The 72,089-nt window shown below is 45.9% G+C and overlaps 1 long non-coding RNA gene across 1 annotated transcript; it reads left to right on the forward strand.

Annotated features, from left to right (window-relative positions):
• The first annotated feature begins 6,349 nt into the window (after positions 1 to 6,349).
• Positions 6,350 to 56,479, forward strand: LOC144827172 (uncharacterized). The gene is made up of 3 exons (XR_013610058.1): positions 6,350 to 7,652; positions 55,082 to 55,461; positions 56,082 to 56,479. It is a non-coding gene; the product is annotated as an uncharacterized LOC144827172 (long non-coding RNA).
• The last annotated feature ends 15,610 nt before the right edge of the window (positions 56,480 to 72,089 follow it).

Consider the following 72,089-nt stretch of genomic DNA (forward strand, 5'->3'; position numbering starts at 1 on the left):
TTTCCTTTTCATTGTTTTAACTTTTAATTTGGAGTTATTTGTCTTTTTTGTTGGATTTGTAGGGACATTTGTGTTTTTGAATATTTATGATTAGTTGTCATATGTTGAATGTGAATTTATGTTGGAGGGGGATGTATTGTGATGTCCTTTGTTTGCCAAATGTAAAATGAAATAAAATTAAAAGAACAAATTAAGGGGAGGCTCATGCCCCCTCCCTTTGTAGAGTGGCGTAATAGGGGGTGTACAAACCTCAAGGAATGGACCCATTGGTTCAGACCTGCACCTTTTAACACCCCTAAACCTAGTATTTAGAGGCCACTCTAAACCTTGCCTCCTCAGATTCGAGGAAGAAAGAAGGACCAAAGATGTGTGCTAACTCAGGAAGAAGAGGACACCTACTGCTTTGGCCCTTGCCTGACCTGCTTGTCCCAACTCTGACCTTCCTGTCCCAACTCTGACCTGCCTACAGCAAAGACACCCGTGTGTCCAGTAGCCCCCAGAGCCTGGAGGACCTGCCCTGCACTCACCTTACGAATTCTGTCTCCGATGAGCACCGGATGTGCTCAAACCAAAGACTCCAATACTGGAACCAAGATCCAGGCAGCTCTGCGGTCCTGCACTTCTCTGCACCTGGCCACCACGGACAGAGTCCAAGTGGCCCAACACCATGAGGAGCTCTCGCCATCGAACCTGACCTGAGATCTGGTGACACCCCACCTCCCACAAGTTTCAAGATGGCACCTGCAGTCTGTTTTCATGCATGGAGAATGCGCGGTGACAGGTGACAGTCTCTGATCTTCCTCCGAAAGTCTGTGATGTTATCTTTGCAGCCTGCCAGGAATCCCTCCACCAAATACGCCTGCCATTGGGACAAGTTTGTAGCATGGTGTGCATCCAGGCTCTTTCTGCAGCCTTATCCCAAGTTTTGTTGTTTGTTTTTTCTCTGACAAGCTGGGGTCTGCTCATAGCACTGTTAAAGGTTATCTGTTAGCAATTTCGGCTTTGTTTCGGTTGCATGACCAACCATCTTTATTCAAGTCATCCATTGTGACTTGATTTCTCAAGAAACTACAACATATGTTTCTCGCAGACCATTCATTATCTCCCTCAATCTGGTCTGGACTTTCCTTATTTGCTCACTTTTCGAGCCTCTTTGCCATTGCCCATTCTGTTTATTCTGTTTACTCACCATCAAGATGGCTTTTCTGGTGGCCATAACATGGACCAGGAGGGTCAGCAAACTGCAAGCACCCTCCCTTTATGCAACCTTTTATCTGAACAAACTGATTCTGAGAACCCATGGCTCCTTCCCTCTGAAGGTGGTGACAATCTTCCATGTTGTCTTAAATATCAACTTCCCTACCTTCTTTGCTCCATTATTTCACCTAAAGTAGAGGAGAGACCACTACCTGGACCTAAAAAGAGCCTTTGCGTTCTATCTGGTTCATACAAAAGAGTTTCAGGTGGATGATCAACTTTCTGTAGGGTATATTGGAGCGAAGAAAGGAAAAGCTGTACAGAAACGTACCATCTCACAATGGATAGTGCTCTGCATAAAAATCTGCTACACACTGACCAAGAAGCATCCTCCTGAGGGCTTGTGTGCTCATTCCACCCTTTGTTCCTGGAGTCTTTGTCCTGGACATCTGTCAGGCAGCTATATGGGCATTCTAACAAATGTCCACCAAATGCTACAACCTGGATAATCAGGTTTGTCGTGATGGGCACTAAGCCCATTCGGTCCTGCAGGACTTTCTGGTCTAATGGGGTTGCGGACCCACCTCTGGGGAGATATTGCTTGGGTATCTATTCTAAGATAAGGAATCTGTAGCTAGAAGTCTCTTTCAGGTGAACAAGGTTACCTTCTTTACCGCGTTATCTGGTAGAGAGACTATCTAGCCGTAGATTGCTTACCAACCCTCCCCTCTCTGCAAACCGATTTCTGCATAGGGTCACCCTTCTGCGGGCCTTAGGGCTGCACACCAGTACATCAGCAACCTTCAGGGCTTTGTGCTTCTTGCGTGGAAAAGTTACAAAAAGAAACTGATATCAGTGTGATGGGGTGGCACCTATATAGGCACCGGGCCTGTCATTTCTAGGGCAGCCAACGGGGAGCCAAGCGACACCCCCTACTGGCGCACAGTGGTACTGCTCAATATTTTATGGATCCAGCCCGACATGTGGGAATAGTTTTAAGGTAACAAATCTACAGCTAGATAGTCTGTACCATATAAAGTGTTACCTTGGGTTCAGTGCTTAGTTTGTGTTAAAAAAAAGTGCCTGGGCGCTTGTCAGGAGGCCACTCCAGCTTGCACCACCCATTCCCCCTGCCAGTGCTGCCAATGGCAGTACCAACACAGCTAATAGCCATCACACTTCTGCAAGTGTGACAATTCAGATCATTCCAGGTGCCCAACACTATAAGAATGGCTTGAGGTATTGGTCCTTTTTAACCCCTTCGACGCTCATGACGAGCCCAGCTCGTCATGGAGTTTCCATTGACTTCAATGGAAATTACATTGGAGAATATCAGGTACCACAGCATCCAAGTGGTTAATGTATATTGAATAAGTAAATAACTGATGTGCTCATTTCTAAATTAGACAGTGCCACCATGTAGCGAAATGTCAAATCTGATGCTGACAAATAAGTGCTGGTGAACCGGAAACCACTGACTCAAATTAAGCACTGCTTGGGTTGCCGCAGGAGTACATTGACTTGGTCAGAAACTATAGACCCAGCACATGCACCTGCTACACTGGTAAGTAGAAACGTTTTGTGCATTACTGTAACTTAAGCAGAATTAATCCACTCATCCCTTCAGTGCCGGACATTATTTGGTACCGCCTAAACCTTCAAAGGACACGTTTGGTTTCTACATCAATCAAGCTACATCTATAGATTGCAGAGCAAAGAACACTCTTCTGCCTTCAAAATCCTTATTATCATAGCCTTTATGGAGGTCCTTAAGCAGGTGTTCCCACCAAGGTGTTCCTGCCTAAGTCTGACTCCTTCTCAGAGGCTCCCTTTCATCAGAGCGGTTCTGGACACAGTGCAGTTTTAGGTTTATCCTCTCGAGCAGCAAGTCCAAGATATTCAGACTATGATACCGATGTTTCAGCCTATATCCTGGATTTCAGTGAGATTTACTCTGAGGCTGATGGGGCTCATGACTTCCTGCATCCTATTGGTAAATCATGCCAGGTGGTGTATGCTGTCTCTTCAGTGGGACCTGAAGTTCCAGTGGGAGTTGCATCAGGGAAATCTCTCATTTTGGAAGGAACTGCAAAAGACCTGCAGCGGTGGCTGACGAACCGCAATTAGGTCAGAGGCAGCCAGATCATACCGTAGTGACAGATGCATCACTCCTGGAATGGGGCAGCCATCTCGGGGAGTTGGAGATCAGGGGACACTGGTGTTCAGCGGAGTCAGGGCTCCACATCAACTTGTTGGAGCTTCAGGCAATCCGGCTAGCATTGAAAGTAAAGTAAAGTAAAGTCCACATTTGTAAAGCGCACAATCACCCGTAAGGGTCTCTAGGCGCTGGGGGGCCGTCGGGAAGATTAAGCGAGCTATTGCCCAGAGTCACATGGTGCTGGGCTAACCTGCCGCCGGAGCCGGGGATCAAACCGTGGTCCCCAGATTCCAGCGTCAGTCGCCCTGGCCGCGGCGCCACACCTCTTCAAAAAGCATTTCTTCCCTCTGTCAAGAGGGAGTTAGTGCAGGTGTTCAGGGACATTACCACCGCCATATGGTACTGCAACAAGCAGGGCAAAGTGGGGTTGTGGACCCTTCGTCAAGAGACCCTGCATCTCTGGACATGGCTGGAACAACAGGGCATAACCCTGGTGGTTCAACACCTGACAGGTTCTCTGAACGCCAGGGCTGACAAATTCAGCCGTTGATGCCTAGCATGTCATGAATGATGTCTTCAGTTGGAGGTGGCCAAGGTCTCTTTCAGCAGTGGGCAGGGCCTTTGTTAGATCTGGTCGCCTCTGAAGAGGATGTGCAATGTCAGCAGTTTTGCATGCTGGAGTTGCCAAGGCTGCTATTGCTTGGCAATGTTTTTCGTCGTGAGTGGAGTTCAGGCCTCCAGTGTGCCTTTCTGCCCATACCACTTCTACCAAGAATTCTGAAGATCAAGAATGACCGAGAATCTGGTATCCAGAGTTCTTTGAATGAGCATCGATCCTCCGATCAGGCTGCCCCTTTGGGAGGATCTTCTGTCACAGCAGCAGGGGAGGGTCCTCCAACCGAACCTGTCAACTCACCGCCTCCATGCGTGGAGATTCAGTGGTGACAGTTCATAGCTTTCGGCCTTCCTCCCGAAGTTTACAATGTTATTTTGGTGGCCAGGCAGCGCTCCACTAAGACGATAAACAACTGCCATTGGCAAACATTTTACAAATATTGTACAGAAAGGTCTATTGACCATCTTTCTGCTTCTCTAGCTACTATTCTTCCTTTCATTCCTACCCTTGCCCAGCCGGACTCTGCCTTGGGTACTCTCAAGGGTTATCTTTCTGCTCTGTCTGCTTTCTTGCAGCTGCCGGACCAACCCTCATTGTTCAAGTACCCTATTGTAAACAGGTTTTTGAAAGAGCTTATACTTATGTTTACACCTACACCCTTTGTCATGCCACAGTGGGACCTTCATTTAGTTCTTACATTCTTTATGGGTGCTCCTTTTTTTGAGCCTTTACTTAATTGTCTCCGGCTGCTCATCATCAAGACAGCCTTTCTGGTGGCAATAACAAATGCCTGAAGGGTGATTGAGTTACAGGCTTTATCATGCAAGCCTTCCAACTTGATGACCTTTTATGGATAAGGTAGTGTTTCGCACCTGTGCTTCATTCTTACCGAAAGTGGTGACCCCATTCCATCTGGGTCAATCAATCACGCGTCCTACCTTTTTTGCTTCTCTGCATCCCTCTAAGGAAGAGGAGCGTCTCCACCCAAAAAAGAGTTCTGTCGTTCTACCTTGATTGCACTAAAGAGTTCTGGGTGAGCAGCCAGTTCTTTGTGGGTTACATGGGAGCTAAAAAAGGTCGGACAGTGCTGAAACGTACCATTTCTTGCTGTGTCGTTTTCTGCATTAGGATCTGTTATGGCCTGGCTAGGAAGCAGCCCTCAGAGGGCTTACAAGCTCATTCCACCAGGGGGAAGGCTGTGACCACGGCGTTGGCTCAGGGTGTCTTGATCCTGGACATCTGTCAGACAGCAACATGGGTGTCTCTGCACACTTTTGCCAAGCAATACTGCCTGAGCAGTCAGGTCCGCAGGGACAGACATTTCGCCCGTTCAGTTCTGCAGGACTTTTTAGGGTGAAAATTTGTCTGCAGCCCACCGCCAGGATGGTATGCCTTCAGTATCTATTCAAAGGTGAGGAATCTGCAGCTAGAAGTCTCTGTCAGATGAATAAGTTACTTACCCTCTGTAACGCATTATCTGATAGGGAAAACATCTAGCTACAGATTCTTTACATACCCACCGATGCCCTCCGCTCTGCGGACTCTTTTAACAGGGCTAGGGTTACTCCCTTTCATGGTCCTAGTGATGACACATGTCAGTTCACTTCATGGCTCTGCACTACTGGCGTGTAAAAGTGAAAATTAACTGACGTCTGCGCTCCTGGGTGGTGTTTATATAGGTGACTACGATGTCATAACCGACACTGATGACATTAGGCTGAGTCACCTGACGGCGCACAGGGGTATTGCTCATGCAGAAGTTTCCGGATTCAGCCTGATGCCTGAGAACTTCAAAGGTAAGGAAATTGCAGCTATGTATTATCTCTACCAGATAATGTGTTACTGAAGGTAAGTAACTTGTTTAATACATTGAGAGAACCAAACTCTTTCATAAGAAACAACAGTTGTTTGTAGCTTTCTCCCAGCCTCATAAATGGCACGCCATTTGAAAGGCCAAGGTAGCCAGGTGGATTATTAAATGCATCCAAATCAGCTATACTAAAGCTAAAACAACCCTACCTTCCTGCCCCAGGCCAACTTCCGCCCTCAAGCAGGGAGCTACTATAGCTTTCCTGGGGAACATACCTATAGGAAGACTTTTCTGAAAAGCTGGCACATGGTCAACTTAAAACACATTTTAATGAAACATTATTGTGTGGATGTCCCGTCAAGATAGCAGGCCAGAGTTGGTCAATCTGTTTAAAAGATTTTGTTTCAAACCTCTGTGTTGGACCTGGGGTAACCAGTCCACATAGGGTAGCCTGGCACAGAGTGAAGACGCCTATTCCAAAGGCAATTGTGCTATGCTTGCATCACACTTGTGACAGTAACCCAGCGCCCCTCGACTAAAAGAAGAAACCACACCTTGTTAGAAAAAATAGAAATGCTTTATAGGAATCTTTTTGATCAGTTTACTCCTTCAGTAGTATAGAACTTTTACACGTTCAGCATTTCCACATTTAATCACTTGTATGCATAGAGCTCCACAGGGCATTGCTTTGGAGGATATACTTATTCTCAAAATCACCAAGGGCCCCTTCAAAGCCCTGGTACTCCAATTTTCCTAACAGTTATTCCACAGTTTCTATACAGAACACAGCTAGATTATTGCCCCTTTAAGGTGTAGCAAAACTGTACATTACCCTTAAAGGCTCATTTGTCATTTCAATCATGAAGTTCACGGTTCAGCATACAGTTCTGCAGTTTGTACTCTTGAAAATATCTATAACTGAGCAGCTGAATCTATAAATGGGAACAGGCAGATTATTTACTTATTTCAGGTAACGTTCTAGTTTCTGCTGCGATCACTTTGGCCTGTCAGGTTATCGCAATGAATCTTTCAAACCCGGAATTATCTGCATGCAACAACAACACATCTCCGTACCCAATCGGCACTTGTTCCGGAACCCGCCGTGTTATTCTGGCTTTCCTCCACTGAGAGCTCCTTCAAGCTATAGGCACAACATTTCCTCCTAGGCCCTCTAAATGAGGACTCCTCCCAGGCGGGTAAATTGCCTCAACAAGTAGGTACAGCAGACGGGGACATGAATCTGTGGTACGGTTCAAATCACCCCAAGTCTGCATCACCTTTCCTCAGTCTGGGCCAAGATTTCAGTCAGAAATTACTTCCCCCTGATGGCCCTTCCTCCCTACCAGTCTATGCTCCCAGCTTACTTTATCGGCAGTTCTGTCGGGCCCTCCGGACCAAAGTTAGGTTCCTTTTCAACTGGCCCCACTCTCTAGCTGATGTCGATTTCAGGGTGATAATGCCCACCACCTCAGCGCTGGTTTCCGACTGTTCGCCTGACAGGGATTGATGCGTTGGTCACCCGGCACTTCTACAATTCTTTCCTTGCCGGCTTCAGTAGTCGCTCCCGGGCTCCTCTAGGATCCTCCCCCTGACTGGTTTCACCCGGGAAGGATCCCGCCTGAGTCCGGCCTCCTCTCACTTCTCCCCTCCTCTTCCGACGCCGCAGTTCTCAGAAGGGGCGAACCTTTACTCCCTCTTCTCCGCCCGGTAGTTCCCTTCAGCAGCTTCCGCTTCACCCCTTGCTGGCTCCGCGCCGTGGGCACAGACAGCTCCGCTAACCCCGCGTGGCGCACCTCACCTCGTAAGCCTGTCGCATGGGAGCTCACACCACTGGGGAGATCTCAGGATTCGCTGTCAACCCCACTACTCCGGTAGGTTCCTGGTCAAGAAGGGCAACCTCAGACAGGTCACGGAACCGCTGGCACAACGGATCTTGCCACTATGTTGAACATCAGCTAAGTTCTACTCCGGAGGAGGGAAGAGAGATGGGGGGGAAATGTCCAGTTCCCCAGAGAGGAAGGCAGGTACAGCTGCCCTCACCTGTCCTTCTTCTTTGGACAATGTCACGGTCTATTCCTAAGGGCAGACACTCCCTTTTTCAATATCAGGGGTAAGAGGTGCTGTTTCTCCTGATGGGTCAGGTCAGTGAGGGAGGGACAGTGTCAGGAAATAGAAAGAGCAGCCCCAAAAGACAGTCAAGCTCTCCACTCTGCGCCAACCTCCTCTTCTCACAGCCTGTGCTCCAACTGGCAACTCCTCAGATCTCTACCCAAAATGGCCGCACAACATTCCACTATTTATAGCCTAGAACCAGGCGGTCTAGAGTGGGCCAGAAAGTTCTGGAACCCCTCATCTTACCCAATGGCCCCAAGCCCTGAGGTAGAACTTGACAGTTGGCAGGCCACCATTTTGTAGAGGTCCACTTACTCCCACCTCCATTTTGAAGAGCACCTGTGCCTCTTCATTGTATAGAAATAATGAGGCATCCCAAGCCCTAAGGTCAACACCAAAAATATAGTGAACAAAAAGGGGGGTTAGGAGGCAAAAAGGGGGGGGGGAAGTAAAATTAGGAGGGACCACCCAAAGGGCTGACAGGTCTAACACTCTGCCCAATCCATTGGCTAGCCACTGTGCCAAATATGTGTACCTACAGCCACACATGCTACACATGGAAAATGTAATTTACCCTGTAAGCTTCTGTTAATTGCATTTAATGTTGTAGATGCAATTACCCAATCTCCTCCCCCGAAGACAGTGGTTGTTACAGATATCTTTCTCTTTAAGATCATTGTTTCTGCTTGCATGGTCACTACTCTTTTTTGTACACACTGCTCCATATTTACTTTCACTCGTTTGGCAAAAAAACTATCTAACAATGGAGTTGGTGACCTTAGGAGACTGGCTAAGTATATAGGGTCCACCTATGGTGAGGCACTGTGCACGGAGTCCAGACAACCCTAAGTGATAGTGATTAGGTACCTGAAAACCAAAGCTGTCAAGGGGTAGCTGTGGAAAGCAGCTAAGGTTTATCTAGGAGTATGTAAAGCAGCTGCATGTACCAATATAGTCAGCCAGTAAGCTTTTCACACAAGAAAGAACCATACCAGGTGAGTAGAAAAATACTTAGTATCACACACTAGACATTAACTTGGTATATCTCCTACCAGGGGTATCAATTGCACACAAAGAACACCCAGAAAAGAACTATTTAGCATGGAAAAACACATCGGGCCCTACCGGGGGACGGGGGGGGGGAAACCATATACTAAAATAGGGGGGTGCAAGGTGAGTACCAAAACAGCACTAGTAGCAAAGGTTGGAGGATCCCAGCGGGAAGCAAGGAAACCCCCAAAGTGAGTAGCCAGGGACACCAAGGTACCCGGTTGCACAGTGGTTACACCGGGTCAGACGTCCATAGGACAACACTGGGTGAGTCGGGGTTGGAAATTTAGAGCTCTAGGACCTTTCTCAAAGGACAGACAAAACAAACCGTTAGGGATGGGTCCTAGGGAATATTTTAAGACCTAGCATGCACACAGCCCCCAATTCTAACTATACTACATGTGAAATGTCCACGGATCTAGAAACAAGAGACTACCTCAATGAAACTGTAATCATAAAAACCAAAAGAAACATAAATAATCTAAGTATGTGTGAGCAAAAAAGTCTCCTTCAGAGTAAGGATACCCATCAGTCACCACTCAATACCGCCCTAGTCATCATCTGGGCCACCTTTTGGCATTACCATCGTGAAACATAAATGATGAAAAAGAAGGACCTGATGACAATGTCCTACATCAAGTTATAGATCACTGGATAGTTCTCTAGATGTCAGTTGGTAGTGATTTGTGATGGGTGGGAAAATTGCAGTGCATAAGTAAGGTGTTGAAAAAAGTGATTTAAAATTGGGTAAATGAGAGCGACATTATGTTTTATTATTTTCACTCAAATGCCCAAGGTTAAAAACAGCAAAATAAGGCAGTTTTAACAAATACCTGCCAAAGTTATTATTAGGACGACATGTTTCGGCAATACATACAGACACTTCTATCCTTGCCTTCCTCAGGACCTTTAAATATGATCGCTACTGCAATGTCCCACATAAGCACCAAAAGAGTGAAAACATTAAGAAAATAACTGTTTCACCTGGAATCCTTGGTGTCTAGTAACATCCTTCTGCATATGGGCTGATTGGCCACTGAAATAAATACATAGTTGTTATTATTCAGGTTTTGTTGGTTACATATCAAAGATACACATCAGGTGTTTACCTAGGTGGACATCCCGGTGCGGCTTAAATACCATCTATATAGGTGTTTCGTAAATGTTATCATCAAATACATCAAGTATTATTATATTCATTGATGCATTCCTACTCCAGCTTACCTATTTATCAGGAGGATAAGGCCCCACCTCACCTGGTTGAGGCTCAGGGAGAAGAAGCACCGCTCTATAAAAACCAAGATAGCCTACACTTGTAAGAGGGCTCCTACTCCTCTGTGGGAATGTATGTAGACATATTCATCGGTATATAAAGAACATAGCTAAACCACTTCACAGAAATAGTGATCGATACTCTGTTAGATATTTGTGGTGTGAATGTCATTTGCCTTCTGCTAACCTAATCGATGAGATACCCATGTCCGCATTGTTATTTACTACTAGAAGGACCTTATGTTGATGTGTCTGCTTTTACAGACAGAACATCACTCGAATACTACACAGAAAATGTGTTCTGAATGTATGTGTAAATCTTCTGGTTAGATATAGTTTGACACACAATGGTTTCACATGATGACTATTTTATTTTGGCACCGTGACTCTGAGTTAAAAACGATATCAAACGAGCACATTGTGCAATAGGGAACTATATTATCTAGCTTCCTAACATCACTCAAATATCGCGTAGAGAGTGTGTTTTGCACGCCTTTTGCAAATCGGTTGGACAGTTATTGATAGCTAAAGAATGGTTCACAATGATGACAATTTCATGTTGGTATCGTCATTGCCGGCTAGAAATGATATCAAATGAGCACACTAAAACAGGGAACTACATAACCCAGTTCCCGAGTGTACGGGATGACATCACGGGACCAGATCACGTGGTGCGGAACCAAGAAGCCGGAAACGCCTGAGATAAATATGGCTAAGCAATGCCGCCGGTTACCTCCCTGACATGGCTTGGAAGCCTGTAAGGAGTACCGATGGACAGGTGAGGGGGAAGGAACAGCGGGGTACCCTGAATACACCGTTGTACTGATTTGGAAGAATTTGTTTAAGAGAAACAGTAGATGGGGATAATTGTGGCCGCAATCCTCTCTTGTATTCGGAATATAGGTCAACGGCATGAATGGCGCAGTAAATCCGTGCTAGATCACACGACTGCCCCATATTGAGCTGCATTTTACAACATCGCAGGGGCGGTATCAGTCAGCGCTATGAAGGGTCATATACGATAGATATATTACTCCATAGAACTAGGTGGGAATGCTCACCACACATTCTGGGTGAACGGTAGTTGCTACATACTACTGGATTAGTGGATACACTCATGATAGGCTCAGTACCCTGTCATGGAGTCTTCCGACTGATACACAACCAGTTGGTTTGGCCGTTTTATCGTGGTCCTATAGAGCTATAGACTAAGAGCGCGTAGCTGTTTACATTAAAGTGGCACAATAACACAGTGGCGCTTAAAGTAGGCAGTTTTGATGCACGGTCCTAGTGTACAATTGAATAGGGAAACATGGCACAACAGTACTGAAGATGGTCTAGTTTGTATATTTTGACCACTAGAGAACAACTTTAAAAGCAATAAAGATGACATGACAAGGAATGTATATTTGGACATGCACAGGCATATCAGAGGGAACAGGGCATTCAACTTTGTTCTATGTTTGTTTTCTCTGGTTTTTATAGAGCGGTGCTTCTTCTCCCTGAGCCGCAGCCAGGTGAGGTGAGGCCTTATCCTCCTGCTAAATAGGTAAGCTGGAGTAGGAATGAATCAATGAATATAATATTACTTGATGTATTTGATGATAACATTTACGAAACACGTATATAGATGGTATTTAAGCCACACCGGGATGTCGACCTAGGTAGACACCTGATGTTTTGTTTCTACCTCTTTGATATGTAACCAACAAAACCTGAATGATAACAACTATGTATTTATTTCAGTGGCCAATCAGCCCATATGCAGAAGGATATTACTAGACACCTAGGATTCCAGGTGAAACAGTTATTTTCTTCATTTTTTCACTCTTTTGGTGTTTATGTTGCACGTTGCAGTAGCGATCATATTTAAAGGTCCTGAGGAAGGCAAGGATAGAAGTGACCGTATGTATTGCCGAAACATGTTGACCTAATAATAACTTTGGCAGGTATTTGTTAAAATTGCCTTATTTTGCTCTGTTTTTAACCTTGGGCATTTGAGTGAAAATAATAAAACAATGTCTCTCTCATTTACCCAATTTTAAGTCACTTTTTTCTACACATTACTTATGCACTGCAATTTTCCCACCCATCACATATAACTACCAGCTGACATCTAGAGGACTATCCAGTAATCCATAACTTGATGTAGGACATTGTCATCAGGTCCTTCTTTTTCATCAATTATGTTTCACGATGGTAATGCCAAAAGGAGGCCCAGATGATCACTAGGGCGGTATGGAGTGGTGACTGATGGGTATCCTTACTCTGAAGGAGACTTTTTTGCTCACACATACTTAGATTCTTTAAGTTTCTTTTGTTTTTTAGGATTACAGTTTCGTTGAGTTAGTCTCTTGTTTCTAGACCCGTGACCTTTCCCAAAGGAGCCACTTGGATCAAGGAAGGTTGAAGACTCGCCCCACTCAAGGATTCCTTGAAGATATGCACCAAGGAGCCTGGGTACATACAGGTGAAGTGGTGTCGGAAACCTCAGTAGACACCAATGGAGGGTCGTGGAAGTACAGGAACTACAGCATCTCGTAGACCAGACCGGTGGAATCAGGACAAAGAATACAGATAAGAAGAAGCAGAGGGGCAGATTCCAAACCACCTGGAGTTGACCAGGGGGGCGCAGGAGCACAATATCAGCCCTGGTTGAAGATTCTTGGTGTAGCACATAGTAGAAAAAACAGCGGCTGTGGAGACCAGACAATGTTGTAGGCACCCAGGAGCCTTTCACAAGCTGTCCCTCACCTGTTGACAAGTGCAGGGGGGGGTCAGTGACCGGCCACCAACAAGCCTTGGCAAAAGTAAACATAGGTTTGTGGAAGAAGATACTTGGTTGCCGACCAGCAAGGTCTGAGGGACTGACTGAGCAAAGGTAAGTCAGGACCGGCCCTCAGCACAATGGAGAGCTAGTAGGAATCAGTGGAGCCCCCTCGAGGAACCTCTGGCAGCAGGCACAGGAGGTCGCAAGGAATCCCCAGCAGCGCACAGGAGATGAAGAGCCATGGTGCAGAGGATGCAGGCGGACGAGGTGCTTGGAACTATGCAGTGCTGGAGGCAGGGGCTACTTGGAGCTTGAAGAACTTAAGTGAAGAGAGCCAATAAGTCTTGGTAACGACAGACATACATGGTACACAGGGAGGCGGTCCACCCTGGCAGGAGAGGGATTACAGCCTCCCCACTTGCAGGGAATACTGGTCAGTCCTCTAGAGAACCTACAAACCACCCCCTGTGTTGCAGAGCTGGGCGATGTCCGTGGAACAACAGGATTAACAAACCGGTCGTTGGCGTTGAGGTGCCTGCAGATGCAGGGAAGTGACTCTTCAAGGGAGATTCCTTCAGGCTGTGTCTTTGGGGACTCTGAGGATGCACAGCCATGGAGTTGCGGATCTTTGGAGAAGCACAGGGATCAAGCTAAAAAAGGATTCTTCCTACTGGGATCAATCTTGTCATGGGTCCTGGCTTGAAGAACAGCAGAGTTTCAGTGGCTACCAGCAGAAGAGTCTTTGAACAGTCTTAAGCAACAGGCAGTCATTTCTAGAAACGGTTGTCAAGACAAACCTAAGGACCCACCCTCAGGGGAGCCCTCAAGTAACCCTTAAAAGGGGGTCAGGGACACTACTCAGCTGTCCTACCAGTCAAATGCTCCAACGGGCCAAGATTCAACATGGCAGAGTCAAGTGGCCACCTGGAGGAGCTTTGGGCACCTCCCTAGGGAGGAGCTGTACAGGGGGGTGGTCACTATCCTGTCTTTTGTGTGGTTTTGCGCCAAAGTGGGAGCCAATGGCTCCTGAACTGAGCAAAACTGGCTTATGGATGGAGGGCACCAAACGTGTCCTTTAATGCAGTCTGGTGGCGCTCTGAAGCGCCCCCACCGTACCTAATTCTAAAGGAGAGGATGTCACATCTCTCCTTTGCAGAAAATCCTTTGTTCAGCTTCCCCAGCCCAAGTTAAGCTCCTCCGCAGGGGGAAGACCACTGTCTAGGGTCAGCAGCAACACAGGCTGGCAATTAGACCCTGTAAGGCTATACAGATAGGAATGGGGGGTCCTCTAAGGAGCCCCCAGTAGATGGTATCATGCAACTAACACTGGAATCGGCGTAGTTGCATGATTCCAACATGTTTGATACCAAACATGGCCAGGTTCGAGGCAGCCATTATGTAGTTAGACATCTTGACTTGCCAGTGTCCACTACATACCTTATAATGGCTGTGCTGCACTTACAAAGCCCAGAGAATCGAGTCCGGGATTTGTAAGAGAACCCCTATTCTTGCCGGGGTACCCACATGCTTAGAACCATGCACCCTCCCCTTGTACTGAAGGGCTTACCTTAGGGGTGACATAGGTTAGAAGTGCATTGACCGTGATAGCACCATTTCACCCAGACTGCAATGGCAGCTCTGCAGTCACAGTTCGCATGGGCTCCTGTTTGTGGTGTAATACATGCTGCAGCCCATAGGAGACCCCTGATGTGCCAATGCCCTGGGTACCTCCATACCATATACTAGGGACTTATAATGGTACCCCTGTATGGGGTGTACAAACTACTTACCATAGAGTTTAGAGGAGAGGAGAGTACTGCCACTGGAGTCCTGATTAGCAGGATCCCAGTGAAACTACAGTCAAAACACACTGACACCAGGCAAAAAGTAGGTGTATCAATGCCTGAAAGTTCCTACAGTGACCCTGTGCATCTACATCCAGGGGAAGAGTCACTGAGACCTCCTAACTCAAAAGACGTCTTCAAAGAAAAACAGCTTTCAAGGTCCTAGTCCAACATTAGATGGCAGGAGTATGCAGAGCATGTTAATCTGCAGTACTATGTGCAACAAACAAATGCATATAGGGTGAGAAACATATTGCTTTTAGCTGTTTTCGCATATCTCCTACCTGGGCCAGTTCAGTATCATTCTGAAAGGAAGCATGCTGCCAATATATATTATTTTTTATGAAGGTGGGAGTGTCATAAAGATCCACTAATACACTTTGTTATATTTGGGTGAAGACATAGATATACATTTGCCTACATTTTTCAGGAAAGAGTCCCGTAGGAATCAATGGCAATTACCGAATCGGTAAATACCGATTCGGTAAAATTACCGAATAGTCAAGGGTGGCAGGGTGTCACTTTGACACCCTGTTACACCCCTGATTCAGGCTTGCGTGCCATGTGACACACATACATGCCCTTAGTGCCATGTGTGTCACATGACACAGGTGTACATGCACAGATTTGCATGTACACAGGTATTCGTTATTTACCACCAACCCACCAACTAATAGTTGGTGGTAAATAACGAATCCTTAAGGCCCTGTGGCACCGAATCGGTAAATTTACTGAATCGGTAATTTACAGAATCGGTAAATTTACCGATTCGCTAAATTTACCGAATCTGTAATTTTTAAGTCCCCTACATCTAAAACTCCAAATACCAGTCGGTAACGGCCAAAATCGGCCGTTACCGACCGGTATTTGGCCACCTACATCTGGCCCTAGATATGGTGAGTACTTCTAATGGCTACACCTTCCCACAGATTCCTTTTCTTGTGAATGTTCCTTTCAGGCTTCTGACTGTCATGAACCCTTTTCCTTAAGCAATGATTCTCCAGTGCTGCGGAGGGGGGCACCTATGATGTGATATTACCAGCACTGCCTGTTTTTCTGTGCCTCATCGAAGTGGTCTGGAGTACACTCTTGGTGTCCCATTGGCAGATTCTTTGGCTCCTCGACAGGGACTAGTACAAATGTCACCTGAAAGACCACATTCTTGTAGACTACAGAAAGTTTTCTAGCCTAGACACACATAGCAATTGTATGTGGTGTCTGGGGCCATGATGTGAAATCGTGACCTGTGACTCTTGTGTTTACAGGCATTCAATGGCCATTCGAGTGGGAGGTGAAGTATTTTTTTTCTAAAGCCCGCGGTGAGACTTAAGCTTAACTTCTGTCGTGTAGTTCCTACCAATCCGTAGGACCTGTGCAATTGCTTGGTTTCACGACTGATTCCAGACACCCCCAAAGGATATGTTGGCCTATACACCCGCTAGCTCACAGTGCCACCGTAAGCCCCCCTAACCTACCAGGGAGTGAATAGTTTCTGGCAACCACTGAACATGACAACCCTGTTTCCTCAGGAATCATGGAAACAGTACAGTACCTTTCACTCAGTCACTTGTGCTCTCTTCTTCTCAAAGAAATATACAGAGAATACACAGTATACAAGACTAAAATAAAATGTATCTATGCTGAAGGCTGTACTAAATTCGTTTAGTGGTTTGAGTCAAAAGGCACTACTACTATTAAATCACACCTATGCATTGTCATTGGCAATCTGCAATGCCATTTGCTTATAGGGTTTGGTGGTAACTCTAATAAAGGGCTTTGCAACTACCCATCTGCCTTATCAATGTTATCTATTCAGATCACCACTAGTGGAGTTTTCTGCCGCATGGTTTGCTTTACATTTTCTTTCCAGTTCAGCTTATTATTCCTTGGGTTGGATTTTAACCTTATTTTGACTTTCGTGATGGCATCTCCATTTTAGCCAATGCATAGTTGCCCGTTTGACTTCTTCATCTATAAACAGTTCTGTTGGTGACCAGTACTTCGTCTTGCAGGGTCCAAGAACATCTTGCTCTCTTAAGTTGGTCATCGTTCAGTTTTCTAACTGGATAAGTGGATTCTCCGCACCACTCCATCCTGCTTAACCAAGGTGGTTTCTGCATTACATATGGCCCAGACTATTACTCTTCCTCCTCTCTTGTAACACATTCAAGGAGAACAGCTACGTAGCTGGATTCCATGCATGCAGTGTCAACCATACATGTCAGGGTTGAGTTGATGGTAAGATTTTTGAGGACTTTGCTGGAGCTAAAAAGGGAAAGGCGGTGTCTAAATGTACTATTGCAAATTCAGTCATCATGTGTAACAAGATCTGCTATGCCTTGGCCAATAAGGACCCTCATGAGGGAATTCGTGCTGACTTTATCACAGCTATGACTGCTTAGACAGCTCTTTCCAGAGGCATACTTGTTGTAGACAATAGCTTGGCAACTACTTGGTCCTCCTATCATCCTTTTGCAAAGCACTACCTTGCATCTTGTGCACCAAGGGACAGGAATTTTGCCCTGGGTATGTTGCATGATTTCCTTGGTTTGCAGTACTACTCAGTGTAGGAAGCTGGCTCTTTGTATAGTGGACCACAAGAGGTACACTGTACAAATGCTCTCTTCTGTGATAGTGTGGGTAAACAGTTAGGCATATCAGAGGGTAGTGCTAAGCATTTATTGCACACACAAAAGCAGTAAGTGAGACACACACTCAATAACCAAATTAGACATAATTGTATAAAATTGACACTTACTTTTATATGAATTTAGATACAAAGATCATCGAAATCCGGTCTGTTCAGAAAGAGGCTTCAAGCTGGGACTGGGGGGCCAGTCTGGGGGAACCCACAGAGGGGCTCAACCCTTGAGGTGCTCGGGCACAGGGGGATACCCTTGGTCCACTTCTCCTCGGGCTGGAGGTTTCGGTGCAGTGGTGACTTTTAATGTCTGATTTTGTGCTGGAGACACTCGTGTTTGCAGGGGGCGTGCAGAAAGAGGTTGCAGGCGGCAACTGGAAGTCCAGTCTGGCCAAACCCAGGGATGGGCTCTGCTCTTGTGGGTCTGGGGACCACGTTGGCACAGTCGCCTCCTTTGGACTCGGGCTCTGGAGCCTAGGTGCAGAGGTACTTTGAGGTGCCAGGTGGTGGTGACGTTTTTGCAGAAAAGGGACAAGCAGGGCAGCTGGGCCATGCTTGATGTGGGTCTCACTGTCCCTTGAGTCCATCGTTGTGCAGCTCGGTCTTCCTTGGCGTTGTTGTCCAGACTGGACACATCAAGCCTTGGCTGGTGCAAGGGGTCCAGTACCCCAGGTGTTGGTGTTGTGCCGCTACGGTCGGACCTGGCGTCTGAACACTTGGAGGGAGGATGGATCTGCCCTGTGCGAGCACAGCTACCTCTTCCTGGGAAGCTGCTGCGTCGGTTGTTTCCGAAGGCGGGAGGTCGGTGTACCAGTTCTTGCTTCTTTGGTGCCTGCGGTTGCAGGGGAGTAGTTTCTCTACTCCAATGGAGTTTCTTTGGCAATTGGTGAAGCACTGGCCGTCCTCCTGACATCTTGGAGTCAGCACAGCAGCAGGACGACTCGTTGCTCCATGAGGGGCAGGTGCAGCAGGCAGGCTGACAGGGTTGGCGACAAGTCAGTCATTCTCCTCGGTTCTCGGTTCAGCAGTCTTCTTTGTCCACTACTTCTTTAGTGTCCATCGAAGTCTGACATCCTAGTATTAGGTGGGAGTGAGGGGTAATAGCCAATGGGTTACTTACCACCTGGTGTCAATTCACCCCATAAATGCCACTTACTTTGGGGAATGGGCATCACCCTGTCCCAGAATTCCTAATTCCACAACACACAAGATGGTGGGTTTTCTAAATTTGTGTTCACTTCAGGTTTGGTCACCCTAGAGGTGTGTCCAGCCTGGCATTGCAGCATGTCTCCTGCATAGCTAATTATCCCGCCTGTCCTGGTGCCAGATGGCCCAGGGCAGGGGGTGGCAAGTCCCCTGTCAGGGGTAGCCTTGGGTCTCATATCAAAGGCAGCAGAGGCCTTTGAAGCCTTTTGCCTTGGTATGCTGATTTACCAGCCTTCCGGGGGGGTGGAGGGGGAGGGGGAGGTATGGGGTGATAACACCTCTCCTCAGAGCAGGCACTGTTTTTGTCCACTGAGAGCAGAGCTCTCACCTCCGCGGGGGTCAGAAACTCATCTGTTGTGGCAGGCTGGAATGGACCAGTCAGCCAGCATACTAGAAGGCTAGTAGGGTTCAGGGGGTACCTCTAAGGTAGCCTCTGGGTGAACAAATTAATAAATTCATCACTGGAATCCATGTGGGTTTATTAATAGAGGTGCTTGATACCAAACACCATATGTTTCAATGAAGCCATTGTGTAGCTGGGGACCTAGTTTTGACCAGTGCCCAGTGCATACCTTAAGTTGGATTCCCTGTTCACTCGTACTGTCAGTAATGGAACTGGCCAGCACAGGGTCATATCTGCTAATACAGAGATGTCCTCACATATGATATAACGCACCCTGCCTTAGGGCTGTAAGGCCTGTTGTAGGGGTGACTTACAAATATTACCTGCAGTGTTCAGGGGACATGGCACACAATAGTGTCATGTTGTGTTTTCACATTTTAGAGCACCTTGCCACGAAGCTTGCAGGGCAGTCTGCATGAGTTTGATGCTGGGTCCCTTAGAGTAGCAAACATATGCTGCAACTCTTAAGGACCCTCTTTAATACCCATGGCCGAGGTACCAGAGGTACCACTTACTAGGGACTTGCAGAGGTGCTAAAGTCCTGGTCACTTGTGAATCAAGTGACCAGTTGTCTTATTTTGGGGGAAAGAACACAGACTGAAGAACAGTGGGTTCCTACTAACCAGGTCCCCAATGCCAAAGTTGCATAAAATACCAGGCAAAAAGTGGGGGGGATTACTGCAACAAAAATCCTGTTTCCTACACTGAGTTACACTTCCCGGAGTACTGCTGCAGGACTCATGTATACAGTGAGAAATATGCAGGAAGATGTATCACGTAGAAGGAATAGTTCATTACCTTTGAAACTCTTTTTAGTGGTTACATAAACTTCCCTCAGATTCTGCACCATTCTCTGTCATACCTGATGGCCATTAGCTGTGAATAATTAGATCTGAATGTATTCAGACATGTATTTGTTGCTGTTTTGGCTTTTCTGTCCCTTTCTGCACACCTTGAAGGAGTGTGGGGTGAAATAGCAGTAATCGTTGTCAGTGTGCTGGTTAGTGCCTAATATTCTCAGATGATGTTGCGGCAGGAGGTGTGTACACCAGCTGGTGGCATTGGGGAGTAATTGTGGGAAAACATTCTGGACTAGTCTGTATTCATAAGATGAGTTTGCGGGAAGATCCTTCAGAAATATTGTCACTGACAGTAAGTTACTATTTTCTCGTCTAGATAACTCGTCAGGTTCTGGATAGCTGATGGACTCTTCCTTTGGGTGAGGATGACTGAGAATGTGATGACATTGCCACAGCCACCCCCCTCCCAAAAAGTACAAGATCACCAGGCAAGACAGACTTCAGAAGCCTGGGGGTGGAATCTCCATTATCCACAAGAACGTCATAGCTGCACCACCTCCATGGACATGTCATCCTCCAACATGAAAGAACTGACGTTCAAGCTGCACACCACGGCCAACTTCACCCTAAGCAGCACTCTCATGTACAGTCCTCCGTGACTGAGCACCAACACCATCACAGACTTAGTCCACCACTCCTTATCGATGCTAGCAATTACATCCTACTCAAAGATCTAAATTTCCACCTGGACGACCACACCGACCCCAGCTCAAATGCTCTCATCAAAGACCTTCGATGAAATGCCACTGCCAACAAATTAAGTGTGAATGGAGAATGAGCCAGGGCAATGCAGACAGGAGCAAATTAAAATATTCTCTGATACACTGCCACCAAACGTGCCGCTCTGGCGGACTGCATCATTGCCAGCAACGGAAGCAAAGAAAATTTCACCATTGTGAAGGATTTCATCTGGCCAGCAACCTCCTCCAACTCAATCACCCCCTTGCAGGACAAGAAAAAACATACCCTATGCACACACTTGACAGGTACAAAATGGAACAATGTCCAAACGCAAATGTTCAATATAATGCAGAGAAACAACAATAATAAGCAAATTGTTATAAATAAATGAATAGGTGTCAATAAAGAAGTCTTGATCTCTTTTGTCTTGATCTCCTTGTTTTAATCAAACACAGCTTGTGAACAACCAGCCGACACGTGTTTCATCGCATCTGGCGAATCTTCAGGGCTGGAAATAATACAGAAAACAAGGAGCTATACTTGGGGATATGTACATTTGTAAGTTCGACCTTGAATACCACTTCAGGTCAGCAGTTGAGACAAGCATCACATTGGATAATCTCATGCATAGGTCAATGCCCTTGAGATGGTTGTGGGAAAACATCCTTTAGTGTGCTAAGGTGCTCAAACTTAGCTCATGTATACCATGCATTTGAGGTGAGCCGTCGTGCACTTAAGCACCCTAATTGTTGACGTGAATTCGCGTGTATCACTTGTGCTGTTGTTTCAAAGTTGTGCACGGTGAAGTGCTAAACTAAGTTCTATGCCGATGTGAGAGATCATGCGTGCAATAGGTGCTCGGTGACACAGTAGTAGAAAATTCCGACACATACCTCCATTGGTTGTGTATGGACTATGCGGTCTGTCGTGATTAATAGAGATGGGTAGATTTGGAGAAACAAGAGAAGGAATGAAAATGGGAAAGAAGGGTGGAAGAAAGGAAGAAAGGTCGGAAAATTAGATAAATAAAGATGTAAGTAATTATAGATTAATCACGTGACTAGGCACAGACTTAGGGTTTGCTCTAGTAAATCACAGTAAAGATTAAGGTTCTTTTCATCAGTAAATTCAGAATAAGAATTAAATGGCGATATAAAATAAAATAAAACACGGAAAGCTCACCGCTCTTCCGGTGATACTTCCGACCCGGAAGGGCCCAAGACCATCCAATTCTCTATCAAGAAGTAAAGCGCAATGGCTGCAATAAAGTTAAGAAATATATAGTTTTATATAATTTTGGTGTTGGGAAAGTGGATTAGTGGTGGTAATCATAGCTATCATTATAGAAAACGAATTGTAATAGGTGCCTTCCTATGTTTGCGCTCCTCTGGTCTGAGGATTCAAACTGCACCAAGTGATTATATGTTGGACAACATTGCAACAGCTCCTTTGAGCTAGCATAAAGATTTCCCACAACAAGGTGCGTTGGGATTGCTGACAACCGTGAAACATTTTTATTCCTTTTGTTTAGTAAAATGACACCACATTCTATTTGCAACGCTCAAAGTATTTAAAAAGTAAAAATCACTTTTTTAAGTGAAATCCTTTAAAGACAGGAATTGCCGTTCTCATTCGGTGTGTCATATTACCTTGCAAGCGTAATGCGCTTGTTGTGGGTCGCCCGGGGGAAGGTATAGATGTCAGTCACTTTGTATCTGAAATACGATATATGTGGATCATGTTCGGTTGAAATATAAGCATGCTGGCACAAAGCATGTATCTCTACGTTGTACTCGGGACATGAATTCAGGCAGCCTACCTGTAATTCTAATATGCCTCGATCAGTAGGGATTGTTCCATTGCCTCGTCCGGACTTGGTGTCTGTAAGACAAGCAATCCGGGCAGGCGGGTTAAAAACTCCAAACTGTGGATAGTAGGCAACAAATCAGGCCCCCAAGAAAAATTTCGCGGTAGCTTTACCTTATGGACGTCTTGTTTCTTTTCTCTTCTCCCGGGTCTCCGTGTTCGAAGTGCGAACACGTGACCCGGAAGTGCAAGTGCTTAAGTAGCATCCGGCCCCCTGCGTGACGTAAACGTCATTCAGGCTGGACCGATTTAAAGAGATAGAAGCAGTAGAGGGAAACCTGGGCAGGGGTGTGCCTACATCAAAGTTATATGTCAATTAGGTTTTACGGTCATTTCGCCGAGAAAGGACTGGTTGTAAGATTCTTGTGAGGGGCATACCTTTTGTTTATCATTAGGTGAAGTAGTGTAAGCAAAAAGTATAAAGCATTGTAGGTGACGATCCGCAATATGCGGTAGGTGAATATTATCGCAAGCATGGTGCTAATAGATTGCATGCTCAGTGCCCTATTTAATCTGTCAGTGAACAGAGATTAGTAAATAAACTAGGAAGATGTTGCAACAGTCTCGCATATTCTCACAGCGGTTGTGGAAAAACGTGAAACGATCTCTTCCCAACCTCTCTTACAAATCTAAGAATCTCATACGATTAGTCAGACCATCAAAGAAAACATCATTACTGAAGTATAACCAGAATGCAACCCATGGGTTACACTGTGGTTATCTTTGCAATTATCACATTTATATGAAGTAAAATTACATTCGTTGTTAGAAAGGCGAACTCGAAACCTAGTAGATACCTCTATGACAAGCAACGAATTCGGTAGGAGTAAAAAAAAAACGTATAATACATCAAATCGTTACATCATAGTTGTTATGTCAGTACATAGTAATTTGATCTAAACTTTCTTTAATGTTATTCAGGATTTCAGTCGCCTAAGAAAAATTGAAGCTCCGAATCAAAGTTGAGGCCTAAGCCGACTGCGTACATTTTCATGATCCACAAGGCCTCCGTTCGTCTTAATTTCAGTTCTCTATTGCCTCCCCTGTTTCCTGGGTTTACTACATCAATGCCAAAGAAGGAGACAACTTTCTCACTCTCAGAGTTTTGGCAACCTGCCACATGCAGTGCTACAGGGTATTTGGGATCTTGCTTAATGATTGCCCTCATATGTTCCGAAATTCTGTCCTTGAGGGCACGTATGGTGCTCCCAACGTATTGTTTACCGCACTTACATTCTATGATGTAAACTACGTATTTGGTGAGACAGGTAATGTTGGTGTTTATAGAAAAACATTCACCTTTGGGATTCGAAAATTGTTTTGTCTTGTGTTTGGCCCACCTGCACATGGCACAGAATCCACATTTATGAAAACCCTTGCTTTTAGTGGAAAGCCAATCTGTTGCCTGTAGACCATGTGGTACAGTGGGACACAATCTGTTTCTGAGCGTATTGCCTCTCCTGAAGCAGATCTGGGGCCTGTCTGTGATAAATGGAATCAAAGATTTCTCATTCTTTAATATTCCCCAATGTTTATTCATGCTTTTTCTCAAAGTGTGATGAAGAGAGTTAAATTCAGTGATCAATCTAATTGTGTTGTTTGTGGGCAAAGGTTGTTTTCTAGGTTGCAAAATGTCTGTTCTTACAGTTTTGTTGATTCTCCTTTCTGCTTGTTTGATCACGTTATTGGCGTAACCTCTTCTGGAGAACCTGTTTTTCATGTCATGTACGCAGTCTTTGAATTGGGATTCCTCACTACAGAGCCTTCTGGCTCTTAGGAATTCACCATACGGTATAGACTTTATCTGGTGAGGAGGATGGGAGCTATCTGCATGTAATATAGAATTACATGAAGTAGATTTTCTAAAAAGCTTGCTATGTAGAGTGTTATCTGCCACATACAGTTCTATGTCTAGAAATTCAATTTTGGTCTGACTATGCGTCATGGTGAATTTGATTTCCCACGTATTACTGTTCAAGTAGTTGAAGAATTCCATGAGTAGTTTTTCTGAGCCTGACCATAGGAGAATGCAATCATCTATATAGCGTCCCCAGAAGATTATAGAGTCAATGTATTGGGAGCCCTTATCCCCCCAGATAAGATCAGATTCTAAGTTACCCATGAAAAGGTTGGCAAACGATGGGGAAAATTTAGATCCCATCGCCACTCCCTTCTTTTGGCGATACCATTTTTTATCAAAAACAAAAAAGTTGTTATTCAACACCAATTCCATCATTTCTGATAACATTGCCGTATGTTGATACAGTGAGGCTGGTCTGTTACCTAAACATCTATTCATAGCACGCAGTCCCAAATCGATATTGATGCTAGTATATAAGGACACAACGTCCATAGTGACAAGAAATGTATCTGGTTGCCAATGAATATCAGAAAGAATGCTCAGAATGTGTCTGGAGTCTTGAATGTATGAAGGAAGATTGTGTACTAAAGGACCTAGAAAGAGATCAATGTATTCAGCCATCCTTTCGGTAGGACCCCCTATGCCCGAGACTATTGGTCTACCCGGAGGGAAGGGCTGGTTCTTGTGTACTTTAGGGAGTGTGTAAAGCCAAGGATATGTGGGTCGGAAAATTTTGAGATATAAGTATTCTTGGTCATTTAATAGACCTGATTGTTTCCACAGCAATAATTTGTCATTGATTTTAGTTGTCAAAGGACCTATTGGATTGAAGGGTATTGGTTCATAGCAGGTGGCGTCTGCTAGTTGGCTGTGAATTTCTCCTTCGTAGTCAGTTCTGTTCATTACTACTACGTTGCCGCCTTTATCGGCCTCTCTGATAACAATGTCTACATTGCTACTGAGAGAAGTTAAGGCTGCTCGTTCTCCTATTGTCAGGTTGTCCAGATATTTGAAAGATTTTGCTACATTGTTAGTGTTAGTTTTATCAATGTCTTCTAGTACCCTCTTGTAAAATTGATCTATTGTATTACCTCCTGACAGTGTAGGTGTCCATCTAGATTTGCTTTTTAAACCACTAGATACACTGTAGTCTGGGTCTATGTCAAGTTCCATTAAAAGTCTATCCATGTCGTATGGTGAATCTTCCATATCAGTAATTGACAAGAGTAAATGCGTAGCTTGTACATCTTTTATTGACAAAAAATCATCTGTATTAGCAAGCACAGGAATATTCTTACTACCTACATCAGTGCTGGTTTTATCAGAAAAATGTTTTTTCAACTTTAAATTTCCTAATAAACTTAAACAGGTCTATTTTAAGTTTACAAAGATCACCTGTAGCATACGGATTAAAGCTCAGACCTTTGCTCAACAGTGAGATCATATCTGAGGTAAGCTCATGTGAGGAAAGGTTGATTACTTGGACTTCTGTCTGGTTAGTTGGGTTCAGTTCCTGGTCGTGCCTGATCTGAGCTTGCTTCTGTACTCTGTTCTTTGGTCTCCTACCCCTACGGGTTTTGGATCGGGTGGATCTCTCTGGACTGGGAACCTGTTGCCTCTCCTGATTCTCTGAACCTCTTGGGAAAAAGTCGCCACACTGCCAGTGGCTAGGGTTTCTGGTTCTCCACTGCTTAGTCCAGCACTGCTGATGGAGGCATTGCTGGACGAGACTGAACTAGCTCCTGCTATAGATTGATTGCTAGCATTTCTAGTTATATTATTTGGAATAAGTAGATCATATTTACTGGCGTAGGTGAATACCCTGCCTTGTTGGTAGTCATTTTCATCTCGTTTGAACTGTCTTGCTTTTCTATTCTTAATGTCACTTTGTTGCTTGAGAAGGATATCATCTAGGATATCGTAGTTCTTCATTGTCGCTTCAGGGATGTTCAAATGCTTAATTTCCTGTTCGACCACAGCAATATCTGCTTGTAGCTTAGTAACTTTGCGGTCCGAACTTTCAATCAGTATATCTATAAGGGTCATTGAGTTCAATGTGAGTGAATCTTCCCACTTTGACATAAGGTCCGTGTCTAAGTCATCATAGGTGGGAAAGATTTGACCTCTGAGGCCCCTAGGTATTCTTTTTAGTCTTAAGTATTGTTTAAGAGTAGTGCCGTCCCACCACTTCGCATTCTCCTGTTTTTTGAGGCGTTCAAGTTTGATAAACTTGTCTCTAAGGCCTTCCTTTCGTGGAGGATTCGTGCTGGTGGTGGCAGTTATGGTGGACATGCCTTTCGCTAGATTATCAAAGAGTTCCTCTGCTGCTTTACCGCGATCCATACGAGCAAATTCTATTTAAGGTCTAATAGAAGCAAACAATTCGGGTAAGATTGTATGTAGAGTGCTAGGCGGCAGCCCTGAGCTGACTCAATAGATTTGAAGGAAGGATGGTTTTTTAGATGTCAGAGGAAGGGCGCACTGCCAGTATGGAAGCACTGTAGGACCAAGTGGAGTGTGGTGCAACTGGGTGAGTGGATAACCATATAACCACTCAAAGGAGAAGCCAGCAAGCTGGACTAATCCAAAGTAACAAGAAAAAACATACCCTATGCACACACTTGACAGGTACAAAATGGAACAATGTCCAAACGCAAATGTTCAATATAATGCAGAGAAACAACAATAATAAGCAAATTGTTATAAATAAATGAATAGGTGTCAATAAAGAAGTCTTGATCTCTTTTGTCTTGATCTCCTTGTTTTAATCAAACACAGCTTGTGAACAACCAGCCGACACGTGTTTCATCGCATCTGGCGAATCTTCAGGGCTGGAAATAATACAGAAAACAAGGAGCTATACTTGGGGATATGTACATTTGTAAGTTCGACCTTGAATACCACTTCAGGTCAGCAGTTGAGACAAGCATCACATTGGATAATCTCATGCATAGGTCAATGCCCTTGAGATGGTTGTGGGAAAACATCCTTTAGTGTGCTAAGGTGCTCAAACTTAGCTCATGTATACCATGCATTTGAGGTGAGCCGTCGTGCACTTAAGCACCCTAATTGTTGAAGTGAATTTGCGTGTATCACTTGTGCTGTTGTTTCAAAGTTGTGCACGGTGAAGTGCTAAACTAAGTTCTATGCCGATGTGAGAGATCATGCGTGCAATAGGTGCTCGGTGACACAGTAGTAGAAAATTCCGACACATACCTCCATTGGTTGTGTATGGACTATGCGGTCTGTCGTGATTAATAGAGATGGGTAGATTTGGAGAAACAAGAGAAGGAATGAAAATGGGAAAGAAGGGTGGAAGAAAGGAAGAAAGGTCGGAAAATTAGATAAATAAAGATGTAAGTAATTATAGATTAATCACGTGACTAGGCACAGACTTAGGGTTTGCTCTAGTAAATCACAGTAAAGATTAAGGTTCTTTTCATCAGTAAATTCAGAATAAGAATTAAATGGCGATATAAAATAAAATAAAACACGGAAAGCTCACCGCTCTTCCGGTGATACTTCCGACCCGGAAGGGCCCAAGACCATCCAATTCTCTATCAAGAAGTAAAGCGCAATGGCTGCAATAAAGTTAAGAAATATATAGTTTAATATAATTTTGGTGTTGGGAAAGTGGATTAGTGGTGGTAATCATAGCTATCATTATAGAAAACGAATTGTAATAGGTGCCTTCCTATGTTTGCGCTCCTCTGGTCTGAGGATTCAAACTGCACCAAGTGATTATATGTTGGACAACATTACAACAGCTCCTTTGAGCTAGCATAAAGATTTCCCACAACAAGGTGCGTTGGGATTGCTGACAACCGTGAAACATTTTTATTCCTTTTGTTTAGTAAAATGACACCACATTCTATTTGCAACGCTCAAAGTATTTAAAAAGTAAAAATCACTTTTTTAAGTGAAATCCTTTAAAGACAGGAATTGCCGTTCTCATTCAGTGTGTCATATTACCTTGCAAGCGTAATGCGCTTGTTGTGGGTCGCCCGGGGGAAGGTATAGATGTCAGTCACTTTGTATCTGAAATACGATATATGTGGATCATGTTCGGTTGAAATATAAGCATGCTGGCACAAAGCATGTATCTCTACGTTGTACTCGGGACATGAATTCAGGCAGCCTACCTGTAATTCTAATATGCCTCGATCAGTAGGGATTGTTCCATTGCCTCGTCCGGACTTGGTGTCTGTAAGACAAGCAATCCGGGCAGGCGGGTTAAAAACTCCAAACTGTGGATAGTAGGCAACAAATCAGGCCCCCAAGAAAAATTTCGCGGTAGCTTTACCTTATGGACGTCTTGTTTCTTTTCTCTTCTCCCGGGTCTCCGTGTTCGAAGTGCGAACACGTGACCCGGAAGTGCAAGTGCTTAAGTAGCATTCGGCCCCCTGCGTGACGTAAACGTCATTCAGGCTGGACCGATTTAAAGAGATAGAAGCAGTAGAGGGAAACCTGGACAGGGGTGTGCCTACATCAAAGTTATATGTCAATTAGGTTTTACGGTCATTTCGCCGAGAAAGGACTGGTTGTAAGATTCTTGTGAGGGGCATACCTTTTGTTTATCATTAGGTGAAGTAGTGTAAGCAAAAAGTATAAAGCATTGTAGGTGACGATCCGCAATATGCGGTAGGTGAATATTATCGCAAGCATGGTGCTAATAGATTGCATGCTCAGTGCCCTATTTAATCTGTCAGTGAACAGAGATTAGTAAATAAACTAGGAAGATGTTGCAACAGTCTCGCATATTCTCACAGCGGTTGTGGAAAAACGTGAAACGATCTCTTCCCAACCTCTCTTACAAATCTAAGAATCTCATACGATTAGTCAGACCATCAAAGAAAACATCATTACTGAAGTATAACCAGAATGCAACCCATGGGTTACACTGTGGTTATCTTTGCAATTATCACATTTATATGAAGTAAAATTACATTCGTTGTTAGAAAGGCGAACTCGAAACCTAGTAGATACCTCTATGACAAGCAACGAATTTGGTAGGAGTAAAAAAAAACCGTATAATACATCAAATCGTTACATCATAGTTGTTATGTCAGTACATAGTAATTTGATCTAAACTTTCTTTAATGTTATTCAGGATTTCAGTCGCCTAAGAAAAATTGAAGCTCCGAATCAAAGTTGAGGCCTAAGCCGACTGCGTACATTTTCATGATCCACAAGGCCTCCGTTCGTCTTAATTTCAGTTCTCTATTGCCTCCCCTGTTTCCTGGGTTTACTACATCAATGCCAAAGAAGGAGACAACTTTCTCACTCTCAGAGTTTTGGCAACCTGCCACATGCAGTGCTACAGGGTATTTGGGATCTTGCTTAATGATTGCCCTCATATGTTCCGAAATTCTGTCCTTGAGGGCACGTATGGTGCTCCCAACGTATTGTTTACCGCACTTACATTCTATGATGTAAACTACGTATTTGGTGAGACAGGTAATGTTGGTGTTTATAGAAAAACATTCACCTTTGGGATTCGAAAATTGTTTTGTCTTGTGTTTGGCCCACCTGCACATGGCACAGAATCCACATTTATAAAAACCCTTGCTTTTAGTGGAAAGCCAATCTGTTGCCTGTAGACCATGTGGTACAGTGGGACTCAATCTGTTTCTGAGCGTATTGCCTCTCCTGAAGCAGATCTGGGGCCTGTCTGTGATAAATGGAATCAAAGATTTCTCATTCTTTAATATTCCCCAATGTTTATTCATGCTTTTTCTCAAAGTGTGATGAAGAGAGTTAAATTCAGTGATCAATCTAATTGTGTTGTTTGTGGGCAAAGGTTGTTTTCTAGGTTGCAAAATGTCTGTTCTTACAGTTTTGTTGATTCTCCTTTCTGCTTGTTTGATCACGTTATTGGCGTAACCTCTTCTGGAGAACCTGTTTTTCATGTCATGTACGCAGTCTTTGAATTGGGATTCCTCACTACAGAGCCTTCTGGCTCTTAGGAATTCACCATACGGTATAGACTTTATCTGGTGAGGAGGATGGGAGCTATCTGCATGTAATATAGAATTACATGAAGTAGATTTTCTAAAAAGCTTGCTATGTAGAGTGTTATCTGCCACATACAGTTCTATGTCTAGAAATTCAATTTTGGTCTGACTATGCGTCATGGTGAATTTGATTTCCCACGTATTACTGTTCAAGTAGTTGAAGAATTCCATGAGTAGTTTTTCTGAGCCTGACCATAGGAGAATGCAATCATCTATATAGCGTCCCCAGAAGATTATAGAGTCAATGTATTGGGAGCCCTTATCCCCCCAGATAAGATCAGATTCTAAGTTACCCATGAAAAGGTTGGCAAACGATGAGGAAAATTTAGATCCCATCGCCACTCCCTTCTTTTGGCGATACCATTTTTTATCAAAAACAAAAAAGTTGTTATTCAACACCAATTCCATCATTTCTGATAACATTGCCGTATGTTGATACAGTGAGGCTGGTCTGTTACCTAAACATCTATTCATAGCACGCAGTCCCAAATCGATATTGATGCTAGTATATAAGGACACAACGTCCATAGTGACAAGAAATGTATCTGGTTGCCAATGAATATCAGAAAGAATGCTCAGAATGTGTCTGGAGTCTTGAATGTATGAAGGAAGATTGTGTACTAAAGGACCTAGAAAGAGATCAATGTATTCAGCCATCCTTTTCGGTAGGACCCCCTATGCCCGAGACTATTGGTCTACCCGGAGGGAAGGGCTGGTTCTTGTGTACTTTAGGGAGTGTGTAAAGCCAAGGATATGTGGGTCGGAAAATTTTGAGATATAAGTATTCTTGGTCATTTAATAGACCTGATTGTTTCCACAGCAATAATTTGTCATTGATTTTAGTTGTCAAAGGACCTATTGGATTGAAGGGTATTGGTTCATAGCAGGTGGCGTCTGCTAGTTGGCTGTGAATTTCTCCTTCGTAGTCAGTTCTGTTCATTACTACTACGTTGCCGCCTTTATCGGCCTCTCTGATAACAATGTCTACATTGCTACTGAGAGAAGTTAAGGCTGCTCGTTCTCCTATTGTCAGGTTGTCCAGATATTTGAAAGATTTTGCTACATTGTTAGTGTTAGTTTTATCAATGTCTTCTAGTACCCTCTTGTAAAATTGATCTATTGTATTACCTCCTGACAGTGTAGGTGTCCATCTAGATTTGCTTTTTAAACCACTAGATACACTGTAGTCTGGGTCTATGTCAAGTTCCATTAAAAGTCTATCCATGTCGTATGGTGAATCTTCCATATCAGTAATTGACAAGAGTAAATGCGTAGCTTGTACATCTTTTATTGACAAAAAATCATCTGTATTAGCAAGCACAGGAATATTCTTACTACCTACATCAGTGCTGGTTTTATCAGAAAAATGTTTTTTCAACTTTAAATTTCTAATAAACTTAAACCGGTCTATTTTAAGTTTACAAAGATCACCTGTAGCATACGGATTAAAGCTCAGACCTTTGCTCAACAGTGAGATCATATCTGAGGTAAGCTCATGTGAGGAAAGGTTGATTACTTGGACTTCTGTCTGGTTAGTTGGGTTCAGTTCCTGGTCGTGCCTGATCTGAGCTTGCTTCTGTACTCTGTTCTTTGGTCTCCTACCCCTACGGGTTTTGGATCGGGTGGATCTCTCTGGACTGGGAACCTGTTGCCTCTCCTGATTCTCTGAACCTCTTGGGAAAAAGTCGCCACACTGCCAGTGGCTAGGGTTTCTGGTTCTCCACTGCTTAGTCCAGCACTGCTGATGGAGGCATTGCTGGACGAGACTGAACTAGCTCCTGCTATAGATTGATTGCTAGCATTTCTAGTTATATTATTTGGAATAAGTAGATCATATTTACTGGCGTAGGTGAATACCCTGCCTTGTTGGTAGTCATTTTCATCTCGTTTGAACTGTCTTGCTTTTCTATTCTTAATGTCACTTTGTTGCTTGAGAAGGATATCATCTAGGATATCGTAGTTCTTCATTGTCGCTTCAGGGATGTTCAAATGCTTAATTTCCTGTTCGACCACAGCAATATCTGCTTGTAGCTTAGTAACTTTGCGGTCCGAACTTTCAATCAGTATATCTATAAGGGTCATTGAGTTCAATGTGAGTGAATCTTCCCACTTTGACATAAGGTCCGTGTCTAAGTCATCATAGGTGGGAAAGATTTGACCTCTGAGGCCCCTAGGTATTCTTTTTAGTCTTAAGTATTGTTTAAGAGTAGTGCCGTCCCACCACTTCGCATTCTCCTGTTTTTTGAGGCGTTCAAGTTTGATAAACTTGTCTCTAAGGCCTTCCTTTCGTGGAGGATTCGTGCTGGTGGTGGCAGTTATGGTGGACATGCCTTTCGCTAGATTATCAAAGAGTTCCTCTGCTGCTTTACCGCGATCCATACGAGCAAATTCTATTTAAGGTCTAATAGAAGCAAACAATTCGGGTAAGATTGTATGTAGAGTGCTAGGCGGCAGCCCTGAGCTGACTCAATAGATTTGAAGGAAGGATGGTTTTTTAGATGTCAGAGGAAGGGCGCACTGCCAGTATGGAAGCACTGTAGGACCAAGTGGAGTGTGGTGCAACTGGGTGAGTGGATAACCATATAACCACTCAAAGGAGAAGCCAGCAAGCTGGACTAATCCAAAGTAACAAGAAAAAACATACCCTATGCACACACTTGACAGGTACAAAATGGAACAATGTCCAAACGCAAATGTTCAATATAATGCAGAGAAACAACAATAATAAGCAAATTGTTATAAATAAATGAATAGGTGTCAATAAAGAAGTCTTGATCTCTTTTGTCTTGATCTCCTTGTTTTAATCAAACACAGCTTGTGAACAACCAGCCGACACGTGTTTCATCGCATCTGGCGAATCTTCAGGGCTGGAAATAATACAGAAAACAAGGAGCTATACTTGGGGATATGTACATTTGTAAGTTCGACCTTGAATACCACTTCAGGTCAGCAGTTGAGACAAGCATCACATTAGATAATCTCATGCATAGGTCAATGCCCTTGAGATGGTTGTGGGAAAACATCCTTTAGTGTGCTAAGGTGCTCAAACTTAGCTCATGTATACCATGCATTTGAGGTGAGCCGTCGTGCACTTAAGCACCCTAATTGTTGACGTGAATTCGCGTGTATCACTTGTGCTGTTGTTTCAAAGTTGTGCACGGTGAAGTGCTAAACTAAGTTCTCTGCCGATGTGAGAGATCATGCGTGCAATAGGTGCTCGGTGACACAGTAGTAGAAAATTCCGACACATACCTCCATTGGTTGTGTATGGACTATGCGGTCTGTCGTGATTAATAGAGATGGGTAGATTTGGAGAAACAAGAGAAGGAATGAAAATGGGAAAGAAGGGTGGAAGAAAGGAAGAAAGGTCGGAAAATTAGATAAATAAAGATGTAAGTAATTATAGATTAATCACGTGACTAGGCACAGACTTAGGGTTTGCTCTAGTAAATCACAGTAAAGATTAAGGTTCTTTTCATCAGTAAATTCAGAATAAGAATTAAATGGCGATATAAAATAAAATAAAACACGGAAAGCTCACCGCTCTTCCGGTGATACTTCCGACCCGGAAGGGCCCAAGACCATCCAATTCTCTATCAAGAAGTAAAGCGCAATGGCTGCAATAAAGTTAAGAAATATATAGTTTATATAATTTTGGTGTTGGGAAAGTGGATTAGTGGTGGTAATCATAGCTATCATTATAGAAAACGAATTGTAATAGGTGCCTTCCTATGTTTGCGCTCCTCTGGTCTGAGGATTCAAACTGCACCAAGTGATTATATGTTGGACAACATTGCAACAGCTCCTTTGAGCTAGCATAAAGATTTCCCACAACAAGGTGCGTTGGGATTGCTGACAACCGTGAAACATTTTTATTCCTTTTGTTTAGTAAAATGACACCACATTCTATTTGCAACGCTCAAAGTATTTAAAAAGTAAAAATCACTTTTTTAAGTGAAATCCTTTAAAGACAGGAATTGCCGTTCTCATTCGGTGTGTCATATTACCTTGCAAGCGTAATGCGCTTGTTGTGGGTCGCCCGGGGGAAGGTATAGATGTCAGTCACTTTGTATCTGAAATACGATATATGTGGATCATGTTCGGTTGAAATATAAGCATGCTGGCACAAAGCATGTATCTCTACGTTGTACTCGGGACATGAATTCAGGCAGCCTACCTGTAATTCTAATATGCCTCGATCAGTAGGGATTGTTCCATTGCCTCGTCCGGACTTGGTGTCTGTAAGACAAGCAATCCGGGCAGGCGGGTTAAAAACTCCAAACTGTGGATAGTAGGCAACAAATCAGGCCCCCAAGAAAAATTTCGCGGTAGCTTTACCTTATGGACGTCTTGTTTCTTTTCTCTTCTCCCGGGTCTCCGTGTTCGAAGTGCTGCACTGCATTATATTGAACATTTGCGTTTGGACATTGTTCCATTTTGTACCTGTCAAGTGTGTGCATAGGGTATGTTTTTTCTTGTTACTTTGGATTAGTCCAGCTTGCTGGCTTCTCCTTTGAGTGGTTATATGGTTATCCACTCACCCAGTTGCACCACACTCCACTTGGTCCTACAGTGCTTCCATACTGGCAGTGCGCCCTTCCTCTGACATCTAAAAAACCATCCTTCCTTCAAATCTATTGAGTCAGCTCAGGGCTGCCGCCTAGCACTCTACATACAATCTTACCCGAATTGTTTGCTTCTATTAGACCTTAAATAGAATTTGCTCGTATGGATCGCGGTAAAGCAGCAGAGGAACTCTTTGATAATCTAGCGAAAGGCATGTCCACCATAACTGCCACCACCAGCACGAATCCTCCACGAAAGGAAGGCCTTAGAGACAAGTTTATCAAACTTGAACGCCTCAAAAAACAGGAGAATGCGAAGTGGTGGGACGGCACTACTCTTAAACAATACTTAAGACTAAAAAGAATACCTAGGGGCCTCAGAGGTCAAATCTTTCCCACCTATGATGACTTAGACACGGACCTTATGTCAAAGTGGGAAGATTCACTCACATTGAACTCAATAACCCTTATAGATATACTGATTGAAAGTTCGGACCGCAAAGTTACTAAGCTACAAGCAGATATTGCTGTGGTCGAACGGGAAATTAAGGATTTGAACATCCCTGAAGCGACAATGAAGAACTACGATATCCTAGATGATATCCTTCTCAAGCAACAAAGTGACATTAAGAATAGAAAAGCAAGACAGTTCAAACGAGATGAAAATGACTACCAACAAGGCAGGGTATTCACCTACGCCAGTAAATATGATCTACTTATTCCAAATAATATAACTAGAAATGCTAGCAATCAATCTATAGCAGGAGCTAGTTCAGTCTCGTCCAGCAATGCCTCCATCAGCAGTGCTGGACTAAGCAGTGGAGAACCAGAAACCCTAGCCACTGGCAGTGTGGCGACTTTTTCCCAAGAGGTTCAGAGAATCAGGAGAGGCAACAGGTTCCCAGTCCAGAGAGATCCATCCGATCCAAAACCCGTAGGGGTAGGAGACCAAAGAACAGAGTACAGAAGCAAGCTCAGATCAGGCACGACCAGGAACTGAACCCAACTAACCAGACAGAAGTCCAAGTAATCAACCTTTCCTCACATGAGCTTACCTCAGATATGATCTCACTGTTGAGCAAAGGTCTGAGCTTTAATCCGTATGCTACAGGTGATCTTTGTAAACTTAAAATAGACCTGTTTAAGTTTATTAGAAATTTAAAGTTGAAAAAACATTTTTCTGATAAAACCAGCACTGATGTAGGTAGTAAGAATATTCCTGTGCTTGCTAATACAGATGATTTTTTGTCAATAAAAGATGTACAAGCTACGCATTTACTCTTGTCAATTACTGATATGGAAGATTCACCATACGACATGGATAGACTTTTAATGGAACTTGACATAGACCCAGACTACAGTGTATCTAGTGGTTTAAAAAGCAAATCTAGATGGACACCTACACTGTCAGGAGGTAATACAATAGATCAATTTTACAAGAGGGTACTAGAAGACATTGATCAAACTAACACTAACAATGTAGCAAAATCTTTCAAATATCTGGACAACCTGACAATAGGAGAACGAGCAGCCTTAACTTCTCTCAGTAGCAATGTAGACATTGTTATCAGAGAGGCCGATAAAGGCGGCAACGTAGTAGTAATGAACAGAACTGACTACGAAGGAGAAATTCACAGCCAACTAGCAGACGCCACCTGCTATGAACCAATACCCTTCAATCCAATAGGTCCTTTGACAACTAAAATCAATGACAAATTATTGCTGTGGAAACAATCAGGTCTATTAAATGACCAAGAATACTTATATCTCAAAATTTTCCGACCCACATATCCTTGGCTTTACACACTCCCTAAAGTACACAAGAACCAGCCCTTCCCTCCGGGTAGACCAATAGTCTCGGGCATAGGGGGTCCTACCGAAAGGATGGCTGAATACATTGATCTCTTTCTAGGTCCTTTAGTACACAATCTTCCTTCATACATTCAAGACTCCAGCCATATTCTGAGCATTCTTTCTGATATTCATTGGCAACCAGATACATTTCTTGTCACTATGGACGTTGTGTCCTTATATACTAGCATCAATATCGATTTGGGACTGCGTGCTATGAATAGATGCTTAGGTAACAGACCAGCCTCACTGTATCAACATACGGCAATGTTATCAGAAATGATGGAATTGGTGTTGAATAACAACTTTTTTGTTTTTGATAAAAAATGGTATCGCCAAAAGAAGGGAGTGGCGATGGGATCTAAATTTTCCCCATCGTTTGCCAACCTTTTCATGGGTAACTTAGAATCTGATCTTATCTGGGGGGATAAGGGCTCCCAATACATTGACTCTATAATCTTCTGGGGACGCTATATAGATGATTGCATTCTCCTATGGTCAGGCTCAGAAAAACTACTCATGGAATTCTTCAACTACTTGAACAGTAATACGTGGGAAATCAAATTCACCATGACGCATAGTCAGACCAAAATTGAATTTCTAGACATAGAACTGTATGTGGCAGATAACACTCTACATAGCAAGCTTTTTAGAAAATCTACTTCATGTAATTCTATATTACATGCAGATAGCTCCCATCCTCCTCACCAGATAAAGTCTATACCGTATGGTGAATTCCTAAGAGCCAGAAGGCTCTGTAGTGAGGAATCCCAATTCAAAGACTGCGTACATGACATGAAAAACAGGTTCTCCAGAAGAGGTTACGCCAATAACGTGATCAAACAAGCAGAAAGGAGAATCAACAAAACTGTAAGAACAGACATTTTGCAACCTAGAAAACAACCTTTGCCCACAAACAACACAATTAGATTGATCACTGAATTTAACTCTCTTCATCACACTTTGAGAAAAAGCATGAATAAACATTGGGGAATATTAAAGAATGAGAAATCTTTGATTCCATTTATCACAGACAGGCCCCAGATCTGCTTCAGGAGAGGCAATACGCTCAGAAACAGATTGAGTCCCACTGTACCACATGGTCTACAGGCAACAGATTGGCTTTCCACTAAAAGCAAGGGTTTTTATAAATGTGGATTCTGTGCCATGTGCAGGTGGGCCAAACACAAGACAAAACAATTTTCGAATCCCAAAGGTGAATGTTTTTCTATAAACACCAACATTACCTGTCTCACCAAATACGTAGTTTACATCATAGAATGTAAGTGCGGTAAACAATACGTTGGGAGCACCATACGTGCCCTCAAGGACAGAATTTCGGAACATATGAGGGCAATCATTAAGCAAGATCCCAAATACCCTGTAGCACTGCATGTGGCAGGTTGCCAAAACTCTGAGAGTGAGAAAGTTGTCTCCTTCTTTGGCATTGATGTAGTAAACCCAGGAAACAGGGGAGGCAATAGAGAACTGAAATTAAGACGAACGGAGGCCTTGTGGATCATGAAAATGTACGCAGTCGGCTTAGGCCTCAACTTTGATTCGGAGCTTCAATTTTTCTTAGGCGACTGAAATCCTGAATAACATTAAAGAAAGTTTAGATCAAATTACTATGTACTGACATAACAACTATGATGTAACGATTTGATGTATTATACGTTTTTTTTTTACTCCTACCGAATTCGTTGCTTGTCATAGAGGTATCTACTAGGTTTCGAGTTCGCCTTTCTAACAACGAATGTAATTTTACTTCATATAAATGTGATAATTGCAAAGATAACCACAGTGTAACCCATGGGTTGCATTCTGGTTATACTTCAGTAATGATGTTTTCTTTGATGGTCTGACTAATCGTATGAGATTCTTAGATTTGTAAGAGAGGTTGGGAAGAGATCGTTTCACGTTTTTCCACAACCGCTGTGAGAATATGCGAGACTGTTGCAACATCTTCCTAGTTTATTTACTAATCTCTGTTCACTGACAGATTAAATAGGGCACTGAGCATGCAATCTATTAGCACCATGCTTGCGATAATATTCACCTACCGCATATTGCGGATCGTCACCTACAATGCTTTATACTTTTTGCTTACACTACTTCACCTAATGATAAACAAAAGGTATGCCCCTCACAAGAATCTTACAACCAGTCCTTTCTCGGCGAAATGACCGTAAAACCTAATTGACATATAACTTTGATGTAGGCACACCCCTGTCCAGGTTTCCCTCTACTGCTTCTATCTCTTTAAATCGGTCCAGCCTGAATGACGTTTACGTCACGCAGGGGGCCGGATGCTACTTAAGCACTTGCACTTCCGGGTCACGTGTTCGCACTTCGAACACGGAGACCCGGGAGAAGAGAAAAGAAACAAGACGTCCATAAGGTAAAGCTACCGCGAAATTTTTCTTGGGGGCCTGATTTGTTGCCTACTATCCACAGTTTGGAGTTTTTAACCCGCCTGCCCGGATTGCTTGTCTTACAGACACCAAGTCTGGACGAGGCAATGGAACAATCCCTACTGATCGAGGCATATTAGAATTACAGGTAGGCTGCCTGAATTCATGTCCCGAGTACAACGTAGAGATACATGCTTTGTGCCAGCATGCTTATATTTCAACCGAACATGATCCACATATATCGTATTTCAGATACAAAGTGACTGACATCTATACCTTCCCCCGGGCGACCCACAACAAGCGCATTACGCTTGCAAGGTAATATGACACACCGAATGAGAACGGCAATTCCTGTCTTTAAAGGATTTCACTTAAAAAAGTGATTTTTACTTTTTAAATACTTTGAGCGTTGCAAATAGAATGTGGTGTCATTTTACTAAACAAAAGGAATAAAAATGTTTCACGGTTGTCAGCAATCCCAACGCACCTTGTTGTGGGAAATCTTTATGCTAGCTCAAAGGAGCTGTTGCAATGTTGTCCAACATATAATCACTTGGTGCAGTTTGAATCCTCAGACCAGAGGAGCGCAAACATAGGAAGGCACCTATTACAATTCGTTTTCTATAATGATAGCTATGATTACCACCACTAATCCACTTTCCCAACACCAAAATTATATAAAACTATATATTTCTTAACTTTATTGCAGCCATTGCGCTTTACTTCTTGATAGAGAATTGGATGGTCTTGGGCCCTTCCGGGTCGGAAGTATCACCGGAAGAGCGGTGAGCTTTCCGTGTTTTATTTTATTTTATATCGCCATTTAATTCTTATTCTGAATTTACTGATGAAAAGAACCTTAATCTTTACTGTGATTTACTAGAGCAAACCCTAAGTCTGTGCCTAGTCACGTGATTAATCTATAATTACTTACATCTTTATTTATCTAATTTTCCGACCTTTCTTCCTTTCTTCCACCCTTCTTTCCCATTTTCATTCCTTCTCTTGTTTCTCCAAATCTACCCATCTCTATTAATCACGACAGACCGCATAGTCCATACACAACCAATGGAGGTATGTGTCGGAATTTTCTACTACTGTGTCACCGAGCACCTATTGCACGCATGATCTCTCACATCGGCATAGAACTTAGTTTAGCACTTCACCGTGCACAACTTTGAAACAACAGCACAAGTGATACACGCGAATTCACGTCAACAATTAGGGTGCTTAAGTGCACGACGGCTCACCTCAAATGCATGGTATACATGAGCTAAGTTTGAGCACCTTAGCACACTAAAGGATGTTTTCCCACAACCATCTCAAGGGCATTGACCTATGCATGAGATTATCCAATGTGATGCTTGTCTCAACTGCTGACCTGAAGTGGTATTCAAGGTCGAACTTACAAATGTACATATCCCCAAGTATAGCTCCTTGTTTTCTGTATTATTTCCAGCCCTGAAGATTCGCCAGATGCGATGAAACACGTGTCGGCTGGTTGTTCACAAGCTGTGTTTGATTAAAACAAGGAGATCAAGACAAAAGAGATCAAGACTTCTTTATTGACACCTATTCATTTATTTATAACAATTTGCTTATTATTGTTGTTTCTCTGCATTATATTGAACATTTGCGTTTGGACATTGTTCCATTTTGTACCTGTCAAGTGTGTGCATAGGGTATGTTTTTTCTTGTTACTTTGGATTAGTCCAGCTTGCTGGCTTCTCCTTTGAGTGGTTATATGGTTATCCACTCACCCAGTTGCACCACACTCCACTTGGTCCTACAGTGCTTCCATACTGGCAGTGCGCCCTTCCTCTGACATCTAAAAAACCATCCTTCCTTCAAACCCCCTTGCAGGACATCTGCAACAATCTCTCTCAATTCTTTTGCCATGAAATCACCACCATTTACTGAAAATTCAACCGAACCCAACAGACCTCGCCAAAGGCCTCCTGATCTTATAAAAAGAACGAATGCTAACCACATGGCCCGTCATCTCCCCACAAGAAACCGCCACTGCCATAGAGTTGGTTCATTCAAGGGCCCCATCAGACACCTGTCCCCACCACACCTACTCCAGAGGACTGCAACCAATAAACACCATCGTCGTGTAGTTCCTAGGAACCGCCAGGACCTGCATGTTTTGGATGACCTAAACTGAGGGCTTGGTGTGCAGACAGACTCTGGATATCCCCACAGGATGAGTCAGCAGATAGACCGGCTGGCTCGACGGTGCCGCTACCACCTCCGTGCATTCTACAGCGGTGTGTGTGTTTCTGGCAACCACTGAACATGACAACCCTGATTTCTCAGGTATCGTGGATAACAATACGGTATCTTTCGCTCAGTCACTTGTGCTTACTTTTTTCAGAGTACACATAGAGTGACAATTGGAATGGTTTCAATAATTATTTATTGGTCAAGCGTCAGACTAGTGTGAAACATATTCGCTGTGACAATCAAAAGACAGGAGTGGGGGCGTGGCTTGGCCGGCGATCATGGCGGTAGTCTAGAGCTTGAGCTCCGACCAGCCTATCAATATCCTACCTCTAAATCCTTGCCCTGGGCATCCATAAGGGCTCCCTGCCAGGGGATTATGCTGCTGTTCCAGCGGGCTGTGCTCGGCGACATAACCGGCAGGGTGGCGGCCCTGGTGACGACGTGACGGCCCGGCAACGCGGCAGGTCCCGGAAGATCCGATGAGGCCAAGAAGCCGGGACCTCGATTTTGGCACCGCCCGGACCGGGTGAGTCTGTCGGCGGCGGTAGTGAGCGAGACGCGGTGCCGGAGCACGGCCGGGGGTCTGGGAGAACAGGGCCCCCCCCGTGCCTCACTGCTGCTACACCATCGCCAGCGGAAGTGGCGCCCTGCCAGGAGCTGTGAGGGCAGACATCGGAGAAGACTCCTCGGAGAGGCGGCCGCCATCTTGGGACACTCTCACTATCATGGTGCTGCTCAACCGGTTGACGGCATCGAGCAGCGGACGCGGCGTGAGTCATTGGCCTGCCCTGACCAACAGGAGCCGGGGGACACCAGTTGGGCCCCATATGGTGAAGATCTCCATAGCTGAGCAGACGGACCCAGCTCTGCATGATACCGAGAGAGGAGGGTGGCACTGACCGGTGGTACCATTGCAGCAGTGGTGAGTGGGGATTGCCCGGAGGCAGTGTGTTTCGGGGGCTAGATCGGGCCCCGGTGGGAAGGATAAGCAGCGCTCGGCACCTGTGGGGGGGCCCTTGACGCGGCGTTGTCATTGCCGATTGCTGGCCCCTCGGAGAGAGAGTGCCCCTGCCTGTGGCCTAGCATGTCAGGGACCTTGTGGGATTGATAGCGGGTGCCGGTGGACTCGAGTGTGGCCCTTGAAGTTGGTGACCCGCCGTGGACGATTGCCTGCTATACCCTAGGCTTACGCGCCTGGCCCTAGGTGGTCCTTGGAGTGGAGATATGACGCGAGATGGAGCCGGAGGAGGCCAGGGCAAGCAGGGGCCGATGGACAAGTTTACGGAGGCGGCGGGCCCTGGGGGTTCTCAGGCGCCAGCGCCTGACAATGCGGCACTACTAGCAGCAATCACGCAGTTGAGGGACATGCTAGACACCAAAATAGGCGCGGTTGGAGCCGACGTTACCCTTCTCAGACAGGACCTGCGGAACGCTGTGGAGCGCATCACCGGTGCGGAGGCCCGTATTTCGGAGGTAGAGGACGACGTCACTGTTTTGAAGAAAAAGGTCACGGCCATGGAAAAGATCCAGAAGGGTCTGGCCATGAGGGTAGAAGACGCGGAAGGGCGCGCTCGGAGAAACAACCTCCGCTTTGTTGGTTTTCCGGAGGGCTGTGAAGGGGACAGGATGGAGAGCTTCCCGGCCCAATGGCTGGAGGGCTGGATCCCGGCAGACACACTGTCTCGCTGCTTTGTGGTGGAAATGGCCCATCGGGCGCTGGTACAGAAACCTTCGGTGGGAGCGCGACCACGACCGATCATAGCAAAGTTCTTGAATTACTCTGATCGAGACACCATCCTGCGGCAAGCGAGACTTAAGGGCACGCTCACTTATGATAACTCTAACATCCTCATATTCCCAGACTACACGAGGTTGGTGCAGCAACAGCATCAATCGTTCCTTGCGGCCAAGGCCCGACTCCGTGGACTCAAGCTCCAGTACGCCCTGCTCTATCCGGCGCGGTTGCGGGTAATCTACCAGTCCCGCACCCTGTTTTTTGACACTCCGGAGGAGGTCTTCCAGTGGACGGACGAAACAGTGAAGATACAACTCAACATGGCCAAGGGTGGGGAATCGGACTCTTCCTCAAGTGATATCGCCCGGGAGGGCCTCAGGAGTCAGCGTCGGCGTCGCAGAAGATCGCACTCGAGCAGGGGCTCGCGTTCTGGCTCAGCCACACGGGGACAGCAGACTGATGCTCCTTGATTACTGTGGGACCTGTGTCACGACTCATTGTATGGGATGTGTATTGATGCTCAGGTGCACTATTGCGTTGGGCTGGGACCTTGCCCCTACTGGAATGGGAGGGTGGGAGTGACAGCCTAGTTCTTATGGGTTGGCGCACGGGGATTCCTTGGAGGACGTGGTTCTGGTCCTCCTGTTGGAGACCAGGCCATATTCTGACCGCGACAGGTGCTTCCATGTTTGGGAGGTACGGGGAGGGGGGTGGGGTGGGGTGTTGGGGGTTGGGGACTGGGAGTTTGGGGGGGGCTTGCGCATGCTTTGCTGCTCATCAATGGCCATGTACTGCACCAAATGTGCCAGGAGGACGCACGGTCTGTCCATGCTTTATTACTTCAATGTCCGCTGTCGGGGAGGGGGGTGGATGAGCCCCGGTTCGCTGCGAATCATGAGTTGGAATGTGAGGGGCATGCTCGACAAGGTGAAGCGGGGGGCAGTCTTTCCGTTCGTTAAGAGAGTGTGGGTAGATGTACTGTTCCTGCAAGAAACTCATCTGTTAGGCACAAAGGCACAATGTCTTCAGTGCGCTGGCTTCACGCATGCGTTTCACGCTGGATTCGCGAGGGGCTCAAGGGGAGTGGCGGTCCTTATTCACCGTAGAGTGCCATACGTACACAAGCGCGTATGGACTGACACACAGGGTAGGTACATTTTCCTACAGGGGGACATTGGTGGTGATAGAGTGATTCTTGGTAGTGTGTACGCTCCGCCGCCACTACAGTGGTCCTTGGTGGAGAGGCTTTTGTCTATTTGGGGTGCCATGCCCGGTGCCTTGTCCGTAGTAGGGGGGGTTTGGAACGACGTGATGGATAAGTACTGCGACAGATGGCATAGTGCGGCAGCGACCCAGGTTCCTGGGGGGGAGGGTCCTGCTACTGGGAGGAGCCCCACTACCAAGTTGCAGGCGTTAGCATCAGGGCTTGACTGGGTGGACACTTGGAGGTACAAACACGGGGCGCATAGGGAATACACGTACTTTGCCGCGGCATGCGATTCCTTCTCCAGACTGGATTACATCTTCCTACCACGGACACAGGCTCACAGGATACTATCTGCGGGGATTCTGCAGCGGGCGCTTTCGGACCACTCACCGGTGACTGTCATGCTCAATGTGGGCCCGGCCGGGCGGCCATTTCGGTGGTGACTGTCGGCCTGGCACCTGATGCAGGAGGACTATAGGGCACACATGACGATTGAAATTGACCGGTACCTGACCACTAATACGGGATCAGTGGACTCCCCGACTGTCCTCTGGGAGGCCATGAAGCCGACGCTGAGAGACATAGATATCTCCTGGTGCGCAGCGGCCCGAAGGGAGAAACGGAAAGAACTGGTGCGGCGTGAAGCGGACATAGAGGCCTTGGAGCGCAGGAGTCGAGAGGATGGGGGCGGCCCCGTCAGGAGACAATTGGTTCTGGCACAACAGCAATATGCCATGATTCTCATGGATGAGGCACGACAGGCATGGCTCGCCACCCGTAGTCGGATCTACCAGTGGGGCGATAAGTCCAGTAAGATGCTGCACCGTATGTGTCAGGGTATCATGCATGCTCAACCGCTACCACGGATTGTTTACCCAGAGGGGGAGCCCATCCTCGACCCTGCGGCACTGGCAGAGAGCTTTGCTGGGTATTACGAGGGGCTGTATGCGCCTCGGGAGTGCCTGGAGGCTGACGTTGTCCAGCGCTTCATCGACGATCTCCCCCCGAGAGCTGTCTCGGATGAGGTGCGGAAACTCTTGGACCGGCCCCTGTCACACGAAGAGCTGGGAGCAGCTCTAGGTGAACTGAATCCGGGTAAGGCACCGGGCCCCAATGGGTTTCCATGTGAGTTTTATCGCCGTTTTATGGTCCAGCTGGGCCCTCATCTCCTTCCGGTGGTTGAGGAGGCGTGCGTGAATGGGGCGCTTCCGCCAGATTGGCGGCATGCCGAGGTCGTGGTCTTTTTAAAGCCTGGACGACCCCCGGAGAGTCACGAGTCATACCGCCCGATCTCTTTGTTGAATACTGAGGCGAAGATCCTTGCGAAGGCCTTGGCCACGAGGCTCAAACCCTACATCACTGACCTGGTCCACCCGGACCAGGCAGGATTCATGCCGCGAAGGGCTACCCGGCACAACATTAGACGAGCCCAGGTTGCGGTGTCTGCCTGGAGGTGCCTCGGGGAACCGGCGGCGTTGTTCCTGGCGGACATGGACAGGGCCTTTGACTCCTTGAGTTGGACGTATCTGTTTGCCCTGCTGCGGCGCCTTAACCTTGGCCTGCGATTCTTGACGTACGTCCAATTGCTATATACTGGCCTCACGGCATCGGTGCGGATTGGGGGGGTGGCCTCCCGCTCGTTTCCAGTTTTGCGGGGGACGCGACAGGGCTGCCCTCTCTCCCCATATTTATTCGCGCTCGCCATGGAGCCTCTCACGGTGTGGGTGCGCATCAATGCTCAACTTGAAGGATTCCGGTGGTCTACGGACCACGGCGACAAAATTGCTTTGTACGCCGATGACGTGTTGTTTTTTCTTACTGACCTGGCCCGTTCTGGGTCACGACTCCTGCGCATATTGCAAATATTTGGCGAAACCTCCGGCTTGTACATGAATCCGGGCAAATCTACGCTGTGGTTGCTGGGTGGCGGGCGGGACGGGGGTGACTGGGCGTCGGGACTGCAGCTGGCATCAGACGGGGTGAAGTACCTTGGTGTATACTTAACGGAGGACGCAGCGGTGTCCCGGGATCGCAACCTTGTCCCGGTATGGGATCGCATGCGTGAAGATCTTAAGACTTGGACGAAGATGCCTTTGTCGATCCAGGGCAGGTCTGCCATCTTTAAGATGGTAGCGCTGCCTCGGCTGGTGTACCAGTTGCAGAACCACCCGCACGTGATCCCGCCTCGCTGGTTTTCACAGCTCAATTTGGCATTGAGTAGCTTCCTGTGGGAGGGAGGTGTAGCGCATGTGGCCCTGAGGACATGTTTCCTGTCTACATACACCGGGGGTTAGCCACGTCTGATGTACTCTCCTACTACCAAGCGGCGCATCTCTTGGTGCTGAACGACTGGTGGTATGGGGATAGGGGGGATCCGGCCTACACCGTGGAGAGGATATTGATGGGCACAGCCTCTCTGCATGCACTGCTATACTGAGCGCCACGGCAGAGATCTCTTTCTGCGGCCACGCAAGTGGTCTTCCATGTATGGAGACAGACGCTGCGTAGAATGGGGTGGTGGAATGTACTCACCCAGGAGACCCCCCTGTGGAACAATGGGCAGTAGCCCCAGTTGACTGCTCTGAGGGGCGTTCTTAAATCATTTGCGGAGCTACGGGAGGAATTTGGGATGCCCCGCGCCCAGTTCTTCAGATACCTTCAGTTTCGCCATGCTCTATCGCCCTCTCTGGTGGGCTTGGAACAGCTCCCGGAGTTCAGCCCTCTAGAGGCCAAGATATTTATGGAAGAGCAGCCGGATAAGAAGTTGTCTCGTATATATCAGACGCTGGTGCGCCACTGCTCATCGGATTTGGTCGGTCTTAGGGCTGCTTGGGAACAGGACGTCGGTGATCTGGACGAGGAAGATTGGGTTGAGGCCCTGGAGAGCCCTAGAGGGGTGGCGATTTCCACTCGTCTACACTTGATTCAATTCCGGTACCTACACCGCACATACTATACTCGACAGCGCTTATGGAAGGCGGGTATGATTGCGACACCAGACTGCCTTAGATGCGGCTCCAAGGAGGGTACGCTGCTGCACACGATCTGGGAATGTCCGGCGCTGCAAAGGTTTTGGGAGGGGGTGCACCGCTGCTTGGCGGAGGTATTGGCCTGGGAGATCCAGAAAGACCCTAGGTTGGCGCTACTGCATATTATGGCGGGGGTGGGGGGCAACCGTTATAAGCGACACCTGCTGCTCCTGGGTCTTGCGCTGGCGAAGCGCGACATAGCGAGGGCATGGAAGGCGCACCGGGCCCCGTCACTTGCCGCCTGGAGGAATGGCCTGGACTTTAGTATGGGCTTGGAGCAGCCTGTGTTTGTAGGCAGGGGTTGTCCTCGTAAACATTACAAGATATGGAAGAGGTGGGCGGACTATCGGGGCCTGGACCTGGACCCACCACCTGAAGAGGCCACCCTTCCAACTCCCTGTTGTGCTGGTCTGTGCAATGTCACTCTTGGTGTGTGGTGCTTATGGCTAGTGACTGTTCTGAAGTGCTAGTGGGACGGCGGCTGCGCAAGGTGGGGGAGGGGGGTATTGGGGGGTGGGTTGTATGTCCTTTATTTCTGCTATTTCTATGTGGGGGGGTGATATTGTTCATTTTACACACTGTTGACGATGATTCTGATACATTGATTGTGGCAGTAGACTTTGGATGGCAGGGCTCTGCATATCTTGTGTATTTAACAATAAAATCTGTTTAAAAAAAAAAAAAAAGACAGGAGCAGATAAATGTGATCACTAGCACCAATATCATAAATAGTAAATACATTTCTAGCCGAATGCTAATAGGATGAATAAAAGCAGATTATATAAAACAATACCATTGCCGTACTCCTACGATGCATAGCCTACCTAAATGTACCTAGCCTAGATATGTAGGTGAAGCATGTGTATGTAAATGTCAGGATAGATCCTAATGGAGCCAAGAATTCCCCGGGGAAATACTAACCGCTCACCTTATGATTTAGAATGAAGGCTCCCGTCTCTGCTTCGAGGATGGCATCCCCCAAGGGATGTCAAGTCTCTGCCTGTCGAAGGATCAGTCTGCAGAGTCTCGGTCCAGCCTGAAAGGAATTCTCCTCTGTTTTGTATGAGGGAGGGAGGGTCTTTTATACTAAAGTGGTCACTCCAGGTTTACTTCTAGAATCAATATGTTTTGAAAACATTCACTAATCCCTCGCCAATCCTTTTCTAAACAAAAACACTCCTGCATAGCTGGCTGTTGGCCATGGATACAAAAAAGTGGTGACCATTATACAGTATAAATCTGCTGTGCCTAAGGACATGTTTATGTATGTCAGGTACAGGAATTAAAAAAGGGTACCGAGAGCCTGTTGTCGAAAAGACAGAAGGAATCTACTAGGTAAAAGGTCACCTGTGTAGAACAGTTATGCTGTGTGGACGGGACAAAATGTATGTAATTGGTATGTACACGATGGGACAATCCTAAAGGACATGACACTCACTCCTCATCAAAAGGTCAACAAGGTCAGTTAGGTGATGCTAAAGTAAATGCTATAAAAAGGCATAAAGATCATTAATATTAAAACATACTAAAAAGCACTTCAAAAGGTCTTAAAAATTGTTCATAAAAGCAGAATGCATTTTCCCTAAAAGTGTTCCTAAAAGGTCCTCTATATATTCGCATTGTTTCTCTCAGCACCTTGAAAGTCACTACGCTTAGACAGAGCAGAGAAAAAAATAATGAAAACAAAGGCAGTTTGACCTTCAATTTGGTAAATGTTTTAAAAATGTGTCAAACGTTTAAGAATCCTGTGCTGAAGCATCAACATCGCTGAACATGCCATTCGCAAGAGGCAGACCCTCCAGAACTTCCAGTATGATATCAAGTGAGCAGAGGTGGTCATCTCTGTTCCCACGGCAGCCGTCGTGGAAGAATTAGATGCCTGTGTGACTGAGATTGATGCCTGCACATCCGTGGTAGAGCCGATCTCTGTTCCAACAGGAGGTGAAGCGTCCGGTGCAGGCTCTAGAGGACACCATCATCAACATGGGAATACGCTGTGGACAACTGTGCAAATGTGCCTGCAAATGAGCCAGGAGCATGTCTATGTCTGGTGGCGCAACCGATGCAAGTGTCAGATCGAGGTTCAACATGAGTCCAAATTCACAAAAGAGGGAGCGGAATACTGGCAGAATGCAGTCAAGCCAGGCCGGTCTGAAAGACAGGAACCGATGCTCACTCAGCTCTTGAAGCCGAGGTATACCCAAGAAGAATACCAATCGCTCAGGACAGTATTCTCTCCATGTCTTAAGTGATGTTGACATCCATTGCGAAGCAATAGAATTAAAATCAGGATGCCCGCCACTGAAAGCATGACCAAAGGAAGCCCTCCTAAAATGCTTCCAAGTATGGAGTGGTAGAGCGGATCTCCGTTCCAACAGGAGGTGAAGCGTCCGGTGCAGGCTCTAGAGAACACCATCATCAACATGGGAATACGCTGTGGACAACTGTGCAAATGTGCCTGCAAAGGAGCCAGGAGCATGTCTATGTCTGGTGGCGCAACCGATGCAAGTGTCAGACAGAGGTCCAACATGAGTCCAAATTCACAAAAGAGGGAGCAGAATACTGGCAGAATGCAGTCAAGCCAGGCCGGTCTGAAAGACAGGAACCGATGCTCACTCAGCTCTTGAAGCCGAGGTATACCCAAGAAGAATACCAATCGCTCAGGACAGTATTCTCTCCATGTCTCAAGTGATGTTGACATCCATTGCGAAGCAATAGAATTAAAATCAGGATGCCCGCCACTGAAAGCATGACCAAAGGAAGCCCTCCTAAAATGCTTCCAAGTACGGAGTGTATGAATGATGCAATCACTCCGAAAATGGGTTGAAAGGTGGTTAACAGATGTGATGTTAAAGATACGATGGACCATTTCTCAGAAATGGAGCGGAAGGTTCATACGGGCCAAAGCCTGTATCTCTGCCGAGGACCTTGCAACCTGGAGATCAAAGATCTCTCGGACTTAAGTTAAGGCCACATCTTGCTGAAATAACATGGCTTTCAGTCTGCTCAGAGAATCAACCCCTATGTTGGAAACATTCAGTGAAGGCCACAATGGTGCCTCCCTAACTGTGCGAGCTGGGGTAAACTATACTTGCTTAGAACAAATAACCCTGGAGTTGACGGTCACTAGATAAGCAATGCCGGGTGTCATACCACAGCATCCTTGGTCATTCAGCATCAAGTAACTCCCGTTGAAAAGTAACTAAAAAACTGGATGAATTACATCAGCTGGGGAACCCTTCATGTAGCAGGACAAGTTCGCTATTGACGCATTACACGCTCCGTGAAGCGACACTTCCTTACACACTAAAGACCTACTCAAGACCTTTTCGCAGTTTGAACCACTCAAGCAAACCACCTTGTCCTTGTTTCTGCACCTTTATGTGTATGGCAACTCCCAGGTTTCTCGTATGTACCCTTCAACCAATTCTTCATACCTGCCTACTGGGTAATATTTCAGGCAGTACTGTAATTGGAATGTTGTGATTGGCAGTGTGATATAGCCATGGATTAACCATTCCGTAGATGGTGATTCTGCTACATTAAAAGGTAACTTCTCTAGTTTTTCAATGAGCAGCATGGTGTACTTCGCATCTCTGCGTGCCATGGTCATTTGTTTGTCGGTCAGATTATAAGCCAAAAGCAGATTTGTGTCTTTAATGTATCGTCATGGAACGTGGCCAGAATGCAATGATTGAAGCGTCCAGCTTAAAGGCATAATAGCGCGCAGCTGAGATTGCCCATGTTGTAGAATAGACAGATCTTGTTCCGTTATGTCAATAGTGAGGACACAATGTTGCCCAGTGAAAAAATACAAGTTGAGAGTGTGGTCATGCCGTTGTCTACCACGGCTAAGGCCTTTTCTAGGTTAATTCTATTGATTTCACAAATTCTCTCAACAGCTTCCTGTTGGGAGACTTTCCAAACCTCATTATAGATGGCATATAGGAAGCGTTTCCTACGTGGTTTCTTGAGGACCTAACAAGAAATCCCTAATATCCATGTTGTCTGACAGAAGGGACAAGTGTTGTTTCACCTGTGAAAAGGTCGATGTCTTTAGCCATTCTAGGCACAACTTCCCGACACTATAGGAGGTCACTACCCCTGGGTCGTCTACGTGTACATAGCATTAGTCGGGCCTATGGATACTAAAGCCTTCGGTGGTACCCTTGAATCTTAAGTTACACATATTCGTGTCTACAGGCCAAACCAACCAACCCTTCCAATCAGGAAATGATGAATTGTATGTAATTCTACCATGTGTCCCCTCAAGTGTGTTATTTGAGGTACCCTTAATTGGCGTGGGTGAGGGGATGCTCGGTGTTCTGAGGTCTTTAATTTTTGCAAATCCGTTACAGGTAGTCAGTTGCACTGTTGTGTTCAGGAAAATCATCCGTAATGGTATGAGGCAAGCTCTGAATAAAGCCTCAGTTCACTAAACCTGCCACTCTCTTGTCCCCAGATAGATTTTGTGTCAATGGTGTCTCTCCAGTAGTTGAAACCCTGTATAGACAGTTGGGAGATAAAAGATGCTGAATATATCAGCTTAGTATTAATCAGCATAATCTTCGTTGTTGCATTAGTCTGTGCAAGTCTGTAGTAAAACAATTCTGGATTTGATGTACTGAGTGCTGAAAAGTATGCAAATTTCTGTGCGAATGTGGCAGAACTACCCTTTGGTGGTGTTGGGCAATGTTCCCATTGATGGCATGTGTTAGCAGTGCGTGGTACACTTGCTCTATGCAAAAAATGATGACCATAATGCTGCTAACAAAATATGGTCTCGTAATCAGTTGTATCTTCATACAATTCTCTGTAAGAGAAAGCAGCAGACTGTTCTAAATCTAAAAGCATAGTATTTGCTGTTTCAATGTCCCAATCATCAGAGAGTGTACTGGAGTAATGAAATCATTTTAATAATTTTAAACATCACATGAAACTTTATCCATCTATACCATCAGGTTCAGGAGTTTCTGTAATGTTCACTAGGGATAAGTCTCTTTGTTCACTGTGTGATGATGTTTGTGGTTTCAGGATCAGGTTCACAGATTGTACTGCGGGGAATTCTGGGAGATAATGTCCATTCAGAAGCATAAAAAAGACAGTCACTGTGCCAATCCAAATTAATAGGTATACTACCCCTATTGCAAACCAAATATGAAACCAAGGTGACGCTAAGTAAGTCTTTTTGAGCAAAAGATAGAGTTGGTAGATTTTCTCTTTCTTTGAAATGAATGGCGTTTAATTAGGTTCACTTGGATCTGAGGAGAAATCATCAAAGTTGATGAAGTAGTCAGACGCAGTTCGATCTATCTTTTGTAGCTCTATAGGTTTTGTAGAACTGGCAGATGTGTTGTTTGAAGGCACATTAATGTAGACAACATCTTTGGGCCATATTACAGTTTGCCTTGTTGTTTCTTCTTGATGTTTTCCAATTTCAACTGGAATGATTTGCGCTCCATTATTTGGTACTCCTTCACTTTGTGTAGTGGAGTCTTGAAAGGTTATTACTCTTTCCATCTGAACTTCTGACTAGTAGCAAGAGGAGATCTGCGGCTACTCAAGACCCCACGTAGCCTACCATTGAGAGTCGGCCACCTGATGCGGTTTATCAGATCAATGGAGACAAATCTTTTTTCTTTTTGCCGGCAAGAGGCGGAAGAAGTACTTTTCTTGTTCCCACAACCACCAGGACAGGCACAGGTGCTCTATAAGATGGCCCAAACTCTCTTCTGTCCACAATTTTTCCCTGACCAGGTCCCCAATCTGCGGGACCCAGGCAGGTTTTGCCGGAACTGGTTTAACTTCCCCAGTGGTGGTGCGTTTCACTTGCACGTTGCTTTGTAACTCCCAGAATTCATTGAGTTCCTGTTAAGCAGCCAAATGGTCATTCAGTTCAAATGGTTCTGCATCCGACACTGTGTCTGCACAATCGAGATCAGGTACCCACATTCTTGTCCCAAACAGGATTTCATAAGGGTTACATCCTCCCAAGGATTTTCTTGGCATAATATTGAGTGCCCTCTGGACCCCGTAAAGGTGATTGACCCGCACCTAATACCCTGGCAGTTAAGGATTGCTTTAGGTCCCGGTTTTTCCTCTCCACCACCGAATTTCCCTTGGGATGTTAAGGGGAGGAGTACCGCAAGGCCATGCCCATACTTTTCATGGCTTCCATGTAAGCCCTAGAGCTAAAGGCAGGGCCACAGTCGGAATGTAACGTGCCAATTGCGTATGTTCCGATGAAGGCTCACAATTCCTTTATAACAGTTCGAGCGTCAGTTGAGCGCTGGGGCCAAACCCATAGGAATCTAGCGTATGAATCCACTGCCACCAAGATGTATTTGTAAGCCCCGTCTGAATTTAAGGGGCCACAGTTGTTCAAATAGACACATGAGAGAGGTCTGTCTGAAATCAGTAGTGGTGTTTGTGGTGGCCTCTGATTGGTGGAACCCTACATCTGCTGGCAAATATAGCACTGCAGGACATAGGGCCATATGTATCAAGCATTTTCGCATTCACAAAGGCCGAAATTCGCCGAATTTCCGGGTTTGCGAATGCGAAAATGCTCATCAGCATGTATGAATGCAAAACGCATCGAAAATAAGGAATCGCAAAAAATGCGATTCCCTCGTGTGCGAGAAGTCCCAATCTGCGAATAAATAGCGATATTGCACAATAGCGAATTCCAATTGTGCAAAAATCGCTAACTCATATTCGCTAAATTAGGAACTCGCTGAAAATTCGCAGATCAGCATTTTTCGCTAAAAATAAATCGCAATGCAATGTATGAAAAATTCGCAAATAGCGATTTTTTTGAAATTCGCTAAATACAGAATCGCAATTACCACCAAGTAGGAGCAGGTGGTAACCAGGTGCAAACTATTTAAGCTGCCTCTGAATTCAAAAAACTGTTTGCCACAATGGCGGGGCTTTACATCATTGCAAGGAGGATGCGTTTGAGAGCTGCTGCACAGAGGAGGTTACGGCAGGAGAGGATATTCCGTTTGCGCGTGACCATCTCCCAGCGCCTTGGGGAGGAGCTCTACACACATTACAGGCTTGAGGAAGACAGCATAAATGATTTAATAGCAGAACTCAGACCCTACCTTGAACACCCCACACGCAGGACAAATGCCATCTCCACAGAAATACAGGTCCTGTGTTCATTACACTTGTTGGCATCTGGAAGTTTTCAGGGGGTTATTGCCTCTGCAGGAGGGGTGTCACAAAGTGCCCTATCGTGATTCTTTCATGCCTTCCTAGATGCCATGGTTCAGAGGATGGCACATCACATTTACTTCCCCAGCACACCACAGGCAATAGCACAGACAAAGCAGGACTTCTATCAGATCTCAATTTCCCACACGTGATAGGATGCATAGATGGGACACATGTCGCTATATCCCCCCCCTCAGGCAATGAACACATCTTCAGAAACCGTAAATGCTACCACTCACTGAACATTCAGGTGGTGTGTGATGCACAACACATCATCACAGACATCGTAGCTAAGTACCCTGGCAGCACACATGATGCATTCATCTTCCGACACAGTGGGATATATTGTAGACTCTCAAGAGGGGAGTTTGGCGAGGGATACCTACTCGGTAAATACCTTCAGACATAGGGGCCATTAATACCAACTACCATGTGCATGTCACAGGCTAACATATATTTATCTAATCCACAGGTGACAGTGCTTATGCAGTACGGGATTTCATCCTGACTCCCTACCTCAATCCCAACAATGCAAGTGAACGCAGGTACAACAGGGCACACATTGCTACCAGAGGCACCATCGAACGGACATTTGGGATCCTGAAAAGGAGATTCCGGTGCCTCCACAAAAGTGGAGGTGCACTCCAATACAGCCCCAACACGTGCTGTAAAATAGTGGTGGCTTGTGCCATGCTCCATAATATTGCCACGAGAAAAGGGACACCAGTGGAGCTGAGTGACTCAGGATCCTCTGATGTGGAGGGGCCTGGAGCTGGACGGATGGTAGCTGGTAGAGCTGTTGCAGCGGCAGGGCGCCAGAGGCGTGATGAGATTACGCGCAATTATTTCTAGGTAAGAAAAAACTACACAATGCCAAGTCATGTAAGTGTGAATGTTGATTTTAATCCTTAATAGCAGGATATGTATGAACTCAAAAGGTACAATATTCAAACAAGATATATTTAGCACTTGTTACATTCACAGTGCTCTAAACAGTAAAGGTGTGCCTCACAAGTTGGATGCTGCACAGGGTAATGTTCGGTGGAAGGTGTAGCCCTATTGGTTCTCCCACTACGGCGTCTCTCTAAGGTTGGTGGTGGGGTGTTGCTGCTCCTAACTGACTGATTGTCCTCTTCGCTTGGAGTCAGTACTCCCGACCCAGTTGTGCGTAATTGACGCAACTCGTCCACAGCAGTGGTCACTTGTGTGAGCGCATTAGCTATGTCCTGTGCAGCATGGCTGAATTGGCGCTGCATCTCAATGCTGCGCCTGGCCTGGATGCTACATGTGGCTGCCAGGCGGTTGATGGCCCGGGTGTACCTGTCTTGACGTTGCCAACGTCTGCACCTAGCACTTCTCTCAGAACGTATTTCTTCACATACGGCCTGTAGGCCATCCTTCATGTCATTCCTTAGTGCACGTAAGCCCTCCCTCATCTCCCTTTGTAAGAGTTTTATGTTTTTCGCCTGCAGGCGCTGCACCTGCAACATGTTGAGTTCCAGTCCTGCATACACTGATTCTTCGCCTTGCTCATCAAAGAGGTTGGCCGTGCGTCGTCTGCGCCTGGCTGCACTCCGTGGGACATGCTGTTGTGTTGATGGTCCCTGTCGCTCTGGCTGTGTGTCCACATTTGGTGCAATTTCCCCACTTTCTTCTTCGTCATCCTGAATTGGCGCTAGAGGTCTGACTATGGGTTGCCTTCTACGTCTGTGACTGGTCACAGGGCTGTCCTCCCCTTCTGTGTCGACATCTTGGTCTGCTTGTCCTGACTCAGTGACTGTCACACTGGCTGAGGGCTGTGTCAAAGATGGTGCTGTGAACAGAACAGCACACATTAATTAACTTCACTGACTTGCACTGTATAAATAAAATGTTCACACCTCTAACAAGTACATTGGTGTCTTCTTTAACTCTCAAGCCTGGCAGAATACATGTTTGACAATTTTTCCTGCAAATTTTAAACTTTGATTTACATGTGACTACATCTCCCATGATGCATTGCTGGGTCTGCCTGTGTGCCTGCACTGGACTAACTATCTGGTATCTTGACCCTGGGTCACTGCTGGGGGGTGTTGGGGGGTGTTAAGGGTATGAGGGCATGGTTCTTACCTTTTGCAGATGCTGGCTGGTCAGAGCTGTCCAAATCAGCCAATCCTCCAACACTCTCTGGTAGCAGGGTCCCCTCCACCAGTTCCTCCAGGGGTGTTGAATCTGAAACAGATGATGCCCCACCACCTGTTAGCCTGGACTGCTCAAGCCTGGCAGCTAGTTTCTCCTTGGAGCGCAGCCGCAGGTCGTACCATCGCTTTCGGAGGTCCTCAACACTCCGGGGTGTGACACCCACAGCATTCACCTTGTGCTGTATGTCTTCCCAGATCCTCCTTTTGCGACTCTCTGGCACCTCCCTGGATTTCTTTCCAAACAGTAATTCATTGTTTGTCACCATTTCATGGATCAGTGCCTCCAATTCAGCCTCAGAAAATTTTTGTTTTCTTTTCCTGCTTTCACTCTCCTGCTGCTGGGAATCCTGCATGGGCGTGGCTCCACTCTCAGCCATGGTTCTCCAGGTGACTGCACTGTTCCAAACACACCTTCACTCTGCCTCTGAATCAGGAAGTCAGGTGCAGCATGGCTAGTCAATCACTTCCTGGTTGTGATGTCATCATGCTGCACCAGAGTTCCTGATTGGAACATTCTAGAAATTCGCTAAATTGCGATTTTTCGTCCGTTTTTGAGAATTTTCGCTAAAATTGCGATTTTGTGATGCGAATTCGCATATTATGCGATTCCTACATGTTAAGGAATCGCATATGGGGTAATCGCTAATAAATAGCGATTTTTAAGGAATCGCTATTTATTAGCGATTTCTTTCATACATATCGATTTGCGATTCTGAATGTGCGATTCGGTAAAATTCGCAGATTCAGAATCGCAAACCTGTTCTTTCATACATATCGCCCATAGTCCTTTATTTGTTTTGTGAGCCTGACCACCAGTAACGCTGCTTCAATAATTAAATTGTTGCAGTGACCCCTGGGTTTGCAGAGCCCAGACCCGCGTGTGCAGCCAGAATTAAACCTATTGTGCAATCTTTGTTTGGTATTACTCTATCCCCCACTCCTGGAATTTGAGCATATGGTGTGTTATGCGCATCTAACTTGTAGGAGTACTTGAGTGGAAAGCCTTTTGGCAGTATGGCAGAGTCATTCTTTGTGGCATTGATAGCTACTAGTATATCTCGGTCTATTCTCGTATGTGAATGAGTGATTGCGGCAACGGCAGCAATTCACACTGTCGCCTTGGCGGCTTCATCAGCCAGTGAATTTGCTTCAACGTGTATGCCAACACGCTGATGACTCAAGGTGTGAATAACTTGAGCCTGTGGCAGGCATTCTTTCAGCTTTCCACAGATTTTTTGGAGTGTACTCCGTCATTACTTTCACCACTTTTATCATTTTGATCATTTAATGCTCTAGGCTCTTGTGTTTTGCGTGCGACCCTGGAAAGCACTCCGCCCATGTGCGTGAATACATTAAACCAAGCTCCAGCCACGACTGGCTGAAGGATGACAGGATGCACAGCCCAAAAAGTCCATTATCAATCACATTACGCCAACTTTGCTTAAATTAAACTTTTATTTCCAACTTAATCCCATCGTATTCCAATTTCATTCATCTCTTTTTTTTCTTTGATTTCAACAGGGTCCATATGGATTTCCTCGAACCCGCTGTAATTCACTGCTCTTCATCGCACGGTATAGCAGATAAAAACCCAATGCATTTCGGGCATGATCGCCCTTCCACAGGGGTAATTATAATATAAAACATGGCATCAGTATCCCATCATTTAATACTTGCATTTAAAATCATCAACAAGAAAGGCATTATATCCTTCAAGTAGAGTATTAAATAACATTGGCCAACCTAAACATATTACAACTCGAATGAAAAAAAAGTACCCCATAAACCAAACCAACTCCATCTAAGTGTCTCCAAGAAAAAACAGGCCTGTAATCAATCCGATCCCACCCATCTGTCCCCACACAAATTACGTGTCGTACACCCCTATATCCAAATTAATAATTAATTGCGCAAATAAGAACCTCCGTGCCATTCCCCCTGTGTCCAATTGAATAATAGTGCAGATAAAAACCTGTTTACCTGCCACAAAACAGACTCCTCCAAATCATCTCCTTCCTAGTGTTTCACAGATTAAACATGCATGGAGCTCCCCCGTGCTTTTAAAGGCTAACTTGTGACCCTTTCATACCGCATAACACTGACAATGAAATAAAATAAACCAAGAAAAAAACACTTAAAAGAATTTAACAGAACACAAATTCTCGCAATAGCAAATCAAATGGGCGAAACCATCCCGGAATCATTAAGACTGGGAGGTTGACAAAATAATATGAAAGCCGGGGGAACCTGACCATTTTAGATAGAGAGATCCTAGTCATAATAGGGAGTTGCAGTGTGAGCCAGAACTGAACACAGGATTTAAGTGACCTCACTGCTCTACCCTAGTTTCCTTCCCTCAGATCTTCCAGGGAGTGGAACACCTGGATATCCAAGTACTTAAAAGAGCGGGAGGCCCACTGTATTACCAACTGTAAGGCCTCCGGCCGGGGCAGCAGTCGCATAATAGGAAACAATTATGTCTTAGCCTTATTAACCCAAAGGCCTGATATTTGGCGAAAGCCCTCTAAAATCTGCATTGCGGACGTGGTACCATATACTACTTCCCCAAGATAAATCAACAAGTCATCTGCGTAAATTGAAATAGTATATATCCGAGTGCCTACCCCAAGGCCCATTCTAGTGCCCCCTAGTCGAGCTTTTACAGCGAGTGGCTCTATTGCTAAATCGAACAGGAGGAGAGAAAGAGGGCACCCCTGTCGCATGCCTCAGAAGATTGTGTATTGAGTAAGCGTGGGCGTAAAATCCGTTTCGCGGGCGAATTTGCGGCTTCTTGACAATTTCGCGGTCCACGAATCACGCGAATTTGCCCAAAAATCCGCAAGTTGCGAATTATTTTGCTTGGTCGCGTTGACGTACCGTGATTCTGAGTCCGCCGAGTTGTTTTTCTCCCGGTTTGCGTGTGCTGCGCCATTTTAGATCATGCTACGTGATCACGCGTGAGTTTTTCGACCGCAATTACTTCATCGCGGTTTGCCATCTTGCACAGCGAGAGTTTGACAACGCGAGTACGTTATAATGGCCCGCGATCACGCATCGCGGGAGTTAACAATGCCGAACACGTAGATGCGGCGCGCAGCTGACTTCCAGCGGGAGATTTGAACAGCTCGCGTTCCCGAAATTGCAAAAATTGCAATTCTGCACAAGAAATCCACCGCAGGCAGCATAAACCTTCTGAAAATGTTGATTTTTATCAGAATAACTCCTCAGATTGACATGTGGCTGCACTTTTTGGTGCAAGGAGTCCACCAAAAAACTATATTGTGGCCTGTGGGTAGCCACAGTATCCAGTAGGCCCAGGGTTAGTCATGGGTGCATGATACAACTGTTTCTGTGATTTTTGTTTTAACTTAATTCTCATTTATGTCATGGAATTTTAGCTGTTATATGTTGATTTTTATTTTTTATTTTGGGGTGCCTGTAAAGCCACACTAGCCAGTAGGCCCAGGGGTAGTGAGTGGTGCATGGACCAAGTCTTTCTGTGGGATGTCTTGAATTTAAACATCATTGAGGGCATGGATGGCATTGGATTGTGGTGATTTTTGTGTTTTTTGTCGACTTTTTGGGGTGTTGTTGGGGCCTGGCCATGTGGGTGGGGGCCATTTTTAGGCCTGGTCCAGGCAGGGCCTGGCCATGTGGTGGGGGCAAGTCTCAAGGGGCCATTTTGAAGCCAGGCAGTGTGCTCAGGCCTGCACCCAGTTTGCCTTGCTTTCATCCATTAGACCCAGGGGTAGTGAGTGGTGCATGGACCAAGTCTTTCTGTGGGTTGGCTTGAATTTAAACATCATTGAGGGCATGGATGGCATTGGATTGTGGTGATTTCTGCGTTTTTTGTCGACTTTTTGGGGTGTTGTTGGGGCCTGGCCATGTGGGTGGGGGCCATTTTGAGGCCTGGTCCAGGCAGGGCCTGGCCATGTGGTGGGTGTCAAGTCTCAAGGGGCCATTTTGAAGCCTGGCAGTGTGCTCAGGCCTGCACCCAGTTTGCCTTGCTTTCATCCATTAGGCCCAGGGGTAGTGAGTGGTGATTGGACCAAGTCTTTCTGTGGGGTGTCTTGAATTTAAACATCATTGAGGGCATGGATGGCATTGAATTGTGGTGATTTTTGTGTTTTTTGTCGACTTTTTGGGGTGTTGTTGGGGCCTGGCCATGTGGGTGGGGGCCATTTTGAGGCCTGGTCCAGGCAGGGTCTGGCCATGTGGTGGGGGTCAAGTCTCAAGGGGCCATTTTGAAGCCAGGCAGTGTGCTCAGGCTTGCACCCACATTGCCTTGCTTTCATCCATTAGGCCCAGGGGTACTCAGTGGTGCATGGAACCAAGTCTTTCTGTGGGGTGTCTTGATTTTAAACACCATTGAGGGCATGGATGGCATTGGATTGGGGTGATTTCTGTTTGTTTTTCGACTTTTTGGGGTGTTTAACTGATGTTCCTCTGGCTTCCATTGCTTTTAGGTGCACAAGAGAACCACCAGTGCCAGGAAGAAGTCCTGCAGCGCTGTGTGCAGCACAACGTCACGTGACGTCACGTGTGGCCACAGACAAGACAACTCTGCAACTCGTGCAACTGCGGCCTGCTGTTCTGACATCTGAAGAAGATGGCCCCAAAGAAAGGTGGCCGTAGCGCCTCAGCGAAAAAAGTTGCCAGTGCCACTGCCAGTAAGAAGGAGCAGAAGAAGCAAGTGGCACCACCTACCAAGGAGACTGGTGTGCCCACCGACACCTTTTTTGGGAGAAAAAAAAACTACGCCTGCAGCAGCAGCGGTGTCCGCCGGGGACCAAGCTGGAAGCAGCACCTCCGCTTCATTGGGCTCAGTGCCACCATGCCAAGTTAGGCCCAAGCTCATGAGTGCCGCAAAGGCAGCCACTTAGGTTGTTCAATCACCATCGACCAGTAATGTTGGCTCATCACAAGAAAGTACCATCCGATCAACGCCGGGTGTAACTCAGCTGACGAGTGTTCAACAACCACAAGTGCAACTAGTACAAGCGCAAGTACATGGGCAAGGAGAGGCGCAAGTACATGGGCAAGGAGAGGCGCAAGTAGATGGGCAAGGAGAGGTGCAAGTACATGCACAAGGAGAGGCACAAGTAGAGGTGCATGGAGAGGTGCAACTAGAGGTTCATGGAGCGGCACAACTGCCTACAACGCTTGTTCCTCCAGAAGTAGGGGCACATCAGGATATTAATATTCAAGTGGAGGTATCATCCGAGGAAGCCACCCCTCCTGAGGATGATCCATGTCTTCCAGATCCCCAGCAAGAAAAAGGTCAAGGAGGGGTGCTACTTCTACTACTACAAGTTCTTCTTCAAGCCCCCTTCTTTCTGATGACCTTGATCGTGATTGGAACCCAGCAATGCAGTCTGACAGTGAGGCATGCATGAGACGAAAGGTAGCTAAGCCTAAAAGGAAGGTTCACGCAAGGCTTCGACTTATGGTTGATGACGATGAACAAGAAGTGGTGTCTTCTGCTGCTGATGAACAGTCTGACGATGACCCAGTCATCACAGACGTCACTCCAGCCACAGCGGGCATGCAGCAGACAAACATTTTCACCCTATCCCGAATGGATGCTGAGCGGGATGTGGGCGGTGTGGCACTGGTACCACCACCAACGCGACCTACAGCTTCCATATTTTCTCGTCAGAAGGGCCGGCAGGGACCTCCATCCAGCTCGACCTCCATTACCTCAAGTAGTGGTGCTGTAAGTGAACAACAGAAACAAATTCAGCCACGCCCATCCTCCACTTCATCTGGCATTGCAAGTCAAAGTAGCACCTCCACCACCAGCAGACATTTCCAGTCCCCAGTTTGGGACTTCTTTACTGTTAGCCAAAAGGTGGAAAACATGGTCATTTGTTCGATTTGTAAAGTATCAGTTAGTCGGGCTAAGCTTGGTACCAACTATGGTACCTGAGGCCAGAGAGGTCATCTCAAAAAACACCACCCTATCCAGTGGTATGCGCACCTAAGTAAGATCCAGGAGGTCCAAAGTACACCCAGTACCCTTGGCAGCAGCACTGCAGTGGTAGCGCCCACACCCTCTACCCCTGCAACATGTATGAGGCATACTAAGAGTCTGGGACAGACACCAATGCAAACAAGCATTTACAATGCAATGGTTTCGCCTTTGGAAAAGTTAGAGCTATTGGCATTGTAAATGACAACATTTGTATTTATGTGTTGGTTTTGAAAACAGATAGATAAATGGCATTGTCATTTACTTTGCCATTAGCTTAATCTCTCGCAAATGTGAGACCTATTGTACCCTACGGACGAGCTCAGCAGACAGCAATTACTACCACACACACACACACACCCAGAGCCACACACTCACCCAGAGCCACACACACACACACACAGAGCCAGCCACACACACCCAGAGCCAGCCACACACACACACACCCAGAGCCACACACACACACACACCCAGAGCCACACACCCAGAGCCACACACACACACCCAGAGCCACACACACACACCCAGAGCCACACACACACACCCAGAGACACACACACCCAGAGACACACACACACACACACCCAGAGCCACACACACACACACACCCAGAGCCACACACACACACACACAGAGCCACACACACACACACACACCGAGAGCCACACACACACACACACCCAGAGCCACACACACACCCAGAGCCACACACACACACACCCAGAGCCACACACACACACCCAGAGCCACACACACACACCCAGAGCCACACACACACTCAGGAGAGCAAGCACAGTGAGGGGGCAGGGAAGCAAGCACAGCGAGGGGGCAGAGAAGCAAGCACAGCGAGGGGGCATGGAAGCAAGCACAGCGAGGGGGCAGGGAAGCAAGCACAGCGAGGGGGCAGGGAAGCAAGCACAGCGAGGGGGCAGGGAAGCAAGCACAGCCAGGTGGCAGGGAAGCAAGCACAGCCAGGTTGCAGGGGAGCAAGCACAGCCAGGGGAAGGGGAACCAGGGGGCGGATGCCCATCATCTGCACTGGCACACCTCTGCTGTGTGCCGTCACAAAGATACACGGTACAGGACAAACATCAACTGCAACCTACGTGTCTGATATGCACACCTAAAAGGAACAACTGCACTCCTAACTCCAAAGTGCCAGCAGACACATACATCGTGTGTACATAGAGCCATTTCAGGAACCTTTTCTTAGCACCACCACCTCACCTTCACACTCTGGCAACTCTCCAGGCGCACAGTTTATAATCCGGCAGAGTACAGTGGGAGCGCACGACTCTTTTTAAAGGCAGTCCAGATGGGCAGAATGGTGCGCACAGGTTACGGGCGAGCTGCCAAGCGTACAGTTAGTTTTCCTGAAGCGCACAGTCTTTTCGATGCGCACCGTACCGGCAAGATGCCACGCACAGTACGGGGCGCAAAGTGTCAGCCCGACAACCAACAGACAACCAACAGACACGAAGAACAGTACACAGAGACGACAGGACACGGAAACCCACCCAACCCACCCCTGCAAAAGACACGTCCAAAATGGCCAAAACATGCCGAAAAAAAAAAGAACCGCCCACCGCCGCAATGATGTTCTACAAGGGGCGGAGAGGGAAAAAATCGCCGGAACCCCCACGAATCACCTCGGACAATGAGGGACGCCTCTCTCTTCCAATGGCTAGCCTCCATTTATGGAGCTAGCCAATGGAAGTTAGAGGCGGGACAAAGGCACATATATGTTCTCAAAAGATTTCGCCTGCGCGAACGCTGCTGCGCAGCGGATCGCCAGGCGAAACCTAAAAACTAAATCAATGAGCCTAACTGGTTTGAAGTCTGCATCATCATCATTATCATCACGTAAAATGGTCCAGCCCACCATTAGCAGCGTGTTTTGGTCATTTGAACGCAACCACCCAACTGTACGTCTGTATACGGAAAGCTGGCTAAAATGCTAGCGCTGGACCTTCTCCCTTTCTCTTTCGTGGAAGGGGTGGGTTTTCTTGAATTTGTGGCAACAGTCTGCCCTAGGTTCCTAGCCGGTCCTATTTTGCCAGGGTTGCTGTTCCAGCACTACATCAAGATGTGCTGGAGGTGATTGGCTCAGCTATTCTGAAGAGTGCTGTTCACACTATCCACATGACAACAGACATGTGGACCAGTTGCCAAGCCCTTGATTACATCTGCATCACTGCACACTGTGTCTCTTTTGCAGGGGTCAAACAGTTAGAAAAAGCAGGTGTTGACACGGACACAGTTTTTCAAGCTACTCGCAAACATGCAACAGTAGGCATGTTTGCCATGGAGAAATCTCACACTGCACGTAAGCTTTTGGAGGAGTTTAACAGGAAGGTCAATGAATGGCTGCATCCAAGAAATCGCATAGTTGGTTATGTTTCCACGGATAATGGCAGTAATATAGTTAGGGCCATGACTGATGGTGGATATTTCAGAGTGCCGTGTTTGGCGCACAGTATTAACATCGTGGTGCAAGAATTCTTGAAAAAAGAAGAGCCAGTCATCAAATTACTGACCACCTACTGAAGAATCTGCACACAATTCAGCCATTCTTTTAAGGCCCAGAAGGAGCTGAGGAGCATTCAACATGAACGTAAACTGCCAGTCATAGGACTAATCCAGGAGGTGGCAACATGTTGGAACTCTACCTTTTACATGCTTGAGCGTCTGTCTGAGCAGTGGGGGGGGTAATAAATGAGTATGTCTATAAACTGGGTTCTACTCACAAAGAAATGAGGCTAGAGTTGGAGGAATGGAAGTTAATTGCAAGCCTGACAGACATGCTTCGTCCTTTTGAGGTCTTCACGCGTGAAGTCAGCAGGGAGGACTGTTCTTTGGGCAAAGCTATCCCATTGTTGGTCATGCTAGAGCACCAACTGAAGGGGGTGTCTTCAAAGTTCAGAGATCATGCTGAAAAGCGAAAAGCATATGGTTTGGCGGAGAAGTTATTAAGGCGCCTACTTTGCAATGAAAGGCTTCAAAACATATATACAGAACAACATTACATTTGTGCCACTATTCTGGATCCACGGTACAAAAAGGCAGTGGCCAGCAAAGCATTCATTCCTTTTGATGAAGCAGATGTTTCAAAGTACAAACATTGGCTCGCTGTGTCAGTCACTCGGTTTGAAAAAGAGCGGATGAAATTGCACGGAGACAGCACAAGTACAACTGAATCAGCAGGCCATTCGGCGTCAAGTTCCACTTCTGAATCCGTGGCCGAAGGGAGTCACTTTCCCTCACAGCCGTTAACGACACCAGCAACCGTGTCATCATCATCCTCACCTGCACCAGGCTCCAAAAAAATATTGTCGGAAGCGGATTGGCTAACTCGGCATGGGTTTGCTCGGTCCACTGCTGCAAAGGCCACAGATTTACGCAAAGTGGAGCAACCCTGGAGAACCTTGAGTCGGTGGTGCAGGCCTATCTGGATGACCCAACAGAGGTCTGTCTTAATGAGAACCCATTGGTGTATTGGTATAGGAAAAGGTCTGGATGGCGACTGATCAGCAACCTGGCTCTAAATTACTTGTTTTGCCCACTCGCAAGCGTGTCTTCTGAACGTGTTTTCAGTGCTGCTGGTGCCATTGTAACTTCAAAAAGGACCCGCCTCTCACCCAAAAATGTGGAGAGGTTAACAATAATCAAGATGAATCAGCACTTCATACCACACGATTACACAATACGTGAATGCACGCAGGAAGAAGAGGACACCGACTTAAGTGGCGCCGACGGAAGTTCTTCTCTGTCACCAGACCTACTCCCGCCTCAAATAAATAGACTTTGAGGACGAGCTCTACTTCCCTGACACCGAGGCCTGAAAATTACTTCCTTTTTTTCCGTACTTATTCACTTTTATTCTTGTGTGTCTTTCTTTGTTTTGCAACTTTTACCACAACAAAACTCTAATCACCTAATCACAACAAGTCCATCATCAGCACTGTCTTCATCTTATTTTCCTTATTGATTTGAAGGTGCCGCGGTCTGCATTCCTGATGTTCACAAGTTCACAACTCAATCATGCTCCTCTATCCTCCTCCTCCAGACTCCCCTATCCATTTCCCTCAAGGCAAATGGATGGATTATGGAGAATAAATCAACTTTGTCTTCGTAGACGAGTCCCCTCAAGTGGGACTGAAATTACTGACTGACTACATGCTTGCTGATTGTTGACAGACTTACTTCTGAAATTGACAGGAGAGGCTGCCCTGTGGGCCCTCACTTTCCGAAGAAGATGCGGACAGAAAGTAGAACAGGTAATGAATAATGAGAAGATGGCATGCAGTGGACAGCAATGGCTGTCTGTCTCTGTTGAAACCAATTGCTGTTTGTTTTTTGTGTTTTTTGTGAACAGCGCAATTTGCCATGTTTAGATTAAACCAGTATTGCAGGTTTTTGGGGGTTTCTTTGCGGTGCTGGGTCGGGGGGTCTGGGAGCACTCCTGGCACAGTCTAATTTTGATTGCATTTAAATCCATGGTGGAAAAGGGGAGTTATGGCCTAGCTGCAGAGCGCGCTTGGAGTGATTTTGGAATGAGGCCTAAATATTTCTAAGTGTGAGTTTTTCCGGTTTTGCTTTTTGCCTGTTTGGGGGTCTTCTACTTTTTTCGCCTGGGTTGACGGATCTGGGAGCATTGCTGGGAAGGTCTAATACCGGATAAAAGTGGTTTGGACTAAATCCATGGTGAAGAAGTTTTTCACTTTTCAGAGTTTTCGCTCACTTTTGTGTTTTCGGGGGCCTGCTTGGGGGGGTTCCTGGTGTTTGGGGGGGGGGTTTGGGGGGGTCTTGGAGCAACGCTGGGTATGGGTAGTTTGATTGCAAGTGGTTTGAAGAAAATCCATGGTGGCAAAGGGGAGTTAGGGCCTAGCTGCAGAGCTCGCATGGAGTGATTTTGGAATGAGGCCAAAATAATTCTAAGTGCCCGTTTTTGTATTTTTGCCTGTTTGGGGGTCTTCTACTTTTTTTCACCTGGGTTGAGGGGTCTGGTGGCATTGCTGGGAAGGTCTAATACCGGATAAAAGTGGTTTGGACTAAATCCATGGTGAAAAAGTTTTTCCGTTTTTGCTCACTTGCCTGTTTTTGGGGTGCTGTTTGGGGGGGTTCCTGGTGTTTGGGGGTGGGTTTTGGGGTCTGGGAGCACTGCTGGCACAGTCTAATTTTGATTGCATTTGTTTTTCAGGAAATCCATGGTGGAAAAGGGGAGTTATGGCCTAGCTGCAGAGCGCGTTTGGAGTGATTTTGGAATGAGGCCTAAATATTTCTAAGTGCCCGTTTTTGTATTTTTGCTTTTTGCCTGTTTGGGGGTCTTCTACTTTTTTTCGCCTGGGTTGAGGGGTCTGGGGGCATTGCTGGGAAGGTCTAATACCGGCTACAAGTGGTTTGGACTAAATCCATGGTGAAAAAGTTTTTCACTTTTCAGAGTTTTCGCTCACTTTCGTGTTTTCGGGGGCCTGCTTGGGGGTGTTCCTGGTGTTTGGGGGGTCTTGGAGCAACGCTGGGTATGGGTAGTTTTGATTGCAAGTGGTTTGAAGAAAATCCATGGTGGCAAAGGGGATTTAGGACCTAGCTGCAGAGCTCGCATGGAGTGATTTTGGAATGAGGCCCAAATAATTCTAAGTGCCTGTTTTTGTATTTTTGCTTTTTGCCTGTTTGGGGGTCTTCTACTTTTTTTCGCCTGGGTTGACGGGTCTGGGGGCATTGCTGGGAAGGTCTAATACCGAATAAAAGTGGTTTGGACTAAATCCATGGTGAAAAAGTTTTTCACTTTTCAGAGTTTTCGCTCACTTTTGTGTTTTCGGGGGCCTGCTTGGGGGTGTTCCTGGTGTTTGGGGGGTCTTGGAGCAACGCTGGGTATGGGTAGTTTTGATTGCAAGTGGTTTGAAGAAAATCCATGGTGGCAAAGGGGACTTAGGGCCTAGCTGCAGAGCTCACATGGAGTGATTTTGTAATGAGGCCAAAATAATTCTAAGTGCCCGTTTTTGTATTTTTGCTTTTTGCCTGTTTGGGGGTCTTCTACTTTTTTTTCGCCTGGTTTGACGGGTCTGGGGGCATTGCTGGGAAGGTCTAATACCGGATAAAAGTGGTTTGGACTAAATCCATGGTGAAAAAGATTTTCACTTTTCAGAGTTTTCGCTCACTTTCGTGTTTTCGGGGGCCTGCTTGGGGGAGGGTTGGGGGGAGTTGGGGGGTCTTGGAGCAACACTGGGTATGGGTAGTTTTTATGGCAAGTGGTTTGAAGAAAATCCATGGTGGCAAAGGGGACTTAGGAACTAGCTGCAGAGCTCGCAAGGAGTGATTTTGGAATGAGGCCAAAATAATTCTAAGGGCCCGTTTTTGTATTTTTGCTATTTGCCTGTTTGGGGGTCTTCTACTTTTTTTCGCCTGGGTTGACGGTTCTGGGGGCATTGCTGGGAAGGTCTAATACCGGATAAAAGTGGTTTGGACTAAATCCATGCTGAAAAAGTTTTTCCGTTTTTGTTCACTTGCCTGTTTTTGGGGTGCTGCTTGGGGGGGTTCCTGGTGTTTGGGGGTGGGTTTTGGGGTCTGGGAGCACTGCTGGCACGGTCTAATTTTGATTGCATTTGTTTTTCAGGAAATCCATGGTGGAAAAGGGGAGTTATGGCCTAGCTGCAGAGCGTGTTTGGACAGAATTGAAAGAAGGCCGAAAATATTCTAAGTATGAGATTTTCCATTTTTGCTTTTTGCCTGTTTGGGGGGGTTCTGCTTTTTGCCGGTGGGTTGGTGGGTCTTGGGGCATTGCTGGGAAGGTCTAATATCGGAATCAAGTGGTTTGGGCAAAATCCATGGTGAAAAAGGGGGGTTAGGGCCTAGGGTTAGAGTTAGGGTTAGGGCTAGGGTTCTGAAATCGCTGTTTCCACTTTACACATAGCTTGAGGGGAAAGATCTGCAAATTTCGCCCACACTTATTTATCCTTGAAAAGGAGACTCTGAGTACGCACTTTCGAAATGATGCTTGTATGTTTTGTAATACTGTCGACTCTGAAACTGAAAGTGTTATTTTTGCACTACACAGCGTACCTTATATTTTTTTCTCCGTGGTGTTTAAATTTCACTTCCTGTTTTCCCATCAACAATTACAGGCCGGCTTTTACCCTGTGCAATGACAAAAAGGATGACCCCAGGCTTAGCGACCCGCAATTCAGCATCCGCCAGGCAGTCAGTGGACAAGGTGTCTTCTGGTCCCCAACATTGATCGGCGGAGCGTCAGATGGAATGGAGGAGTACCGCGAAAGAGGAATGGCTGGATGCATGCAACTTCCCAAATTCAACAGGACAACTACAACAACATACAGTTACAGTATCCATCTTCATTTCAACTTATCTTTGAACTACTGTGAGTGTGACACTGTGCATTTGTTTGCTCTCTGCTTCAATTCATCCCTCCAGCCATTGTATACTTTTTTCTTTGCTATTTTTTAAGGTAATTTAATGTACGCAGTGGTTCTTCTCTCTGAGGGCAGATAGGCAAGTGAAATTACGTAATTACTGCAGCCCTGTACTGTCACATTGTTGTTTCTTCATAGTACATTGTAGAAAGTACTACTTACTTTACAAAAACCTATCCATTTAGAAAACAACTTCATGCATGCACTTCTTTTATGTCCCTTAAAAGATTTATGAATAGCTTCGTATCCAAAGATTTGTTTATCTTCATTTGTTGTTTTTCCATGCTGTGTTTTTTTTTTCCTCTCTCCACAAAACTTTACCCACAAACACCATTCCCATCCAAGTTTCAAACCCTAACCCTCTTCTCCCGGGCTGTGTGGTTTTCATTGAGGTGTGAGCAAATTACAACAATAATTCCACACACTTGCTGGGGAGGATAAGGTGCAAGCAACCTCCTCAACTCAATTTTAAGGCAGCTAGATGAATCCTAGGATATTGTAATTCTGGGTAAAAAAACCACAATGAGTATTTTAAAATAAATTCTAAATTTCATGCCCACCATTGATTGGATCCATCATCAACATCATCCTCCTACATGTCAAGAAGACTTGTTGTGTTACGCTGCTGTGTCACTGTTCTTGTTGTAGCCATAATCATCCATGCAATTCTTTTGTCCCCATACTTATCTTCAGCATTGCTTAGGCTACTGTTCCTTCTAATACTCCTCTCATGCCACTCAATGTCTAATTGTTTTACTTTGTTTTTCATATGCTGCTACTGCTAGTGTGGTACCACTCCTACTACTAACACCACAACAACGGAATTTCGGTCCGGGATGGTGTAATCGCCATTTGCCATGCAGCCAGCGCTGTGCCTAGCTCTGTTCTCAAACACAAATCACAGGTAAGATAAGCGTTTTGGGGAGGTAGAAAGATGGGCTAGGATGCGGAGGAGAGACTGATAGTAGTACAAGTAAAGTACTAGTAGGCCAATTGAATTCACTAACTCTGTTAGTGGCATTTTTGGAAGTTTTAGATAATTCATGCTGGTAATTTTGAGGAAAACCAAACGTGCCGTAACTCCCGCCCACCACCCCACAAAAGAAGATCAAAGCATACACTATGTTGAAGTATGAAAAATGAATAATGTATTTCCCCTAACAAAAATAAACTAGTCCCACCCCTCGCTAACCCAAACAATTGTCCATTTTAAGTAGTCCAAAAATAATTAATCCCCAACTCCCGATTCCCACCCCACCCCCCAACAGTTTTTAAAAAAGGGGCAAGGGACACAGTCACTTCCGGCGGTGTTTGGGCAGGCGGTCCTTGCGGAGGTCCCGGAACTGCTTTAAGGTCGTCCACCTTGCGCTCCAGATAGTCCACTCTCAAGCTTAGGCGGCGCATGCGTGCCTTCCAGGCTCTGAGGGGGCCAGTTGCTGATGGTCTTGCAGCTGAGCGGGGGGCTGTCCGAGCCCGGCGGTGGGATGGAGGCTGCTGGCTGGACACGGTGGCAGTGCTGGAAGAGGTTGGTGACGTTCCCTCCTCGTTCTCCCGAGCCCACAGCCGGCAATTTTCCACTCGAATGGCCTCCATCTTCCGGGCCCTGGCCCGGACAGCCATCTCCCCTCTGGTGAGCTTTTTGGGAGCATTTATATGAAGAAAGAAAGAAAAATAATGTAACCAATACTCTTTAACAATAACACAAAATAATTCAACAGAAAGTTGTCTCACAGTAACACTAGCAATTTGCAAGCACAGTATAACATTTTGGCATGTATCTTTCCGCCGTCTTTGTAGGCCAGTAACAGTGGGAGTTTCAGGAATTCTACTACCAGGCAGCACTATGGACTCAATACATAGTCAGAGAGTACACCTGTTTTCTTCTTTTTTTCTCTACTTTTG

This window comes from Lissotriton helveticus, chromosome 4_1 (genome assembly GCF_964261635.1).
Source record: "Lissotriton helveticus chromosome 4_1, aLisHel1.1, whole genome shotgun sequence".
Taxonomy (NCBI): domain Eukaryota; kingdom Metazoa; phylum Chordata; class Amphibia; order Caudata; family Salamandridae; genus Lissotriton; species Lissotriton helveticus.